The sequence below is a fragment of the Lucilia sericata genome, unplaced genomic scaffold (genome assembly GCF_015586225.1).
Source record: "Lucilia sericata isolate MDLA Ls3-8-SP2 unplaced genomic scaffold, ASM1558622v1 Contig000430F_arrow, whole genome shotgun sequence".
Taxonomy (NCBI): Eukaryota; Metazoa; Arthropoda; class Insecta; order Diptera; family Calliphoridae; genus Lucilia; species Lucilia sericata.
Window position 1 is genome coordinate 192,845 of NW_023994445.1, and position 72,089 is coordinate 264,933.

The 72,089-nt window shown below is 30.3% G+C and overlaps 1 protein-coding gene and 1 pseudogene across 3 annotated transcripts; both read right to left on the reverse strand.

Annotated features, from left to right (window-relative positions):
• Window positions 1–23,803: 23,803 nt before the first annotated feature.
• LOC119604782 lies at window positions 23,804–27,163 on the reverse strand (annotated as a pseudogene).
• Window positions 27,164–44,733: 17,570 nt separating this feature from the next.
• Window positions 44,734–51,534, reverse strand: LOC119604781 (MATH and LRR domain-containing protein PFE0570w). 3 transcript variants are annotated; one of them, XM_037957618.1, is made up of 4 exons: window positions 47,301–51,534; window positions 45,384–45,567; window positions 45,153–45,320; window positions 44,734–45,095 (listed from the first exon to the last, which is right to left on the reverse strand). In XM_037957618.1, exons 1-4 carry the CDS (start codon window positions 51,488–51,490, stop codon window positions 44,802–44,804), a joined length of 4,836 nt encoding a protein of 1,611 aa, XP_037813546.1. In that variant the 5' UTR covers window positions 51,491–51,534; the 3' UTR covers window positions 44,734–44,801. The 3 variants fall into 3 exon arrangements, with proteins under 3 accessions (XP_037813546.1, XP_037813545.1, XP_037813548.1); XM_037957620.1 differs by having other exon boundaries at window positions 44,910–45,082; XM_037957617.1 differs by having other exon boundaries at window positions 44,734–45,320.
• Window positions 51,535–72,089: the final 20,555 nt, after the last annotated feature.

The following is a 72,089-nucleotide window of genomic DNA, read 5'->3' on the forward strand; positions in this document are numbered from 1 at the left end:
CTAGTCTATAGTCTAGTCTATAGTCTAGTCTATAGTCTAGTCTATAGTCTAGTCTATAGTCTAGTCTATAGTCTAGTCTATAGTCTAGTCTATAGTCTAGTCTATAGTCTAGTCTATAGTCTAGCCTATAGTCTAGTCTATAGTCTAGTCTATAGTGTAGTCTATAGTCTAGTCTATAGTCTAGTCTATAGTCTAGTCTATAGTGTAGTCTATAGTCTAGTCTATAGTCTAGTCTATAGTCTAGTCTATAGTCTAGTCTATAGTCTAGTCTATAGTCTAGTCTATAGTCTAGTCTATAGTCTAGTCTATAGTCTAGTCTATAGTCTAGTCTATAGTCTAGTCTATAGTCTAGTCTATAGTCTAGTCTATAGTCTAGTCTATAGTCTAGTCTATAGTCTAGTCTATAGTCTAGTCTATAGTCTAGTCTATAGTCTAGTCTATAGTCTAGTCTATAGTCTAGTCTATAGTCTAGTCTATAGTCTAGTCTATAGTCTAGTCTATAGTCTAGTCTATAGTCTAGTCTATAGTCTAGTCTATAGTCTAGTCTATAGTCTAGTCTATAGTCTAGTCTATAGTCTAGTCTATAGTCTAGTCTATAGAGTCTATAGTCTAGTCTATAGTCTAGTCTATAGTCTAGTCTATAGTCTAGTCTATAGTCTAGTCTATAGTCTATAGTCTAGTCTATAGTCTAGTCTATAGTCTAGTCTATAGTCTAGTCTATAGTCTAGTCTATAGTCTAGTCTATAGTCTAGTCTATAGTCTAGTCTATAGTCTAGTCTATAGTCTAGTCTATAGTCTAGTCTATAGTCTAGTCTATAGTCTAGTCTATAGTCTAGTCTAGTCTAGTCTATAGTCTAGTCTATAGTCTAGTCTATAGTCTAGTCTATAGTCTAGTCTATAGTCTAGTCTATAGTCTAGTCTATAGTCTAGTCTATAGTCTAGTCTATAGTCTAGTCTATAGTCTAGTCTATAGTCTAGTCTATAGTCTAGTCTATAGTCTAGTCTATAGTCTAGTCTATAGTCTAGTCTATAGTCTAGTCTATAGTCTAGTCTATAGTCTAGTCTATAGTCTAGTCTATAGTCTAGTCTATAGTCTAGTCTATAGTCTAGTCTATAGTCTAGTCTATAGTCTAGTCTATAGTCTAGTCTAGTCTATAGTCTAGTCTATAGTCTAGTCTATAGTCTAGTCTATAGTCTAGTCTATAGTCTAGTCTATAGTCTAGTCTATTAGTCTAGTCTATAGTCTAGTCTATAGTCTAGTCTATAGTCTAGTCTATAGTCTAGTCTATAGTCTAGTCTATAGTCTAGTCTATAGTCTAGTCTATAGTCTAGTCTATAGTCTAGTCTATAGTCTAGTCTATAGTCTAGTCTATAGTCAGTCTATAGTCTAGTCTATAGTCTAGTCTATAGTCTAGTCTATAGTCTAGTCTATAGTCTAGTCTATAGTCTAGTCTATAGTCTGTCTATGTCTAGTCTATAGTCTAGTCTATAGTCTAGTCTATAGTCTAGTCTATAGTCAGTCTATAGTCTAGTCTATAGTCTAGTCTATAGTCTAGTCTATAGTCTAGTCTATAGTCTAGTCTATAGTCTAGTCTATAGTCTAGTCTATAGTCTAGTCTATAGTCTAGTCTATATCAGTCTAGTCTAGTCTTTAGTCTAGTATATAGTCTAGTCTATAGTCTAGTCTATAGTCTAGTCTATAGTCTAGTCTATAGTCTAGTCTATAGTCTAGTCTATAGTCTAGTCTATAGTCTAGTCTATAGTCTAGTCTATAGTCTAGTCTATAGTCTAGTCTATAGTCTGGTCTATAGTCTAGTCTATAGTCTAGTCTATAGTCTAGTCTATAGTCTAGTCTATAGTCTAGTCTATAGTCTAGTCTATAGTCTAGTCTATAGTCTAGTCTATAGTCTAGTCTATAGTCTAGTCTATAGTCTAGTCTATAGTCTAGTCTATAGTCTAGTCTATAGTCTAGTCTATAGTCTAGTCTATAGTCTAGTCTATAGTCTAGTCTATAGTCTAGTCTATAGTCTAGTCTATAGTCTAGTCTATAGTCTAGTCTATAGTCTAGTCTATAGTCTAGTTTATAGTCTAGTCTAGTCTAGTCTATAGTCTAGTCTATAGTCTAGTCTATAGTCTAGTCTATAGTTTAGTCTATAGTCTAGTCTATAGTCTAGTCTATAGTCTAGTCTATAGTCTAATCTATAGTCTAGTATATTGTTTAGTATGTTGTCTACTCTATTGTCGAGTTGCTTATCTAGTCTATTGTCCAGTCAATAGTCTGGTCTAGTTCACGAATACACCAAAATGTAGGCGATTGGCCAATTGGTCGCATTGGTTTAGTTATAGATATAGTTTAGTATAGTCTAGTCTATAGTCTATTATATGTCTAGTCTATAGTTTAGTCTATAGTCTAGTCTATAGTATAGTCTATTGTCTAGTGTATTGTCTAGTCTATTGTCTAGTCTACAGTCTAGCCTATGTCCAGTCTATAGTCTAGTTGACGAATACACCAATATGTAGGCGATTGGCCAATGGGTCGCATTGCAACCTTTTTGTAACCTCCTCATGTGTGTCAAAAGAAAACTAGTAGAGGTACTTTCAAAAGGAAAGCCGAATACTTTGTTAGTTAAATGAGATAGTAAGTTGTTCGCCTGGAAGATACTTCTAAGTGATTTTAGTGATAAAAATATTTGCGGAATTTGATCAAAGTAGTTTACTTTAAAGAAATTAAAGCATTTCCTTAAACTTAAGACAGAATTTAACAAAAAAGAATTACATCCTATTGCTTCTGCGGATGTTCCTTAAACAAAGCACCTTTTAAGCCTAAATTCCTATATCCACTCCCCTTTTTCTTATGAAAGAAATATTTTTTCAAATTGCAAATAATAAATTGTAACACCGATGAATGTCAGCATAAAAGAAATAAACTAAACAACATCTAACGGAAAAATTATAATAATAAATAGGAATACTTGAAATGCTTTTACTTTAAAGTTCTAATGATAATGTTGAAGATGTTGAAAAGATGATGATGATGATAATGGAGGCAGGCAGCCGGCACTGATTATGTGTACATCCAGTTCCACATAAAGATGACAGTGGAAAATGTTGCAACTACTGTTGATAATTTGCAAGAGAAAAATTAAAATATATATTTTCACCCTGAAAAAAAGAAAAATAAAATAACAGATGCTACAACAATATTATAAAAATTTCAGGCAGATTTGCAGAAAAAAAAAATCACAATAAAATAAAAGTAAAGCTTTGTAAAAAGTTTTCATCAAAAATCACCAACGGCTAAAAATAAACGGACAGATACGGATAGATATTGTATAAAAAAAAATACATCCAGATACAAATACGGCAGCAACAACAATAAAAACAATAGTAGTAGTGGCAGCAACAACAAATAGAACAAAAAATTATGGATAAAAAACGAACTGAGGCAACAAGAAATGTCGTTGCACAAAAACTCAAATAAATTCTCCTACACAAAAATATAAAAGTGACAAATCAAAGACAGAATGTATGTTCGTTTTATGCCACTATCTCCCTACCTCTATGATTTTTTTTTTCATATATTTCTTTTATTTTCACAACAAATTATACAAGAAACTAAAGTTTATAATATATTTACAAATGTAAAAAAAAATGAGAAATATTTTAAGTTGAACTAAAAAATCCCAACAAACAATTACTCATTTCCTGCTTCCCCAAGAACTTGTCATGATGGTGGTACACAGTAGTGTTATACTCTCAGCAATGTATATATTAGTACAAGTTTTCGTACTATTAACGCCCGAGTTGTTTTTTTTTTTTTTTTTTTTTTTCATTAAAACCAGATTTATGCGAACTTGCTCTGATCGTATGTGAGATTGCCATTGTTATTTTGTAAGCGATCTAGGTAATTGTCTAATTTCACCCAAATATCAACATCTACTCTGACCGACCACAGAATTGTATTTTTTCTTAACTGTACAATGTTCTTTATATTTCATATTTATTCTGGTGGCAAACATGAAAAACACATTTGTAATATTATGACAGCTTATGTTAGTTGATACTGCAGCCAACAATAATAACAACAATAGAAGCAATAGAGTTGTACAGAAGATTCAAATAAACTGAGTTTTTAGTAAGAATACAGTCTAGTGTATAGTCTATTGTATAATCAAATACAATGTTCTAGTCTATAGTCTATTATATGTATATAGTCTAGTCTGTAGTCTATTATATAGTTTAGTCTAAAGTCTAGTCTAAAGTCTAGTATAAAGCATAGTCTAAGGTTAAGTCTACACTCTAGTCTACATTCTAGTCTACACTCTAGTCTACCTTCTAGTCTACACTCTAGTCTACAGTCTAGTCTACAGTCTAGTCTACAGTCTAGTCTACAGTCTAGTCTACAGTCTAGTCTACAGTCTAGTCTACAGTCTAGTCTACAGTCTAGTCTACAGTCTAGTCTACAGTCTAGTCTACAGTCTAGTCTACAGTCTAGTCTACAGTCTAGTCTACAGTCTAGTCTACAGTCTAGCCTACAGTCTAGTCTACAGTCTAGTCTACAATCTAGTATACAGTCTAGTCTACAATCTAGTCTACAGTCTAGTATAAAGTCTAGTCTACAGTCTAGTCTACAGTCTAGTATACAGTCCAGTCTACAGTCTAGTCTACAGTCTAGTCTACAGTCTAGTCTACAGTCTAGTCTACAGTCTAGTCTACAGTCTAGTCTACAGTCTAGTCTACAGTCTAGTCTACAGTCTAGTCTACAGTCTAGTCTACAGTCTAGTCTACAGTCTAGTCTACAGTCTAGTCTACAGTCTAGTCTACAATCTAGTCTACAGTCTAGTATAAAGTCTAGTCTACAGTCTAGTCTACAGTCTAGTCTACAGTCTAGTCTACAGTTTAGTCTACATTCTAGTCTACAGTCTAGTCTACAGTCTAGACAACAGTATAGTCTATATTCTAGTCTATAATCTAGTCTACAGTCTAGTCTTCAGTCCAGTCTACAGTCTAGTCTACAGTCTAGTCTACAGTCTAGTCTACAGTCTAGTCTACAGTCTAGTCTACAGTCTAGTCTACAGTCTAGTCTACAATCTAGTATACAGTCTAGTCTACAATCTAGTCTACAGTCTAGTATAAAGTCTAGTCTACAGTCTAGTCTACAGTCTAGTCTACAGTCTAGTCTACAGTCTAGTCTACAGTCTAGTCTATAGTCTAGTCTACAGTCAAGTCTACAGTCTAGTCTACATTATAGTCTACAGTCTAGTCTACAGCCTAGTCTAAAGTCTAATCTATAGTCTAGTCTATCATACAGTATAGTCTATAGTCTAGTCTAGTCTACAGTCTGGTCTATAGTCTAGTCTATAGTTTACTCTATAGTCTAGTCAATAGTATAGTCTATAGTCTAGTCTATATATGGTCTAGTCTTTAGTCTATTCTATAGTCTATTCTAGACTACATTCTAGTCTAGTCAATAGTCTAGTCAATAGTCTAGTCAATATTCTAGTATATAGTCTAGTCTATAGTCTAGTCCATGGTCTAGTCTATAGGCTAATCAATAGTCTAGTCCATAGTCTAGTCTATAGCCTAGTCTATAGTCTAGTCTATGGTCTAGTCTATAGTCTAGTCTATAATCTAGTCTATAGTCTAGTCTATAGTCTAGTCAATAGTCTATTCTATGGTCTAGTCTCTAGTCTATTCTAGACTATAGTCTAGTCTAGTCAATAGTCTAGTCAATATTGTAGTATATAGTCTAGTCTATAGTCTAGTCCATGGTCTAGTCTATAGGCTAATCAATAGTCTATAGTCTAGTCTATAGTCCAGTCTATAGTATAGTCTGTAGTCTAGTCTATATTCTAGTCTATAGTCTAGTCTACAGTTTAGTCTATAGTCTAGTATATAGTATAGTCTATAGTCTAGTCTATAGTATGGTCTATAGTCTAGTCTATAGTATAGTCTATAGTCTAGTCTTTGGTCTAGTCTATAGTCTAGTCTATAGTCTAGTCTATAGTCTAGTCTATGGTCTAGTCTATAGTCTAGTCTATAGTCTAGTCTATAGTCCAGTTTAGTCTATCAAGTTAAACAGTATCTTTTTATGAACCCCACATTTTGTTCATCAAATATGTATTTTTTGATCAAAAACCTTAAACATCTTTAATAACACCTCCCCTTGCAACATCATGTAGTAGCAGCATAGTTTTTTTGTTGTACTACAAATGCAACTACTATTTACTTTCCATAGAAAATAAAAAATCAACTAAAATTATTTTCTGTTTGTTTATTACTCTCGAGTCCAGATGCAACAAAGTGCAAATTACTACTATAAGGCGTATGCAATACAGCAGCAGTAGAATTAATAAACCTGTATCATACTAACACATACGCACATAAACACTCACAATTACTTTTCCATACAAATTTATCTAAATACGAGGGTGAATATCCCGTTAGATTAACGCAGGGTATTGGATTAGGGCATACTTTATATAAGTATTAAATATTCCACTACTTGACTGACTCGAATTTCTATGCTACTCTTTGCAGTCCCTAAGTAATCTAGGAAGAAGACACTTTTTATAATATTTGTCTGTATTGTACATTAGAAAACAATTATTTAACACTTGCAAAGCAATTTATAGGAAACATAATCGTCAGTTATCATAACCGAATCGGGTCTGCTAACCGCGATCGGCAGGGAAGAAACAAAGATATATTTTGTTGCATGTAATAATACGCTACAATGACTATATTCTGTACGGTTTTTTTTTTTGTATGTGGGTGTAAACAAGTATATTTTTTAAAATAAAAAATATTTGTTTTTTTTTTTTTTGTTATTATTCTACCACCATTTTTTTGTTTGTTTGTTTGTTAAATCCAGTTGTAAAAGTTGGCCGCCTTTAGCATGACTAGGCCTTAGTGCCACAATTGTATTGTGGCAGAAGGAGTGGCATACAACTGTCCTATGTGGGTTTTGTGTGTGTGTTTTTTTTTTTTTTAATTTTTAATATTTATTTCAATGTATATTTTTTCTCACATTTATTACAAATCTTTTGTTTTCAATATGTATGTGAATGTGTATGAATTTTAGAATAATTTTTTGTTTTGTTTTATTATTCAACGTGTGTGTATGATTTCAATCCTTGTAATACACAGTAATAAAAATTAGAAAAAAAATCCATTCACTTTTTTAAATTTTTTTTATTTGTTATTGTAGTTATAGTAACTTCTATTGTGTGTAGAGATTTGTGGTGTTTTGTTGATTGTCTAACAGTTTTTTGTTTTTTTCTATTCTGTTGATATAGTCCGTCTGTCCTTGTATCCTTTCATCTGTTAGGGTTTCATAAGTCTAATGTTGGGTTGTTTTGGTTAGAATTTTGTGGCCACAAAAATACCAAAACCATAACAATGACATCCTTGTACTTATATTTTCAGCTACAATAACAAAAACAATAACAAATAAATAATTGTAGTCACAGCTTTAATCCTTAGGTTGAAGAAAACTCTTTAATTTTTGAAGTTATGTTTGAAATTTCGAAGGGAGGGGAAATTTTTATAGATGTAATTAAGTGCAAAAGGTAATTAATTAATTAATTACTGAAGTCGAAATACTGAAAATAAAAACAGAAAGTAGCCAAAACTAAAGATATAAGAAAAGTCTATACTAGTCTATAGTCTAGTCTATCTAGACTAGACTATAGACTAGACTATAGACTAGACTATAGACTAGACTATAGACTAGACTATAGACTAGACTATAGACTAGACTATAGACTAGACTATAGACTAGACTATAGACTAGACTATAGACTAGACTATAGACTAGACTATAGACTAGACTATAGACTAGACTATAGACTAGACTATAGACTAGACTATAGACTAGACTATAGACTAGACTATAGACTAGACTATAGACTAGACTATAGACTAGACTATAGACTAGACTATAGACTAGACTAAAGACTAGACTAAAGACTAGACTATAGACTAGACTAGCCTATAGACTAGACAATAGACTAGACTATAGACTAGACTATAGACTAGACTATAGACTAGACTATAGACTAGACTATAGACTAGACTATAGACTAGACTATAGACTAGACTATAGACTAGACTATAGACTAGACTATAGACTAGACTATAGACTAGACTATTGATTAGACTATAGACTAGACTATAGACTAGACTAGACTAGACTATAGACTAGACTAGACTAGACTATAGACTAGCCTATAGACTAGACAATAGACTAGACTATAGACTAGACTATAGACTAGACTATAGACTAGACTATAGACTAGACTATAGACTAGAATATAGACTAGACTATAGACTAGACTATAGACTAGACTATAAACTAGACTATAGACTAGACTATTGACTAGACTATAGACTAGACTATAGACTAGACTATAGACTAGACTATATCTAGACTATAGACTAGACTATAGACTAGACTATATCTAGACTATAGACTAGACTAGACTATAGACTAGACTAGACTAGACTAGACTATAGACTAGACTAGACTATAGACTAGACTAGACTAGACTAGACTAGACTAGACTAGACTAGACTAGACTAGACTAGACTAGACTAGACTAGACTAGACTAGACTAGACTAGACTAGACTAGACTAGACTAGACTAGACTAGACTAGACTAGACTAGACTAGACTATAGACTAGACTAGACTATAGACTAGACTAGACTATAGACTAGACTAGACTATAGTCTAGACTAAAGACTAGACTATAGACCAGACTATAGTCTAGACTATAGACCAGACTATAGTCTAGACTATAGACTAGACTATAGACTAGACTATAGACTAGACTATAGACTAGACTATAGACTAGACTATAGACTAGACTATAGACTAGACTAGACTATAGACTAGACTAGACTATAGACTAGACTATAGACTAGACTATAGACTAGACTAGACTATAGACTAGACTATAGACTAGACTAGACTATAGACTAGACTATAGACTAGACTATAGACTAGACTATAGACTAGACTATAGACTAGACTATAGACTAGACTATAGACTAGACTATAGACTAGACTATAGACTAGACTATAGACTAGACTATAGACTAGACTATAGACTAGACTATAGACTAGACTATAGACTAGACTATAGACTAGACTATAGACTAGACTATAGACTAGACTATAGACTAGACTATAGACTAGACTATAGACTAGACTATAGACTAGACACTATAGACTAGACTATAGACTAGACTATAGACTAGACTATAGACTAGACTATAGACTAGACTATAGACTAGACTATAGACTAGACTTAGACTAGACTATAGACTAGACTATAGACTAGACTATAGACTAGACTATAGACTAGACTATAGACTAGACTATAGACTAGACTATAGACTAGACTATAGACTAGACTATAGACTAGACTATAGACTAGACTATAGACTAGACTATAGACTAGACTATAGACTAGACTATAGACTAGACTATAGACTAGATATAGACTAGACTATAGACTAGACTATAGACTAGACTATAGACTAGACTATAGACTAGACTATAGACTAGACTATAGACTAGACTAGACTAGACTATATAGACATAGACTAGACTATAGACTAGATATAGACTAGACTATAGACTAGACTATAGACTAGACTATAGACTAGACTATAGACTAGACTATAGACTAGACTATAGACTAGACTATAGACTAGACTATAGACTAGACTATAGACTAGACTATAGACTAGACTATAGACTAGACTATAGACTAGACTATAGACTAGACTATAGACTATACTATAGACTAGACTATAGACTAGACTATAGACTAGACTATAGACTAGACTATAGACTAGACTATAGACTAGACTATAGACTAGACTATAGACTAGATTTAGACTAGACTATAGACTAGACTATAGACTAGACTATAGACTAGAATATAGACTAGACTATAGACTAGACTATAGACTAGACTATAGACTAGACTATAGACTAGACTATAGACTAGACTATAGACTAGACTATAGACTAGACTATAGACTAGACTATAGACTAGACTATAGACTAGACTATAGACTAGACTATAGACTAGACTATAGACTAGACTATAGACTAGACTATAGACTAGACTATAGACTAGACTATAGACTAGACTATAGACTAGACTATAGACTAGACTATGACTAGACTATAGACTAGACTATAGACTAGACTATAGACTAGACTATAGACTAGACTATAGACTAGACTATAGACTAGACTATAGACTACTATAGACTAGACTATAGACGACTATAGACTAGACTATAGACTAGACTATAGACTAGACTATAGACTAGACTATAGACTAGACTATAGACTAGACTATAGACTAGACTATAGACTAGACTATAGACTAGACTATAGACTAGACTATAGACTAGACTATAGACTAGACTATAGACTAGACTATAGACTAGACTATAGACTAGACTATAGACTAGACTATAGACTAGACTATAGACTAGACTATAGACTAGACTATAGACTAGACTAGACTAGACTATAGACTAGACTATAGACTAGACTATAGACTAGACTATAGACTAGACTATAGACTAGACTATAGACTAGACTATAGACTAGACTATAGACTAGATAGACTATAGACTAGACTAGACTAGACTAGACTAGACTATAGACTAGACTATAGACTAGACTATAGACCAGACTATAGACTAGACTATTGACTACACTATAGACTAGACTGTAGACTAAACTATACAATATACCTTAAACTATGGGGTAGACTATACATTTGGAACTAGACTTGACCATAGATAGACTAGGCTATATACTAGACTATTCTAGTCTTATTGTTTTTTGTATAGCAAACATTTTTTGTATATGTCCCAGCAGACCTATCAAAACCTTAACACTTCATATAGTAAATTTAAATTCAAAATTAAGAACATTACATAATTATCCTTAAGTAACTCATAAATATATCCCTTTAAAAACCGATTCCTTTTTAGCACAATAATAATTTTAATTTACTTCCTATTTTACTTTAAAACAAATTTAGAATACTTTTAAATACACATTTTTATTTTACCTTATAAATTTGTTTCTTTAGGAACCAAAAATAGAAATAATCATAAAAATAAAGGATGCCTATTGGCATTAATATCCTTGCAGTTTAAATTTTATTTATATGGGGGTGTGGAAGTGTTTGTATGTAACAAAATTTATTTTTGTAATTATTTTTAAATGGTTCTCAGTTCATTATTACTGAGTGCTGCTCTTATTTTTTTGCTTTAAGTTTTTAATAGAGTTTTACTTCCTGACACATCACACTTTTCGAAATTGTTTGTTGCTGTAGTTGTGGGAGTAGTAGTAAATTTAAGGATTTTATTGTTATAGTATTGAAAGAAAAATAATATGAATCGGGAGGATAAAGACAGACCGACAGTTTAATACTTTAAGGTAGTGATTTTTAGAAGGCCTAATTTCATGGACCATTAAATACAGAATATTGTAAGGATGTCAGTGCCAGATTTTTGAGCATGGACCTATTAAGAACTGAACTGCACAACAAGACATCTAAGGACCGATATTTTGAGATTCGTTAACGACAAATTGACGTTATATGTTTGTCTTGTTGTTGTTATGATACTTGCTACAGACGTACGATTCTAGGACGATTGCTAAACTTGAGTTGTTATTAGTGGTTGTTACAAACTTCAGCACAAACTCATAGTACTCTACCTCCACTATAGTTTTGTAAATTATATAAACAGCTTGATGTCATAAAATTTTTGAAATAATTTTATTCGAAACTTTAACTCGTTTCGTATTAAAGCCGATTTGGGGTTGAAAATTTAAGACGTAAATGTTCACATGTATGTGTCAATTTATGTAATAGCAGTTGTTATTAATTAATTTAATTAATTTTTATATGATATTTTCATACTGTGCTGTAATTAAGTAAAGGGTGTCAACAATTAATGTAATTTCTTTCGAGAATTATTAAAATATTCTTGATAAAAAGTGAACTTAATAGAGTGGAAGAGCCTAAGGACGAATGTAAATTGAATTCCTAAAGTTATAAAACTAATACATACAACGACCAAGTATATTCCTATGCCTAATCAGATCTTAATTTCAGTTTGTCTCCAAACAGGATTTAAATAAAACATCTTATCGATTGCAATCGCTTGCAATGACGCATTTACTAATCTTGAACTTTACATCGAGTTCATCATTACTAAAAACAGCATCATCAGCCAAACTTAAGAGTTTTTGTTGCGTATGTTCTTTTACTTAAATATGCCTAAAGGAAATCATTTCAGTATACAAAAATCTTAAACAGACAGACATTTGACTGAAAAAACATTAAACCAAGAAATCCATTAAAACACTTAAAATATGCATATCGCCCAATATACAAAAGTACACACATACTTACATACACACATAAACAGTTAGAAAAAAAAAATCAGAAAAGAACTAACAGCGACAACAGCAAGGACACTTCATTTGTTTGTTTAAACATAAATGAACATTCAAGCTTACAATGACATCTTTTCTTTTTTGCTCTAACATGTGCATGTGTATTTGTATTTGGCAAAATGTCCTCTTACTCTTTCCATTGTATCTTAAAGCATCCCTTTTACATACGATTTTTCACTTTTTTTGTATAGAAATCAAAAAATAAAAAGAAAAATGAAATCCACTTGAAAAATGCATTTCCTTACTTAATGGCAACTGACTGACATACTGGTCGGTTTGAAAATGGAAGTGGTAGTAAAGATGTTAATGTAAATCAGTGATCGGCACAAGAGAACGAAACTTTGGACTATACTCAAGTCTATAATCTAGTCTATAGTCTAGTCTATAGTCCTAGTCTATAGTCTAGTCTATAGTCTAGTCTATAGTCTAGTCTATAGTCTAGTCTATAGTCTAGTCTATAGTCTAGTCTATAGTCTAGTCTATAGTCTAGTCTATAGTCTAGTCTATAGTCTAGTCTATAGTCTAGTCTATAGTCTAGTCTATAGTCTAGTCTATAGTCTAGTCTATAGTCTAGTCTATAGTCTAGTCTATAGTCTAGTCTATAGTCTAGTCTATAGTCTAGTCTATAGTCTAGTCTATAGTCTAGTCTATAGTCTAGTCTATAGTCTAGTCTATAGTCTAGTCTATAGTCTAGTCTATAGTCTAGTCTATAGTCTAGTCTATAGTCTAGTCTATAGTCTAGTCTATAGTCTAGTCTATAGTCAGTCTATAGTCTAGTCTATAGTCTAGTCTATAGTCTAGTCTATAGTCTAGTCTATAGTCTAGTCTATAGTCTAGTCTATAGTCTAGTCTATAGTCTAGCCTATAGTCTAGTCTATAGTCTAGTCTATAGTCTAGTCTATAATCTAGTCTATAATCTAGTCTATAGTCTAGACTATAGTGTAGTATATAGTGTAGTCTAGTCCTATAGTCTAGTCTATAGTCTAGTCTATAGTCAAGTCTATAGTCTAGTCTATAGTCTAGTCTATAGTCTAGTCTATAGTCTAGTTTATAATCTAGTCTATAGTCTAGTCTATAGTCTAGTCTATGGTCTAGTCTCTCTGTTCCCTTTTCTGTACTCGTTCCCTGTTGATTATAAGTGTCGACCATTTCTCTAGCTATTGCAATGGAACAAAGACTAAAAACATGCAACATCAAATGTTAGGAACTAAGTAAGAAAAAAAATGCATAAATAATATTTCTACTTTACTTGACTTAACTTTAAACTGTTATTGATATTGAAAATATAATCACACACATACAAAAATCACACACACACACAAATTTTCACAGGAACACATGTGTTCTGCACTCCTTTTCACCCCCCAAATATATTATGAAAGGAAGACATTCAATATTTTAAAGGGGTTTGCAGCTGGAAGATGATAAAAGTTATAACTGCATTAGTTGTTAAAACAAACTGTTAGAAAAGGGGTAGTTGCACTACTATATACTTACTTCCACTTTTTTATATATTTTAACTTGAAAAAAATATATAAAAAAAATCTTCAAATGAAGCAACAAGAACTTTTGTTTTTTTGAGCAAATATTTACCCTAAAATAACTTTGTCATGAAATTGATAATTTTTGCTGTTATTGTTATTTAAAAAGCTTGCATAATTAATGAATAAATGTAGTGGAAGAAAAAATAATTTATTAATGAAGAAATAGTAATATCACTTAGAAATTTACATCAATGAAACTAATTTAATTTTTTTTAATTTTTACTACTTATATCCAAGAAAAGGGATTTATACGCCCCAATTGGGGATTAAATGGATAGCATTTTATTCAGTTAGTTAATTAACTATCTAACTAACTAACTAACTAACTAACTAACTAACTAACTAACTAACTAACTAACTAACTAACTAACTAACTAACTAACTAACTAACTAACTAACTAACTAACTAACTAACTAACTAACTAACTAACTAACTAACTACTAACTAACTAACTAACTAACTAACTAACTAACTAACTAACTAACTAACTAACTAACTAACTACTAACTAACTAACTAACTAACTAACTAACTAACTAACTAACTAACTAACTAACTACTAACTAACTAACTAACTAACTAACTACTAACTACTAACTAACTAACTAACTAACTAACTAACTAACTAACTAACTAACTAACTAACTAACTAACTAACTAACTAACTAACTAACTAACTAACTAACTAACTAACTAACTAACTAACTAACTAACTAACTAACTAACTAACTAACTAACTAACTAACTAACTAACTAACTAACTAACTAACTAACTACTAACTAACTAACTAACTAACTAACTAACTAACTAACTAACTAACTAACTAACTAACTAACTAACTAACTAACTACCTAACTAACTAACTAACTAACTAACTAACTAACTAACTAACTAACTAACTAACTAACTAACTAACTAACTAACTAACTAACTAACTACTAACTAACTAACTAACTAACTAACTAACTAACTAACTAACTAACTAACTAACTAACTAACTAACTAACTAACTAACTAACTAACTAACTAACTAACTAACTAACTAACTAACTAACTAACTAACTAACTAACTACTAACTAACTAACTAACTAACTAACTAACTACTAACTACCTACCTAACTAACTAACTACCTAACTAACTAACTAACTACCTACCTAACTACCTACCTAACTAACTAACTAACTAACTAACTAACTAACTAACTAACTAACTAACTAACTAACTAACTAACTAACTAACTAACTAACTAACTACTAACTAACTAACTAACTAACTAACTAACTAACTAACTAACTAACTAACTAACTAACTAACTAAGTAACTAACTAACTAACTAACTAACTAACTAACTACTAACTAACTAACTAACTAACTAACTAACTAACTAACTAACTAACTAACTAACTAACTAACTAACTAACTAACTAAGTAACTAACTAACTAACTAACTAACTAACTAACTAACTAACTAACAAACTAACTACTAATTAACTGACTAGTTAGTTAGTTATTTCGTCGCTCCTTATCTTTTCCAGCGCTTCAACATATCGCCTCTCATTAAAAAATCCTTAACAGTTTTATTAGTCCATGTCTGCACTTGTGCAACATGTGAAAATCTACACAAGATAGCTCGTGTTTTCCATAAAAAGAAAATATTCCGAAATACATGGTAATGTACGCCGAGCTCATTACTTGAATTTATTTTGCACTTAACAAAATGTTTTATTGCCAAGTTGGGTTTCTCACACACAGCAGCATAGTGCTGCAAAAACTTATACAACAAATACCACTACAACTTGGTATTTGGAGGTAAAACAAAAAAAAATATAGAATGAAGAATTTTTGAACATAATTTTTTTTTTTTTTTTTTTGGTAGAGGCAAATACCAGGATTTTATTGTTAATCCTTTATTTACATGCAGGACTTTTTCGACAAAAAATGTTCAAATATGGCATGAATCATTATGAATCATATGAATCATTTATATCCAACTTTAGATCTACATCCGGAAACTTATTGATAAAAAGATTCCCTACTTCTGTTCGATAGTACCTGTTGCAACGAAAGGGTTAAATGCCAAACGCACTCCCTTCCCATAAGATCTCATGTTGCACAGTTGCAACATAAATGTTTATTGCTGTAAATAAGCAAAGTGTTGCATATTAAATAAATGTTTACGATTATATTTGAATTGTTGGAACAATGCAAATAAACATGTTAATTATTTTTTGTTTTACATTTTCTTGAGCATTTTTTTATTTAACTATATAACTTTAAAGAATCAAAACTGTTTATAAAGAAGAAAATAAAGAAATACTGTAAAAACAAAACAACTGCTATTATTTATAATATAAAATTGTTTTTTTTTTTTTTTTTGCCAGCATTTTGCATTTAGTTCATTTACATGCCAAAGACACAATGTATCATATAAATAAAGCAGCTTAAGTTGTTAAAACAGCAGCAGCAACAAGAACAGCAAATAAACTGCAGTAGAAAAACTAAAATCCTTAATATCCTTTTTAGGCATCGTGTTATCGTGTTTGCTATTGTTTGTTCTGCTGCTTGTATGAGTATTTGTGGGTGTTTGTGCATAAAGCCAATCTTAAATGGGTTCTCAGCTGTTGTAGCCTGAAATAATAATAATTTTTATATTTTTTAAAACGAAAGCCGTTTTAACCGATTATTTATTTCTGTTTTTCTTTCTCCATCTCTCTCTCCTACTTCTACTTCTTAGCGGCTATGAAGGCATTGTAAAGAACATTTAGAAATTGTTTATATAAAAATAAACATTTATATTGTGCAGCATATTATTTGTTACATAGTACTTCTTGAAAATGTTGTTTCACTTTTTCGTTCTTGTACGCGGCACTACTACTTGAAAATTTCAGGTTTGGTTTTTTTAAAAGTTTGGTAAAACTAGACTAGACTATAGACTAGACTATAGACTAGACTATAGACTAGACTATAGACTAGACTATAGACTAGACTATAGACTAGACTATAGACTAGACTATAGACTAGACTATAGACTAGACTATAGACTAGACTATAGACTAGACTATAGACTAGACTATAGACTAGACTATAGACTAGACTATAGACTAGACTATAGACTAGACTATAGACTAGACTATAGACTAGACTATAGACTAGACTATAGACTAGACTATAGACTAGACTATAGACTAGACTATAGACTAGACTATAGACTAGACTATAGACTAGACTATAGACTAGACTATAGACTAGACTATAGACTAGACTATAGACTAGACTATAGACTAGACTATAGACTAGACTATAGACTAGACTATAGACTAGACTATAGACTAGACTATAGACTAAACTATAGACTAGACTATAGACTAGACTATAGACTAGACTATAGACTAGACTATAGACTAGACTATAGACTAGACTATAGACTAGACTATAGACTAGACTATAGACTAGACTATAGACTAGACTAGACTAGACTATAGACTAGACTATAGACTAGACTATAGACTAGACTATAGACTAGACTATAGACTAGACTATAGACTAGACTATAGACTAGACTATAGACTAGACTATAGACTAGACTATAGACTAGACTATAGACTAGACTATAGACTAGACTATAGACTAGACTATAGACTAGACTATAGACTAGACTATAGACTAGACTATAGACTAGACTATAGACTAGACTATAGACTAGACTATAGACTAGACTATAGACTAGACTATAGACTAGACTATAGACTAGACTATAGACTAGACTATAGACTAGACTATAGACTAGACTATAGACTAGACTATAGACTAGACTATAGACTAGACTATAGACTAGACTATAGACTAGACTATAGACTAGACTATAGACTAGACTATAGACTAGACTATAGACTAGACTATAGACTAGACTATAGACTAGACTATAGACTAGACTATAGACTAGACTATAGACTAGACTATAGACTAGACTATAGACTAGACTATAGACTAGACTATAGACTAGACTATAGACTAGACTATAGACTAGACTATAGACTAGACTATAGACTAGACTATAGACTAGACTATAGACTAGACTATAGACTAGACTATAGACTAGACTATAGACTAGACTATAGACTAGACTATAGACTAGACTATAGACTAGACTATAGACTAGACTATAGACTGACTAGAGACTAGACTATAGACTAGACTATACTAGACTATAGACTAGACTATAGACTAGACTATAGACTAGACTATAGACTAGACTATAGACTAGACTAGAGACTAGACTTAGACTAGACCATAGACTAGACTATAGACTAGACTATAGACTAGACTATAGACTAGACTATAGACTAGACTATAGACTAGACTATAGACTAGACTATAGACTAGACTATAGACTAGACTATAGACTAGACTATAGACTAGACTATAGACTAGACTATAGACTAGACTATAGACTAGACTATAGACTAGACTATAGACTAGACTATAGACTAGACTATAGACTAGACTATAGACTAGACTATAGACTAGACTATAGACTAGACTATAGACTAGACTATAGACTAGACTATAGACTAGACTATAGACTAGACTATAGACTAGACTATAGACTAGACTATAGACTAGACTATAGACTAGACTATAGACTAGACTATAGACTAGACTATAGACTAGACTATAGACTAGACTATAGACTAGACTATAGACTAGACTATAGACTAGACTATAGACTAGACTATAGACTAGACTATAGACTAGACTATAGACTAGACTATAGACTAGACTATAGACTAGACTATAGACTAGACTATAGACTAGACTATAGACTAGACTATAGACTAGACTATAGACTAGACTATAGACTAGACTATAGACTAGACTATAGACTAGACTATAGACTAGACTATAGACTAGACTATAGACTAGACTATAGACTAGACTATAGACTAGACTATAGACTAGACTATAGACTAGACTATAGACTAGACTATAGACTAGACTAGACTAGAGACGACTATAGACTAGACTATAGACTAGACTATAGACTAGACTATAGACTAGACTATAGACTAGACTATAGACTAGACTATAGACTAGACTATAGACTAGACTAGACTAGACTATAGACTAGACTATAGACTAGACTATAGACTAGACTATAGACTAGACTATACTAGACTATAGACTAGACTATAGACTAGACTATAGACTAGACTATAGACTAGACTATAGACTAGACTATAGACTAGACTATAGACTAGACTATAGACTAGACTATAGACTAGACTATAGACTAGACTATAGACTAGACTATAGACTAGACTATAGACTAGACTATAGACTAGACTATAGACTAGACTATAGACTAGACTACTAGACTAGACTATAGACTAGACTATAGACTAGACTATAGACTAGACTATAGACTAGACTAAGACTAGACTATAGACTGACTATAGACTAGACTATAGACTAGACTATAGACTAGACTATAGACTAGACTATAGACTAGACTATAGACTAGACTATAGACTAGACTATAGACTAGACTATAGACTAGACTATAGACTAGACTATAGACTAGACTATAGACTAGACTATAGACTAGACTATAGACTAGACTATAGACTAGACTATAGACTAGACTATAGACTAGACTATAGACTAGACTATACTAGACTATAGACTAGACTATAGACTAGACTATAGACTAGACTATAGACTAGACTATAGACTAGACTATAGACTAGACTATAGACTAGACTATAGACTAGACTATAGACTAGACTATAGACTAGACTATAGACTAGACTATAGACTAGACTATGACTAACTAGACTAGACTATAGACTAGACTAGACTAGACTATAGACTAGACTATAGACTAGACTATAGACTAGACTATAGACTAGACTATAGACTAGACTATAGACTAGACTATAGACTAGACTATAGACTAGACTATAGACTAGACTATAGACTAGACTATAGACTAGACTATAGACTAGACTATAGACTAGACTATAGACTAGACTATAGACTAGACTATAGACTAGACTATAGACTAGACTATAGACTAGACTATAGACTAGACTATAGACTAGACTATAGACTAGACTATAGACTAGACTATAGACTAGACTATAGACTAGACTATAGACTAGACTATAGACTAGACTATAGACTAGACTATAGACTAGACTAGAGACTAGACTATAGACTAGACTATAGACTAGACTATAGACTAGAGACTATAGACTAGACTATAGACTAGACTATAGACTAGACTATAGACTAGACTATAGACTAGACTATAGATAGACTATAGACTAGACTATAGACTAGACTATAGACTAGACTATAGACTAGACATAGACTAGACTATAGATAGACTATAGACTAGACTATAGACTAGACTATAGACTAGACTATAGACTAGACTATAGACTAGACTATAGACTAGACTATAGACTAGACTATAGATAGACTATAGACTAGACTATAGACTAGACTATAGACTAGACTATAGACTAGACTATAGACTAGAATATAGACTAGACTATAGACTAGACTATAGACTAGACTATAGACTAGACTATAGACTAGACTATAGACTAGACTATAGACTAGACTATAGACTAGACTATAGACTAGACTATAGACTAGACTATAGACTAGACTATAGACTAGACTATAGACTAGACTATAGACTAGACTATAGACTAGACTATAGACTAGACTATAGACTAGACTATAGACTAGACTATAGACTAGACTATAGACTAGACTATAGACTAGACTATAGACTAGACTATAGACTAGACTATAGACTAGACTATAGACTAGACTATAGACTAGACTATAGACTAGACTATAGACTAGACTATAGACTAGACTATAGACTAGACTATAGACTAGACTATAGACTAGACTATAGACTAGACTATAGACTAGACTATAGACTAGACTATAGACTAGACTATAGACTAGACTATAGACTAGACTATAGAAGACTATAGACTAGACTAGACTAGACTATAGACTAGACATAGACTAGACTATAGACTAGACTATAGACTAGACTATAGACTAGACTATAGACTAGACTATAGACTAGACTATAGACTAGACTATAGACTAGACTATAGACTAGACTATAGACTAGACTATAGACTAGACTATAGACTAGACTATAGACTAGACTATAGACTAGACTATAGACTAGACTATAGACTAGACTATAGACTAGACTATAGACTAGACTATAGACTAGACTATGACTAGACTATAGACTAGACTATAGACTAGACTATAGACTAGACTATAGACTAGACTATAGACTAGACTATAGACTAGACTATAGACTAGACTATAGACTAGACTATAGACTAGACTATAGACTAGACTATAGACTAGACTATAGACTAGACTATAGACTAGACTATAGACTAGACTATAGACTAGACTATAGACTAGACTATAGACTAGACTATAGACTAGACTATAGACTAGACTATAGACTAGACTAGACTAGACTATAGACTAGACTATAGACTAGACTATAGACTAGACTATAGACTAGACTATAGACTAGACTATAGACTAGACTATAGACTAGACTATAGACTAGACTATAGACTAGACTATAGACTAGACTATAGACTAGACTATAGACTAGACTATAGACTAGACTATAGACTAGACTATAGACTAGACTATAGACTAGACTATAGACTAGACTATAGACTAGACTATAGACTAGACTATAGACTAGACTATAGACTAGACTATAGACTAGACTATAGACTAGACTATAGACTAGACTATAGACTAGACTATAGACTAGACTATAGACTAGACTATAGACTAGACTATAGACTAGACTATAGACTAGACTATAGACTAGACTATAGACTAGACTATAGACTAGACTATAGACTAGAATAGACTAGACTAAGACTAGACTATAGACTAGACTATAGACTACACTATAGACTAGACTATAGACTAGACTAAGACACTATAGACTAGACTATAGACTAGACTATAGACTAGATAGACTAGACTATAGACTAGACTATAGACTAGACTATAGACTAGACTATAGACTAGACTATGGACTAGACTATAGACTAGACTATAGACTAGACTATAGACTAGACTATAGACTAGACTATAGACTAGACTATAGACTAGACTATAGACTAGACTATAGACTAGACTATAGACTAGACTATAGACTAGACTACTATAGACTATACTATAGACTAGACTATAGACTAGACTATAGACTAGACTATAGACTAGACTATAGACTAGACTATAGACTAGACTATAGACTAGACTATAGACTAGACTATAGACTAGACTATAGACTAGACTATAGACTAGACTATAGACTAGACTATAGACTAGACTATAGACTAGACTATAGACTAAACCATAGACTTGACTATAGACTAGACTATAGACTAGACTATAGACTAGACTATAGACTAGACTATAGACTAGACTATAGACTAGACTATAGACTAGACTATAGACTAGAATATAGACTAGACTATAGACTAGACTATAGACTAGACTATAGACTAGACTGTAGACTAGACTATAGACTAGACTATAGACTAGACTATAGACTAGACTATAGACTAGACTATAGACTAGACTATAGACTAGACTATAGACTAGACTATAGACTAGACTATAGACTAGACTATAGACTAGACTATAGACTAGACTATAGACTAGACTATAGACTAGACTATAGACTAGACTATAGACTAGACTATAGACTAGACTATAGACTAGACTATAGACTAGACTATAGACTAGACTATAGACTAGACTATAGACTAGACTATAGACTAGACTATAGACTAGACTATAGACTAGACTATAGACTAGACTATAGACTAGACTATAGACTAGACTATAGACTAAACCGTAGACTTGACTATAGAATACACTAGAGAGAAGTAAAGCATTTCTTAGTTCGTATATACTCCCCAAAAATTCCTGCACTTACCAATATTTCTTACATTCTTAAAACATTTTATATATCACTTACACTTACATTTGTACATTTTTTCTTTATTCTGATATTTCTTATACGAGTTTTTAAGTGGGCAAAAAAAAGGAGAAAGCGTGGAAAATATATTTGAAAATTGTTCATGTATTTTATACTTACAGTTAGTGCTGCAGTTTAAGAATGTGTATAAAATGTATTAACATGTAACATTTGTTTCATACAACTATATTAATATGCAAATAATCTAAATATTTATGGACCCCCACATTTAGTAGGGTGGACTTTTTCACATTTGCTTGCCGGCGTTTATGACTGGATTTCTTAAGCAAAGGAATATAACCATTATCATTTGTAGTTATTACTGCAAGAAGTACTTTATAAAAGCGTTATGCTTAAAAGTGGGTGTATCTTTTAAATATTATGTCTATCTATGTCTGTCTATCTTCTTAATTTCAGTGGTTTATTTTATTTACTTAACTGGTTTTATCTTACTGATACAAATATTTCATATTCATTTATTTATTGCATATTTATGTGGGATTTAAAAAAAAAGTAATAAACGTATTTTGTATAATTTTGTTGTAAATATGTGTAAGTGGATTTATTGTAAATGATTGATAGGATGGATATCTTTTGTCAGTCGAAATATATGGCATGAATGTTTGACATGTTCACCAATTTTCCTTAATTAAGGGATGAATGACAAATAAAATTGTGTAAATAATTTTTGACAGTTTTCCATTCGTTGGATCACAATAAAATAGATGATTATTATTGTGTTGTGTGGTATTAACATTAATACTTTAAATATGTAGAAAAAGATGCATATGTGTATGATAAAGCAAATTTTCTATTTTTATAGAAAAATTTTGATAAATTTTCTTTTTATAGAAAACTTTCGATAAATTGTACTTGATTTTGCAACTCTTTGAATATGATTATTTTGATTCTTTGACTTTGTCTTTACATTAATTAAATATTTAAAACTAACAAATCTTATTTCTTCTCTTTCTCTTTTTGCAAACATGGAAAATCCCAGAACTTTTGATCCAATCCAAATTCTTCACCATCCTGCAGTGTTTTCGGTAAAGTCTTTATCCATAGTTTCAGGCAATAGTAGACACAATAAACCACCCGCAATACCTAAAATGCCCAATATAATCAGCGGCAAAGCTGGAGAAATATTACTCAAATACACCACAAACGGAGCAATAATAGTAGAAACATAACCCATTATATGAATAAAAGCTACACCTTGAGCTCTTACGACAGTGGGTAATATTTCAGCAGCATATTGAGAACCGATATTATACGAAATATTAACAAAAAAACGACCAGCTATAGCAAAGCTAGCAGAGTATATACCCGTAGGAGCCAAACAGGCCAGAAGACTGAAGAATCCACTGAGTACCATACTACCACAAGCATACCAACGACGACCCCAATTTATCCAAAGTATAAGTGAGTATAGTGGCAGCTGGAAATTCGGTTAAACAGGCTAAAGTAAATGTAGGAAAACGTCCAAACCCAAAGAGCCCCACATTACGTACATGACCATCAAAGACCAAAGTTATAGACATCCCATATGATGACAAATAAAATAGTAATGCGTCTCAAACGTGGTGTTTTAATAAGTCCAACACAGTATAGGAATTGTTTTCCTTTTCCTCCTCTTGTAGTTTTAAACAGCTTTCACGAAACTGTTTGTAGACATCTTCGTGAACCAACTTTTTATTACTTTTTAGCCATTTTCTTGAGTATGGTAATCGATTTCTCTATATCTCCTTGACACACTAGCCATCTACAAAAAAACGAAGTGTGAGCAATTAACGAGTTTATTCTATTTTATTATTAGTTCATATACCTGGCCGATTCTGGTATTAACCAGGGTGTCAATATAACAAATAGCAAAGGTACGGAGGTTACTATAGCCAATAATTTCCAATCAGCTATATAATAGGCTATCCAGGGTAAAGCACAACCTCCAGAAAAAAGAGGGCAATAGACATATTCGCCACAAATGTACGATATTTCGGACCCACATATTCCAGAACTAAAATTAAATAGAATAAAGGAATTAATTCGTATTCTAGTCTATAGTCTAGTCTATAGTCTAGTCTATAGTCTAGTCTATAGTCTAGTCTATAGTCTAGTCTATAGTCCAGTCTATAGTCTAGTCTATAGTCTAGTCTATAGTCTAGTCTATAGTCTAGTCTATAGTCTAGTCTATAGTCTAGTCTATAGTCTAGTCTATAGTCTAGTCTATAGTCTAGTCTATAGTCTAGTCTATAGTCTAGTCTATAGTCTAGTCTATAGTCTAGTCTATAGTCTAGTCTATAGTCTAGTCTATAGTCTAGTCTATAGTCTAGTCTATAGTCTAGTCTATAGTCTAGTCTATAGTCTAGTCTATAGTCTAGTCTATAGTCTAGTCTATAGTCTAGTCTATAGTCTAGTCTATAGTCTAGTCTATAGTCTAGTCTATAGTCTAGTCTATAGTCTAGTCTATAGTCTAGTCTATAGTCTAGTCTATAGTCTAGTCTATAGTCTAGTCTATAGTCTAGTCTATAGTCTAGTCTATAGTCTAGTCTATAGTCTAGTCTATAGTCTAGTCTATAGTCTAGTCTATAGTCTAGTCTATAGTCTAGTCTATAGTCTAGTCTATAGTCTAGTCTATAGTCTAGTCTATAGTCTAGTCTGTCTATAGTCTAGTCTATAGTCTAGTTCTATAGTCTAGTCTATAGTTCTAGTCTATAGTCTAGTCCATAGTCTTAGTTATAGTCTAGTCTAATAGTCTAGTCTATAGTCTAGTCTATAGTCTCGTCTATAGTCTAGTCTATAGTCTAGTCTAAGTCTAATCTATAGTCTAGTCTATAGTCTAGTCTATAGTCTAGTCTATAGTTCTGTCTATAGTCTAGTCTATAGTCTAGTCTATAGTCTAGTCTATAGTCTAGTCTATAGTCTTAGTCTATAGTCTAGTCTATAGTCTAGTCTATAGTCTAGTTCTAGTCTAGTCTATAGTATATATAGTCTGATCTATAGTCTAGTCCAATCTATTGACTATAGTCTAGTCTATACTCGAGCCTTTAGACTTGACAAGAATCATTCACACTTACCCAATATAAACATCATGACAAGCCTTTAGACTTGACAAGAATCATTCACACTTACCCAATATAAACATCATGACAAAGCAATTATCAAAAGCAAAACCAATAAAAAATCGCATCAAGGCAAAACCCCAAAATGTCTTCACAAAAGCTGTTCCCACACCCGCAACACAACCCACTAAATTACAGGCAATCATAGAGGGAATTCTTCCGAACTTATCAGCAATCCAACCAAATAGAAGGCCTCCCACAATGGCACCCAAAAAGAAAATCGATTGAGCATAAGTAGCATTGGCGGCATCATCACAAACCCAATTCAAATCGGTAGCAATAGTGGTATAAGGAATTTCGGTAAAATTATAAGACCAACCGTTAGAGCAGGGCACGATTGGCCAGGAGGTATTAGCCTTAGTAACACCATTTTCTAATTGTTCAGTAAAATTGACATTATACATATAACATTTACTATAGGAACCCTCAACAAGGGGAATGGCAAGTTCAAGTCTGGAATAATTATTAAAACTGTTAGAAGAAAGTCAATCATTTTTGTTATTGAGCTAAAAACGTACCTTTCATTTAAAGTTAAATAAGCCAACTCAGGCACCTCACACCAATGCTGCTCGGGAGTTAGAGTCAGGAAGATTTGTGTAAAATATACAAACACCAAAAAGAATTCAAATGGTATCATGTATAGAAACAAGATCTTTTGATATTTGCCAAATTCTCCAATTAACGGCAGTATATCGTCAAAATCCATTAAAGCTTTTGTTTGCTCGACAACTGCTTCATTTGGCTTTCCAATGAATCTCTTTTAGACAATTCTATATCACACCATTTAACGGGATTTTTTATTTTTTCAACATCTTCACTTTTAGTAAAAGTCGGATTAAAGTAGGAATTATTATCTTCACTAACTGTCATTCTTAGAAAATCAGTTTTTTATTTAATTTTTTCGCTTTGAATATTTTTAAATTAAGTTCACCGTTAGAGCAGAGTTAGTGTGGTACTAACATAGTTTAGTCTAGTTAATAATTCAGCTGCTTAAAGTTAAACATCTATTATGTCAATTAGATCTAATGGTGCTAATTAGCATCTTTTTCTATAGAAAACAACAATTTCAGATACACTGTTCAATATTCAAATGGATGATAATGGTTTATTCGTACGATTAACACGCACGTTTGAAATTTAGGATAAATATTTAATCAAATGTCAGAGCAGCCAAACTATTGATTCGGCATTATGATATCAGACTAATTTAAATATATGGATTGATAATGGGGTCATTATTCAGCGGCCGATATTGACCAAATTTCAAGAAGCAAAAAACTAAACCAATTATGTACTAGGCTAAAAACTAGACTATTGATTAAATTTAACTATAGATTACGCAATAGAAGAAAATAGATTAGACTATAGACTAGACTATAGACTAGACTATAGACTAGACTATAGACTAGACTATAGACTAGACTATAGACTAGACTATAGACTAGACTATAGACTAGACTATAGACTAGACTATAGACTAGACTATAGACTAGACTATAGACTAGACTATAGACTAGACTATAGATAGACTATAGACTAGACTATAGACTAGACTATAGACTAGACTATAGACTAGACTATAGACTAGAGATAGACTAGACTATGACTAGACTATAGACTAGACTATAGACTAGACTATAGACTAGACTATAGACTAGACTATAGACTAGACTATAGACTAGACTATAGACTAGACTATAGACTAGACTATAGACTAGACTATAGACTAGACTATAGACTAGACTATAGACTAGACTATAGACTAGACTATAGACTAGACTATAGACTAGACTATAGACTAGACTATAGACTAGACTATAGACTAGACTATGACTAGACTATAGATAGACTATAGACTAGACTATAGACTAGACTATAGACTAGACTATAGACTAGACTATAGACTAGACTATAGACTAGACTATAGACTAGACTATAGACTAGACTATAGACTAGACTATAGACTAGACTATAGACTAGACTAGACTAGACTATGACTAGACTATAGACTAGACTATAGACTAGACATAGACTAGACTATAGACTAGACTATAGACTAGACTATAGACTAGACTATAGACTAGACTAAGACTAGACTATAGACTAGACTATAGACTAGACTATAGACTAGACTATAGACTAGACTATAGACTAGACTATAGACTAGACTATAGACTAGACTTAGAGACTAGACTATAGACTAGACTATAGACTAGACTATAGACTAGACTATAGACGAGACTATAGACTAGACTATAGACTAGACTATAGACGAGACTAGATAGACTATATAGATAGACTATAGACTAGACTATAGACTAGACTATAGACTAGACTATAGATAGACTATAGGACTAACTATAGACTAGACTATAGACTAATAGACTATAGACTAGACTATAGACTAGACTATAGACTAGACTATAGACGAGACTATAGACTAGACTATAGACTAGACTATAGACGAGACTATAGACTAGACTATAGACTAGACTATAGACGAGACTATAGACTAGACTATAGACTAGACTATAGACTAGACTATAGACTAGACTATAGACTAGACTATAGACTAGACTATAGACTAGACTAGACTAGACTATAGACTAGACTATAGACTAGACTATAGACTAGACTAAGACTAGACTATAGACTAGACTATAGACTAGACTATAGACTAGACTATAGACTAGACTATAGACTAGACTATTGACTAGACTATTGACTGGACTATTGACTGGATATTGACTGGACTATAGACTAACTAGACTATAGACTAGACTAGACTATAGACTAAACTAGACTAAACTAGACTATAGACTAGATAGACTATCGAGACTAAACTAGACTATAGACTAGACTATAGACTAGACTATAGACTAGACTATAGACTAGACTATAGACTAGACTTAGACTAGACTATAACTAGACTATAGACTAGACTATAGACTAGACTATAGACTAGACTATAGTAGACTATAGACTAGACTATAGACTAGACTATAGACTAGTAGTCTATAGACTAGACTAGTCTATAGACTAGACTAGTCTATAGACTAGACTATAGAGTAGACTATAGTCTAGTTTATAGAGAAGACTATAGACTAGTCTAGTCCAGACTATAGTCCACTCTATAATAATATTTTGTATCTCCCTAATATTTATTCTTTCTATGACGTAGTTTTTTCATACAAATATGTTATTAACCTATAGCAACTAGACACAAATTAAGTGAAATATAACTAATCAAATATTTTTTATTTAATTTTCAACTTAGAAAAACTTAATTCAATTCGCATATGTTGATGGTGGCATCAATGAAATATTACAAAAATCAAATCTTATACATACATACATATATTCGAAATAAAAATAAATTTATAAGAAATTACAATTAACACAATTAGCAAAAATTATTATTAAATTTGGTAAAGTGGTGAAATTCTCTTGAAATGTTTATATGTGTGTGTATAAAGATATTAGAAATTATGGGGTCTAGGGTTAAATATGGGCTGATAGACAAAAAATTTCAATAAAATTTTCTACAAATGACTATTTTCAGACAAAAACGAAGCTGAAATACATTTAAATGATTATGTTAATATAATTTATTTATTAAAATAATTATTGCTATTATCAATTTCAAATATTTGTTTTGTAATTAAACGAAAGTTAGATTTTGAAAAATCTATTTAAATATTTTAACTTTTACTATAAAAATTAAAAAAAAATCTATATTTAATGTAGGACAAATTGTTTGTATAATTAGCACCTTTTAAATGTATTATAATATGATATAATTGTGTTTAATTGTCACGTTTATCATATACTATGCCCTACACAACTGCAGATGGTATTTTAGATTTGAGTTAATGTTTGTAAAGCACACAACTTATCTACATTATACACTTCTCCCATAAAATTTCAATATAAAAATAGTATTTTCCTAATTACAACTATAAATTCAAAATCAAAAATTATCAATTTTCTAAAAAAGAGAAAATTCACTTCTAAAGTCATAATCATTAGAGAAATATATACGATTAGTGCAATTGCACTTAAGTACTCTGTAAATGAACTTTGGATATTATCGAAATATTTACGAAACAACAAAACAACAAAAGATTTTAGTTTGCCACTTTTTGTGGCAAGACAATGGTGACAATATGCAGGATGTGGCTGCTATAGCTACTGATACAACTACTTAGGTTGACTTGTTGGTCGTGGTGTTTGGTGTTGCTATATCGAACGGGGGTAAGGGCTGGAACATGAAGTTGATGAAACTCAATGTTTTACCACTTTTTGTTGAGCTTTTCGTTTATTTTATCACTTGTGTATTATAAAATTTGTTTTGTACTTAAAACTAATCTCAATGGTAACACTTTGTGGTAGTTGGAGTGTGGTTAAAACAAATGAAGGAATCAAGACAGAAGGAGGTATTAAAAGGTTTTATGAAAACATAACAGACACAAATTTCAATGAATTTTCTTTAATACTAATTTTTCTAAGCATTTTCATTTTACAGAATATGTTCGATGCATTTTCTTTTTACTGGAAATGTTCATTGTTTTTTTTTTTATAGAAGTTTTCGATGAATTTACTTTTCACAGAAAGTTTTCTATGAAGATTCATTTTACATTTCGATGAAGATTCATTCATGATGAGTTTTAGTTAGTTAGTTAGTTAGTTGTTAGTTCGTTAGTTCGTTAGTTAGTTAGTTAGTTAGTTAGTTAGTAGTTAGTTAGTTAGTTAGTTAGTAGTTAGTTAGTTAGTTAGTTAGTTAGTTAGTTAGTTAGTTAGTTAGTTAGTTAGTTAGTTAGTTAGTTAGTTAGTTAGTTAGTTAGTAGTTAGTAGTTAGTTAGTTAGTTAGTTAGTTAGTTAGTTAGTTAGTTAGTTAGTTAGTTAGTTAGTTTTAGTTAGTAGTAGTAGTTAGTTAGTTAGTTCGTAGTTAGTTAGTTAGTTAGCTAGTTAGTAGTAGTAGTTAGTTAGTTAGGTAGTTAGTTAGTTAGTTAGTTAGTTAGTTAGTTAGTTAGTTAGTTAGTTAGTTAGTAGTTAGTGTAGTTAGTTAGTTAGTTAGTTAGTTAGTTAGTTAGTTAGTTAGTTAGTTAGTTAGTTAGTAGTAGTTAGTAGTTAGTTAGTTAGTTAGTTAGTTAGTTAGTTAGTTAGTTAGTTAGTAGTTAGTTTTAGTTAGTTAGTTAGGTTAGTTAGTTAGTTAGTTAGTTAGTTAGTTAGTTAGTTAGTTAGTTAGTTAGTTAGTTAGTTAGTTAGTTAGTTAGTTAGTTAGTTAGTAGTTAGTTAGTTAGTTAGTTAGTTAGTTAAGTTAGTTAGTTAGTTAGTTAGTTAGTTAGTTAGTAGTTAGTTAGTTAGTTAGTTAGTTAGTTAGTTAGTTAGTTAGTTAGTAGTTAGTTAGTTAGTAGTTAGTTAGTTAGTAGTTAGTAGTTAGTTAGTTAGTTAGTTAGTTAGTTAGTTAGTTAGTAGTTAGTTAGTTAGTTAGTTAGTTAGTAGTTAGTTAGTTAGTTAGTTAGTTAGTAGTTAGTTAGTTAGTTAGTAGTTAGTTAGTTAGTTAGTTAGTTAGTTAGTTAGTTAGTTAGTTAGTTAGTTAGTTAGTTAGTAGTTAGTAGTAGTTAGTTAGTTAGTTAGTTAGTTAGTTAGTTAGTTAGTTAGTTAGTTAGTTAGTTAGTGTTAGTTAGTTAGTTAGTAGTTAGTTAGTTAGTTAGTAGTTAGTAGTTAGTAGTTAGTTAGTTAGTTAGTTAGTAGTTAGTTAGTTAGTAGTAGTAGTAGTTAGTGTTAGTAGTTAGTTAGGTAGTTAGTTAGTTAGTTAGTTAGTTAGTTAGTTAGTTAGTTAGTTAGTTAGTTAGTTAGTTAGTTAGTTAGTTAGTTAGTTAGTTAGTTAGTAGTTAGTTAGTTAGTTAGTTAGTTAGTTAGTTAGTTAGTTAGTTAGTTAGTTAGTTAGTTAGTAGTTAGTTAGTAGTTAGTTAGTTAGTTAGTTAGTTAGTTAGTTAGTTAGTTAGTTAGTAGTTAGTTAGTTAGTTAGTGTTAGTTAGTTAGTTAGTTAGTTAGTTAGTTAGTTAGTAGTTAGTTAGTTAGTAGTTAGTTAGTTAGTTAGTTAGTTAGTTAGTTAGTTAGTTAGTTAGTTAGTTAGTTAGTTAGTTAGTTAGTAGTTAGTTAGTAGTTAGTTAGTTAGTTAGTTAGTTAGTTAGTTAGTTAGTTAGTAGTTAGTTAGTTAGTTAGTTAGTTAGTTAGTTAGTTAGTTAGTTAGTTAGTTAGTTAGTTAGTTAGTTAGTTAGTTAGTTAGTTAGTTAGTAGTTAGTTAGTTAGTTAGTTAGTTAGTTAGTTAGTTAGTTAGTTAGTTAGTTAGTTAGTTAGTAGTTAGTCGTTAGTTAGTAGTTAGTTAGTTAGTTAGTTAGTTAGTTAGTTAGTTAGTTAGTTAGTTAGTAGTTAGTTAGTTAGTTAGTTAGTCGTTAGTTAGTTTAGTTAGTTAGTTAGTTATTAGTTAGTTAGTAGTAGTTAGTTAGTTAGTTAGTTAGTTAGTTAGTTAGTTAGTTAGTTAGTTAGTTAGTTAGTTAGTTAGTAGTTAGTTAGTTAGTTAGTTAGTGAGTTAGTTAGTTAGTTAGTTAGTTAGTTAGTTAGTTAGTAGTTAGTTAGTTAGTAGTTAGTTAGTTAGTTAGTTAGTTAGTTAGTTAGTTAGTTAGTTAGTTAGTTAGTTAGTTAGTTAGTTAGTTAGTTAGTTAGTTAGTTAGTTAGTAGTTAGTAGTTAGTTAGTTAGTTAGTTAGTTAGTTAGTTAGTTAGTAGTTAGTTAGTTAGTTAGTTAGTTAGTTAGTTAGTTAGTTAGTTAGTTAGTTAGTTAGTTAGTTAGTTAGTTAGTTAGTTAGTTAGTTAGTTAGTTAGTTAGTTAGTTAGTTAGTTAGTCAGTAGTTAGTTACTTAGTTAGTAGTAATTTCAATTCAAAAACTTTTTGCATTTCCTTCCGACAACAGCATCACACAATCTTTGATATTGCTTGTCTTTTCGTTACCCTTCTTTATAACAAGAACAACACACAACTCCTTCCTGCCTTAACTTTTTTATACTTTCAAGAGTGTATGTATGTGTAAGAGTGTTTCGAAGAACACTCACACTTACTATGACAATGTCTTCAAAGTGCGAATGCATAATTAATTCCAATTACAAGTTTACAAACAATGACAATATTCATTTATAAGGATGTATCTCTATATATGTATGTGAGCTTCTTTAAAGTATTTGTAAGGATATATAAAGTACTTGCACACATTCATACAATCATTGACAGTTCTGTTCGTTGTTTCACATTCTTATTGTTTGCCTTATTGACTGCCAACCAACCAGACAAGACAGTCTTCCTTATTTTTGGTTCTCCTTTCTTGTAGGATGTGATGTTTGTCTTATCTTTTTTATGGCATCAAAATTTAAAAGCATAAAGAAAAAGGGATGATGATGATGTTGGTACTGGTGCTGATGATGTTGATTATGGTTGGGTGTCAAGAGTATCTCGACTAAGTTAAGTAGATCACATTTAACAGCATTCTCTAAATACAATAAATACTTACATACTTACGTACTTAGGAAACCAAAGGATATATTGTTGCTGATGTTTGTTGTTCTTGTTTGTTAAAACTTGTTAAATGATTTTTTTAATAGTCAATTTATTTTATCCCTACATCAGTTTTATGGTAGATGTTTTTTTTTTTTTTTTTTTTTTTTGTATGAGACACAAGACAATGAACAGAAACATCCATGTTAATACTTATTACATGTAAAACATCTCATAAATATTAGGAAACATATTTTTGTTTGCTTTTGGTTAAACAAACAAAACCTTAAAACAATAAAATTAAATCACCTTGAACTTTTAGACAAAATCTGCAAACACTGCTTGAACTTATAATTTTTAGAAGTGACTAAAAATGGGAACTCTGTCATTTAAATTTCAAAACAAAAATTTTTTTGTAGGAAAAAAATAGAACAATAAAATTTTCAAGTACTTAACTGGATAAAACTGAACTAGAACTAGAAATTAACCAGAACAGAACTAGAACTGAACTAGAACTGAACTAGAACTGAACTAGAACTGAACTAGAACTGAACTAGAACTGAACTAGAACTGAACTAGAACTGAACTAGAACTGAACTAGAACTGAACTAGAACTGAACTAGAACTGAACTAGAACTGAACTAGAACTGAACTAGAACTGAACTAGAACTGAACTAGAACTGAACTAGAACTGAACTAGAACTGAACTAGAACTGAACTAGAACTGAACTAGAACTGAACTAGAACTAAACTAGAACTGAACTAGAACTGAACTAGAACTGAACTAGAACTGAACTAGAACTGAACTAGAACTGAACTAGAACTGAACTAGAACTGAACTAGAACTGAACTAGAACTGAACTAGAACTGAACTAGAACTGAACTAGAACTGAACTAGAACTGAACTAGAACTGAACTAGAACTGAACTAGAACTGAACTAGAACTGAACTAGAACTGAACTAGAACTGAACTAGAACTGAACTAGAACTAAACTAGAACTGAACTAGAACTGAACTAGAACTGAACTAGAACTGAACTAGCTGAACTAGAACTGAACTAGAACTGAACTAGAACTGAACTAGAACTGAACTAAAACTGAACTAGAACTGAACTAGAACTGAACTAGAACTGAACTAGAACTGAACTAGAACTGAACTAGAACTGAACTAGAACTGAACTAGAACTGAACTAGAACTGAACTAGAACTGAACTAGAACTGAACTAGAACAGAACTAGAACAGAACGAACTGAACTGAAAGAACTGAACTAGAACTGAACTAGAACTGAACTAGAACTGAACTGAACTGAACTAGAACTGAACTAGAACTGAACTAGAACTGAACTAGAACTGAACTAGAACTGAACTAGAACTGAACTAGAACTAGAACTAGAACTGAAAGACTAGAACTGAACTAGAACTGAAACTAGAACTGAACTAGAACTGAACTAGAACTAGAACTAGAACTAGAAACTAGAACTAGAACTAGAACTGAACTAGAACTAGAACTGAACTAGAACTGAACTAGAACTGAACTAGAACTGAACTGAACTGAACTAGAACTGAACTAGAACTGAACTAGAACTGAACTAGAACTGAACTAGAACTGAACTAGAACTGAACTAGAACTGAACTAGAACTGAACTAGAACTGAACTAGAACTGAACTAGAACTGAACTAGAACTGAACTAGAACTGAACTAGAACTGAACTAGAACTGAACTAGAACTGAACTAGAACTGAACTAGAACTGAACTAGAACTGAACTAGAACTGAACTAGAACTGAACTAGAACTGAACTAGAATGAACTAGAACTGAACTAGAACTGAACTAGAACTGAACTAGAAGAACTGAACTAGAACTGAACTAGAACTGAACTAGAACTGAACTAGAACTGAACTAGAACTGAACTAGAACTGAACTAGAACTGAACTAGAACTGAACTAGAACTGAACTAGAACTGAACTAGAACTGAACTAGAACTGAACTAGAACTGAACTAGAACTGAACTAGAACTGAACTAGAACTGAACTAGAACTGAACTAGAACTGAACTAGAACTGAACTAGAACTGAACTAGAACTGAACTAGAACTGAACTAGAACTGAACTAGAACTGAACTAGAACTGAACTAGAACTGAACTAGAACTGAACTAGAACTGAACTAGAACTGAACTAGAACTGAACTAGAACTGAACTAGAACTGAACTAGAACTGAACTAGAACTGAACTAGAACTGAACTAGAACTGAACTAGAACTGAACTAGAACTGAACTAGAACTGAACTAGAATGAACTAGAACTGAACTAGAACTGAACTAGAACTGAACTAGAACTGAACTAGAACTGAACTAGAACTGAACTAGAATGAACTGAACGAATAGAACTGATCTAGAACTGAACTAGAACTGAACTAGAACTGAACTAGAACTGAACTAGAACTGAACTAGAACTGAACTAGAACTGAACTAGAACTGAACTAGAACTGAACTAGAACTGAACTAGAACTGAACTAGAACTGAACTAGAACTGAACTAGAACTGAACTAGAACTGAACTAGAACTGAACTAGAACTGAACTAGAACTGAACTAGAACTGAACTAGAACTGAACGAGAACTGAACTAGAACTAAACTAGAACTGAACTAGAACTGAACTAGAACTGATCTGAACTGAACTAGAACTGAACTAGAACTGAACTAGAACTGAACTAGAACTGAACTAGAACTGAATTAGAACTGAACTAGAACTGAACTAGAACTGAACTAGAACTGAACTAGAACTGAACTAGAACTGAACTAGAACTGAACTAGAACTGAACTAGAACTGAACTAGAACTGAACTAGAACTGAACTAGAACTGAACTAGAACTGAACTAGAACTGAACTAGAACTGAACTAGAACTGAACTAGAACTGAACTAGAACTGAACTGAACTAGAACTGAACTGAACTAGAACTGAACTAGAACTGAACTAGAACTGAACTAGAACTGAACTAGAACTGAACTAGAACTGAACTAGAACTGAACTAGAACTGAACTAGAACTGAACTAGAAATGAACTAGAACTGAACTAGAACTGAATTAGAACTGAACTAGAACTAGAACTAGAACTGAACTGAAACTGAACTAGAACTGAACTAGAACTGAACTAGAACTGAACTAGAACTGAACTAGAACTGAACTAGAACTGAACTAGAACTGAACTAGAACTGAACTAGAACTGAACTAGAACTGAACTAGAACTGAACTAGAACTGAACTAGAACTGAACTAGAACTGAACTAGAACTGAACTAGAACTGAACTAGAACTGAACTAGAACTGAACTAGAACTGAACTAGAACTGAACTAGAACTGAACTAGAACTGAACTAGAACTAAACTAGAACTGAACTAGAACTGATCTGAACTGAACTAGAACTGATCTGAACTGGAACTAAACTAGAACTGAACTTGAACTGAACTAGAACTGATCTGAACTGGAACTAAACTACAACTGAACTATAACTGAACTAAAACTGAACTAGAACAAGAACTGAACTAGAACGCATCAACATTAATTTTCCTGCGAAACCTCTATATCATTCCTCTTAAAGTGTTTAAATCAATTAAATCTAAATTCAAATTTACAAAAACATCCATTGATTATAGTTTAAAGCTTTCACATTGACAACTTCATTTGGAATACCAAATGAAGGCATGACGCAAAAATAAAATCGCCAACCATGATGTACTCGAAAATCTAATACATGTCAAATTTGACATCTTAAACATTTGCACTAAACTACATTGTCTTTAACATTTTTCCTTTAGTTTCAGCAATGACAGGCCAAAAAAATAGAAGAAAGAAAACAGATGAAAACCAAACATAACTAGTGCGAAAATTGATGCTTATGATCAATCATCAACACCAGTCAGACAGCAGCTCAACCGACCGACCAACCAAACATCCAACAATTTAACATCTACCCCAATAATACGACACTACTTTTGCCATTCATCCACACAATGTTTGTTTAATTTTGTATTGTATCGTCTGTCCGTAACGCCAATTGACCAGAATAAACGAACAGAAAAAAATTCGCTTCGCATTTCCTAATATTTCCGTTTGGCATATAGTTTTTTTGTTTTCTATTTCATGTTCAATATTTCAAATATTGACTTGAGTATTTGATGGAAATGCGTTTTTAGTGGTCAAACAGAAGATGATGAACATGAGAGCAAAAAAAGTTGAACAAAATGGGGAAAAATACTACAGAATGAAAAGAAAAAGTACAAACATTGTAATTTAATACTTGTTGAAAGGAAGATTTCTAACTCACATCTCTAAAACTCTTACATATGTACATGGCGAAAAAAATTTCAGTTTTCAAAGCAGTTCTACAAGGAGTCAATGTATTCAATTTAAGATCTTTTCAGACAGCTTAACTGCTTGGCTAACTCGAATTTATTTATTAAAATGTAAACTTATAGCTCTAAACTATAGTAGTCATTACTTAAGTGTTCCCTAGTAGTGCAAGAAGTTGTCAATGATCCTTTACAGTCCCTTAATAGTCTATGTAGTTAGAAATCCAATTAGAAGACAGTAAACTAATTCTACAATCAAAATTATTGTTATTTATTAATGGTCTTCTCAAACTGCAGGGTTGTGATTATTCACTGCTAACAGCGCCTTCAGTTTAATTTGCATTTCCGAGGTTTGTTTTGAAGGATATTTCACTATTGTCGAATATATTTATTTAAGGGTATGAGTATATTTTTTTGTTTTTCGATGGTTGGTAATTTTATCTTTTATTTACACAAGTTCATTTATTTTATTCATTTAAAAGGAAATAGTTTTCTTTTGTTTCATTACGAACATTCTTTGGTGTCATTTAGTATTTTCAATAGGGGATTTTTTTCACTTTGTAAATGATTTATTTGCTTCAGCCTTTTGCATAATTTATTTTCGAAATAAGATTGAAAAAGTCAATATATACGAACTGTTTGTTTTAATTAATATTTTTAAAGATTTGTTAAATGGGAAAAATCACCAGATATGTAATCTTACTTAAAGAATGCCTAAAATCAAAATTGCTATTGAACAGTTTTCTTAGAGAAAATTGTCTTCGAATAGTTTACAGTTTACAGAGAAAACTTTCTAGAAGTACAGTCGCATCAAAGATAATTCTTTATTGAAATAGATTCCTGTTCATATACATTTCTAAAGAACAAACTGATCTAGAACTGAACTAGAACTGAACTAGAACTGAACTAGAACTGAACTAGAACTGAACTAGAACTGAACTAGAACTGAACTAGAACTGAACTAGAACTGAACTAGAACTGAACTAGAACTGAACTAGAACTGAACTAGAACTGAACTAGAACTGAACTAGAACTGAACTAGAACTGAACTAGAACTGAACTAGAACTGAACTAGAACTGAACTAGAACTGAACTAGAACTGAACTAGAACTGAACTAGAACTGAACTAGAACTGAACTAGAACTGAACTAGAACTGAACTAGAACTGAACTAGAACTGAACTAGAACTGAACTAGAACTGAACTAGAACTGAACTAGAACTGAACTAGAACTGAACTGAACTAACTGAACTAGAACTGAACTAGAACTGAACTAGAACTGAACTAGAACTGAACTGAACTAGAACTGAACTAGAACTGAACTAGAACTGAACTAGAACTGAACTAGAACTGAACTAGAACTGAACTAGAACTGAACTAGAAACTGAACTAGAACTGAACTAGAACTGAACTAGAACTGAACTAGAAACTGAATAGAACTGAACTAGAACTGAACTAGAACTGAACTAGAACTGAACTAGAACTGAACTAGAACTGAACTAGAACTGAACTAGAACTGAAAACTGAACTGAAACTGAACTGAACTGAACTAGAACTGAACTAGAACTGAACTAGAACTGAACTAGAACTGAACTAGAACTGAACTAGAACTGAACTGAACTAGAACTGAACTGAACTGAACTAGAACTGAACTAGAACTGAACTAGAACTGAACTAGAACTGAACTAGAACTGAACTAGAACTGAACTAGAACTGAACTAGAACTGAACTAGAACTGAACTAGAACTGAACTAGAACTGAACTAGAACTGAACTAGAACTGAACTAGAACTGAACTAGAACTGAACTAGAACTGAACTAGAACTGAACTAGAACTGAACTAGAACTGAACTAGAACTGAACTAGAACTGAACTAGAACTGAACTAGAACTGAACTAGAACTGAACTAGAACTGAACTAGAACTGAACTAGAACTGAACTAGAACTGAACTAGAACTGAACTAGAACTGAACTAGAACTGAACTAGAACTGAACTAGAACTGAACTAGAACTGAACTAGAACTGAACTAGAACTGAACGAGAACTGAACTGAACTAGAACTGAACTAGAACTGAACTAGAACTGAACTAGAACTGAACTAGAACTGAACTAGAACTGAACTAGAACTGAACTAGAACTGAACTAGAACTGAACTAGAACTGGAATCAGAAATGAACTCGAATGAACTAGAACTGAACTTGACTGAACTAGAACTGAACTAGAACTGAACTAGAACTGAACTAGAACTGAACTAGAACTGAACAGAAACTGAACTAGAACTGAAACTAGAACTGAACTAGAACTGAACTAGAACTGAACTAGAACTGAACTAGAACTGAACTAGAACTGAACTAGAACTGAACTAGACTGAACTAGAACTGAACTAGAACTGAACTAGAACTGAACTAGAACTGAACTAGAACTGAACTAGAACTGAACTAGAACTGAACTAGAACTGAACTAGAACTGAACTAGAACTGAACTAGAACTGAACTAGAACTGAACTAGAGACTGAACTAGAGCTGAACTAGAACTGAACTAGAACTGAACTAGAACTGAACTAGAACTGAACTAAAACTGAACTAGAACTGAACTAGAACTGAACTAGAACTGAACTAGAACTGAACTAGAACTGAACTAAAACTGAACTAGAACTGAACTAGAACTGAACTAGAACTGAACTAGAACTGAATTAGAACTGAGCTGTAATAGAATTGACCTATGCTCATATATAGGGACTGAATTGCTGACTACAATTTCTATTTTTGTTTATAATATCTCTAACCTATTTTTTCCAGAGCTATGCAATGTATTAAATATTTTAAAATATTTATCCCACATTAAACTAAATCATTTTCCCAAGTAAAATTTTAATGTTTCAGAAATAAAATCCTAAATTCTAACTGCTACAAAATATTTCAATTTACATAAATAATTTTCCATTAATACCATCATAGAAACAGTTTTAATTTATTAAAAACATTTCGCATTTCGTTGAGTAAAAGTTTATCTTTTGCTAAATGAAAAACAATTAAATGAATCTAAAACAATAACAATTCATTCATAAGCAAAATGTTACAACAAATAATCATAAATTCAACTACAAAATATTCGTATTTAATAAATATGAAAAATTCTTAAAACTCGTTAGTATTTGTATAAATGATTATACAATGTACAATTTAGTGAAAACGGGGGTGGGGGTTCGAGAAAAAGTATAAAGGGTGTTAAATATTATGTAATAAAGTTCATATAGTAATAATTATAATTATGAAATCACAGAGCGGCTGTATTTTAAAAAGCATGATAAAATGAACATATTCATTGTAAAAGTTTTGTAACAGAAAAAAAAACTAATGGAATATTTCAACGAGAGTAGATTGATAATTGTTTTTGAACAAAGAAGTTTTTCTAAATAAAAGTCTGTACAAGTTTTAATAAATCATTGTATTTAAAATTTCCTTAGAGAAAACTTTTTATAGAGAAAATTTGCATTGAATGGTATTCTATAGAAAAAGTCTCGAAAAACTTTCTGTAGCAAAATCATTCGAAGAAAAAGATTTATTTAAAATAAATTGAAGTAAAAGCTTTATACGAATGAAAACTTTTTTGGAAAAGAATAAAGAAAACTTTAATCGAAAGAGTTTCTATAGCAAAAACTTTCTTTGAAAAGAAGAAGAAGAAGTTTTATTCGAACCGTTTTTTGGATAAAACTTTCTTTGAAAAGAATAGAAGAGAAAACTTTATTTTAAATTTTTTTTATAGAGAAATTTTTTTTTAATAAATTTCTTAACAGGAAACTTCCTTTAAATAGTTTTCTAAATAGAAAACTTTCATCGAAAAAACTTCTGTAGCAAAATCTTTTTTTGAACAAAAGATAGAAGAGGAAACTTTCTTCGAAAAGCTCTTTTTAAAAAGAATTTTTCTTCGAAAAAGTTTCTGTGGCAAAAACTTTCTGCATAAAACTTTATTTAAAAAATTCTTATAGAAAAAAACATGTTAATAAAGTTTTATTAGAGATGTTTTTGGGATATAAAACTTTCTTTGACTAGAAAGTTAGTTAGTTAGTTAGTTAGTTAGTTAGTTTGTTTGTTAGTTAGTTAGTTAGTTAGTTAGTTAGTTAGTTAGTTAGTTAGTTAGTTAGTAGTTAGTTAGTTAGTTAGTTAGTTAGTTAGTTAGTTAGTTAGTTAGTTAGTTAGTAGTTAGTTAGTTAGTAGTTAGTTAGTTAGTTAGTTAGTAGTTAGTTAGTTAGTTAGTTAGTTAGTTAGTTAGTTAGTAGTAGTTAGTTAGTAGTTAGTTAGTTAGTTAGTTAGTTAGTTAGTTAGTTAGTTAGTTAGTTAGTTAGTTAGTTAGTTAGTTAGTTAGTTAGTTAGTTAGTTAGTTAGTTAGTTAGTTAGTTAGTTAGTTAGTTAGTTAGTTAGTTAGTTAGTTAGTTAGTTAGTAGTTAGTTAGTTAGTTAGTTAGTTAGTTAGTTAGTTAGTTAGTTAGTTAGTTAGTTAGTTAGTAGTTAGTTAGTTAGTTAGTTAGTTAGTTAGTTAGTTAGTTAGTAGTTAGTTAGTTAGTTAGTTAGTTAGTTAGTTAGTTAGTTAGTTAGTTAGTTAGTTAGTTAGTTAGTTAGTTAGTTAGTTAGTTAGTTAGTTAGTTAGTTAGTTAGTTAGTTAGTTAGTTAGTTAGTTAGTTAGTTAGTTAGTTAGTTAGTTAGTTAGTTAGTTAGTTAGTTAGTTAGTTAGTTAGTTAGTTAGTTAGTTAGTTAGTTAGTTAGTTAGTTAGTTAGTTAGTAGTTAGTTAGTTAGTTAGTTAGTTAGTTAGTTAGTTAGTTAGTTAGTTAGTTAGTTAGTTAGTTAGTTAGTTAGTTAGTTAGTTAGTTAGTTAGTTAGTTAGTTAGTTAGTTAGTTAGTTAGTTAGTTAGTTAGTTAGTTAGTTAGTTAGTTAGTTAGTTAGTTAGTTAGTTAGTTAGTTAGTTAGTTAGTTAGTTAGTTAGTTAGTTAGTTAGTTAGTTAGTTAGTTAGTTAGTTAGTTAGTTAGTTAGTAGTTAGTTAGTTAGTTAGTTAGTTAGTTAGTTAGTTAGTTAGTTAGTTAGTTAGTTAGTTAGTAGTTAGTTAGTTAGTTAGTTAGTTAGTTAGTTAGTTAGTTAGTTAGTTAGTTAGTTAGTTAGTTAGTTAGTTAGTTAGTTAGTTAGTTAGTTAGTTAGTTAGTTAGTAGTTAGTTAGTTAGTTAGTTAGTTAGTTAGTAGTTAGTTAGTAGTTAGTTAGTTAGTTAGTAGTTAGTTAGTTAGTTAGTTAGTTAGTTAGTTAGTTAGTTAGTTAGTAGTTAGTTAGTTAGTTAGTTAGTTAGTAGTTAGTTAGTTAGTTAGTTAGTAGTTAGTTAGTTAGTTAGTTAGTTAGTTAGTTAGTTAGTTAGTTAGTTAGTTAGTTAGTTAGTTAGTTAGTTAGTTAGTTAGTTAGTTAGTTAGTAGTTAGTTAGTTAGTTAGTTAGTTAGTTAGTTAGTTAGTTAGTAGTTAGTTAGTTAGTTAGTTAGTTAGTAGTTAGTTAGTTAGTTAGTTAGTTAGTTAGTTAGTTAGTTAGTTAGTTAGTTAGTTAGTTAGTTAGTTAGTTAGTAGTTAGTTAGTAGTTAGTTAGTTAGTTAGTTAGTTAGTTAGTTAGTTAGTTAGTTAGTTAGTTAGTAGTTAGTTAGTTAGTTAGTTAGTTAGTTAGTTAGTTAGTTTAAACAGCTTTAGGTTTGTACTTTTGAAACTCTCTACCAAACTCCTTAATATTTGTAGTCAAAATGTTACTTTTTCCATGACCTACACCCTTTCTTCATATCAACCTTATTTAGTACACATTTCAACAAATCTCTTTTTTCCCCCTCTAGTTAAAACTTAATTTATTTAAACGGTTTTAATACTTATGTAATATTGTTTTAATGCAATATTCTTTGAAACAAACAAAAATTATGAAACACACGCTGACTAAAAGCAGAAGCAAGGATCTGCCAGCAATTGTAAATTTTTCATTGAATGGCAAAAGTTTTTCACTTCTCACATTAGATTTTTCATTTAGTTAAAATCACATAAAACAAGAACAAAACAAAAATCACATTTTTATGATTTCAACATGTGTGTGTATGTGTGTGTGTGTGCGTTTGAATATGAATCTGAAAAGTTTAAAAAGTTCAAATTATATTGATACGAGTAGGAGTAGGGGATTAAATTGTTTACTGAGGGTGGAATGGGATAGAGTTTGCCTTTATTATGAATCAGGATAAATATTTTGTTTATGTAGCAAAACATGTCATAGGTATTGTTTATTTATGTGTAGAAATATTATAATTTTATTGTGTTTATTCATATCTCTACAGAAAGCACATTAATATGAAGATGATGCCCTTTAAAGAGGGAGTTTTTGAATCAAATATTTTTTATCGAAATCTTGAACAATTTGTTTGCAAAAAGTATTTTATTTTTTGCACACTTTGTCAAATCAAGCTGAATATTAAAAAAATACAACCCTATAAGTGTCTCCAATCTCTGAAATTAAAAAATATATTTTTATATATCCTTAACAATTAATTAATTTTTTATAAATAAAATAAAAAATAAAGTGAAATTTCTTTATAAAATCTTTAATAAATAGCAAAAGCTTAAAATATATAAACAATAATTAAACTAAAGTTTAAATTAGCAATTTTCTCAGTCCCTCGAGATATCCTTATAAAACTCAGCAGCTTTTAACAATTTCAAAAATTCACCACTATAGTGCTCCTTTGCTAACTTATTATCACTTAAATTTGCTTTCGATTTACGCCTTTGCCTCTTTTCATTATCCTGCAGCTGTTGTAAAATCGATAAATTCTCAAGCAGTTCCTCTTTAACAGCTTTCTCCTGCATTTGATTCTCCCTTGACTGTTGTTCTTCATATTGTTTTAGCAACTTTTTTACTAATCTCGTTTCTTGTTCAATTTCATTGGGATCTATTAAATTAGTCTTATAACTGAAATCTTCTCTTTTGTGTAAACGTTTAAGTTGGCGTTTTTCTCTTACCATATCCTGTTCTCGTCGAGATTGTAATATCATATTATAGAATTCTTGTAAATCGGGTCTTAATGGCACACAAGCATGAGATCTAGCTTGAGACTCGATAATTGTATTAATGGAGGACATTACCTGAGCCAAAAGCTTTTCGGAGTTTTGTAAAACATTTTCATTTTGCTATTAAAGAAAGAAATATTTTTATTTTATTTATTTATTAAGTAATTTTTTATGGTAAAATACCTCGTTTCTTATGGCAAAAAAGTTTGATTCTGTAGTGGTTTCTCCTGGTTGATTACGTTTTAAACTGGGCCATAAAGCTTTTAAGTCGGGACTTTCTTGAACAGTTTTAAATATGTTTTTGACAACATTATTTGAATATTTACCGGACATTAAGTCATTAATATCATGATTGTCCTCGGTATCGCTGTAACAGAAGATTTTAATTGAAAAAATCAAACATTTAATAAATTCTCGAGAAAGTAAAAAAATGTAAAAGCTTTTCTTATATAAACTTTTATAAACAATTCTGAAAAAGCTTTTTGTGTATATGTATAACAATTCATTAAAAAAATAAGTTTTTTTAGGAAATCGATATAGAAAAACTTCATATAGAAACGCCTTTCAAAAAGCTTTTCATTTCAAAGTATATTAAAGAAGACTTTTTATTTAAGTATTTTATATAACAGTTTTCAATATAAAAGCTTTTTATATGAAAGCATTTTCTAGTAAATAGTTTTATTTAAAATTCTATAAAAAAAATTTATGTAAAAGCTCTTAAAAAATATTTGCATTTAAAAGCTATTTTAATAACGATTTTGGGTAAATGTTTTTTATTAAAGCTGTTTAATAAAGCTTTTCATATAAAAGCTCTTTCAATAAGCTTTTTTTATTTTTATATCAAAGCTCTTAAAGAAAACTTTTAATAAAAAAGTGTTCAAAAAAGCTTTTAAAAAATGTTTCAAGAGAGCTTTTTCTCATAAAAACTTTTTAATTCTTTTTTTTAAACTTATGAGAAGCTTTTTTGCAAAGTGCTTTGTATATAAAATATGTTAAGTAAAACTTTTTTAAAAAAATGTTTTAAGAAAGCTTTTTATAAAGAAGTCATTCAAAAGACCTTTTTTATAAAAAAGCCTTCTTGAAAGACTTCCAAGAAAACTCCTTTAAGAAAGCTTTTTTATAAAAAAGTGATTCAAGAAAGCGCTAAAAATTTTTAGAAGAAAGTTTTTTTAAAAAGTTTTTCATAAAATTTTTATTTATATAATTTTTTTGTAAAAAAAACTTTTTAACATAGATTTAAAAAAAAAAGGCTTTATAAGAAAACTTGAATTTACAAGTTTTTTCTATGAAATATTTTTGAATAAAAACTTCTTTAAAAAAACTTTTTGTATTAAAGCTTTTTAAGAAACTTCTTCATATTAAAGCTTTATATTTCGAATTATATATAAAAGCTGTTTAATAAACATTTTTCTATAAAAGCTTTAATATAAAAACTTTAGTATGAAATCCTTTTTAATTAAAGCTTTTGTATGAAAGCTTTTTGTGAAAACTTTTTTATATAAAAGTCTTTATAAAAAAGCTTGAATATACAATTTTTTTTCTAAGAAATATTTTTGTATAAAAACTTTTTAAAGAAGCTTTTTTATATAAAAGTTTTTAAAAGCTTTTTGTATTAAAGCTTTTTAAGAAACTTCTTTATCATAAAGCTTTATAAGTAATTATATATAAAAGCTGTTTAATAAATATTTTTATATAAAAGCTTTAGTATGAAATCCTTTTTAATTAAAGCTTTTGTATGAAAGCTTTTTATATTAAAACTTGTATATGAACGTTATTTATATTAAAGCTTTTATGTGAATATTTTTATATTAAAGCTCCTTATGTAACTGTGAAAGCATTTTATATTAACATTTTTACTTTTTAGATTAAAGCCTTTTAAGAAATCTTTTTATATAGAGAGCTTTATGAAAACTTTTATACAAAAACTTTTTTTACATGAAAACTTTTTATATGAACTTTTTTTTCAAGCTTTTTATTTGAAATAATTTTGTATTTACATACATTTGTATATAACAATATTTCTAATATAAAAGCTTTCTAGGAGAGACTTTTAGATAAAGCTTTTAAAAGAAAATACTTAAATTTAATTGAAATACTTACTATGGCTTTTGGGTTGGTATTTCATCACATTTTCTCTTTTGAAAACTTTCCAAAGGACCACTAAAAGTTCCACGTCTAAGGCGATCATCCTTCAAACCGGGTATAATATTAAATGAACCATTACCACAGAAATGATTTGCCTGGAGATTGCCATGTACATTAGCATTAATGGAAATATTTAATTTGACATCGTTGTCAGCCGTACAGGTTGTAGGTGTCAAATCCTCCTCAGTTACAGATTCCGAGACAGCTTCTGTGGAAGTTTCATTTAAATCCTCATCCGAACTGCATTCCGTTATTTGCTCATAATCGACTTCAGTGGGCTGGGTTTTATCTTCAGTGGTTTCTGTAGTAGTTTCTAGTTCTTCAGTGGTTGTACAAATTATAGTTGAGTCTAAAACTGTAGGCGGTGAAATGGTTGTAGTTTCTGTTATGACTTGAGTATCTATATCCATTACAATTTTTTCGGTGCTAGTATACAAACTAGTTTCGGTTTTGGGATTAAGTAGGGAATTGGTTATGTTTTGCGGTAAAGACTTTAGAAAATCTTCTAAACTGGCAAAAGCTTTACAATTTAAAATCTCATTACGCAATTCTAATGTTAGATTTTTAGAATCATCTGTAGTTGTCAAAATATCCGTGGAATTGTCTTTTGGATCAATATAGTTTTTGAAATTTGTTTGCGGCCAAGTGAAATGATTTTCATTAAATTTATAATTTTTATTAAAATTTTGTAAATCATTTAAATATTTATCTTTTAACAATTGAACTTTCCTTGGGAAATCATCTAATTTTAGTTTAGCTGTGATATCGGTGATATTGTTGTTGTTAAAAGCTAAATTTTGTCTTTTAAAATGAGCTTTTTGGTGACGATGTTTAGCATTATTTCTTCGATTTGTAGATTTTTTTATTAAACGTTTTTCACTTTTGTGTGGTTCATCCTTTTGCCACAAATTATTGTAATTTATATCGCCAAACTTTTGCAATGGCAACGACTTGTCATTTAAATTATCAAATTTTTCTCTATTAAATGTAAAATCGAAATCTTTATTTAGATTTCTTTGTAATTCTTCATTTTTGAAAAGTTCTCGTGAACTCAAGAATTCATTTTCTGCATTTGATTTTAAAAGCTTTGTGTTAGCATAATCCAAATTGAATTGTGGTTTATATAAATCATCATAGTAAGAAGTATATTTTCTATTACGGTAATTTTTGTTTGTTTCAGATTTTATGCCATTTTCTTCGGGATTTGATTTTAAAGAACGTTTTAAACGTTTAAAGCTTTTATCAGATTTCGTGGACTCGTTTAGCTGGATTTCTCTGTTTAAGTCTTTAATGTCGTTGGTAACAGCTGTTTTGAAACTTAATTTAGTTTTAAAGCTTTTTTTCAAGCTTTTCTTTAACAAACTTTTTTGATACGTATTCAAGTTTTCTTGGTCTTTATTATGAAAGCTTTCGTTGCTATTGTTAACATACAAGTTTTTCTCTCCCATTACTGTTAAATCAGTTTTGCCTTTATAAAAGCTTTTTTTCGTAATATTAGCATTTTCAGCTTTTTCCACTGTGAAGCTTTGGTTTGTTTCTCTAAAAGCTTTTAAATCATTAGCAGGACATTTCCCTAAACTATTGTCCTTAATTGAAGACATATTATGAATATTTTTCACAAAATTTAATTGTTTTTGGTTTAAAAGCTTTTGAGAAAAGCTTTTATTTTTGTTAACTTTCCTTAATAAAAATGTAGGAAAGCTTTTGGTAAAATTTGTTGGATATATGTTGAAACTTTCCCCAAACTTTTTATCGTTTTCAAAATCTTGAAAACCATTTCTTTGAACTTGAGCTTTTGATTTGTTAAAGACTTTTGCAGTTTTGTTATTTGTATTAAAAGCTTTGTATATTTTATTAAGTGAATGTCTTAGAATCTCAGTATTACTGAGATCTTTTGACAAAGTATTCTTAGCAAAAGCTTTTAACGGCTTTTTTAAAGCTTTTTGGCATAATTTTTTAACTTGTCCTTTGATAAGGTCGTACTTAAGATCTTGTACTAACTTATTTTCTTTTATATCGTCTTCTGTTATTTTAGTTGTATGCTTTAAAAGCTTTTTATGATTATTAACATCAAAAGCTTGGTGCTTTGTAAAATGTTTATTATTTGTTGAATGTAAAGCCTTTAAGGTATTATAGCGTTTGGCAAGCTTAAAAGTAGTAGATGTACTTTTAGATTTCTTAGTTGTATTTGAAAAGAGCTTTTTAGTTTCATTAGTGCTAAAAGCTTTTGAAGATGTCTCTAGTTGTAAAGAACGTTTTCTTCTTTGTAATGGTTGGGAAAATGGAATTTTGTCAATATTAGCTTTTTCATTTGGTAAAGAGCTTAAAGCTTGTAAATTGTATAATTTAAAATCGAATTTATTTAATTGTTTCAAAAGCTCCAATGATCTGTCTTCACTTGTCTGTTTGGCAAATGTATTTTTTGAACTTAAAGCTTTGATAAAGCTTTTTGTGTTGTTTTCGACAGACTTACCTTTAGCATACTTTATATCAGTTCCGTTTTTTGTATACGCTTGCACATCCTTTGGATTGTCATCTTTAGCTTTTGGCTCTTTAACTTTCAAAAGCTTTTTATTTGACTTCTTAACATTTTCCCTTCTTGTGTGTCTTTTAAATCTTTTGATTGCATCACTTATTCTCTTCTGTCTATTATAAACGCGGTATTTTTGCGCTATTGAACCTAGATCCACTTCCAAAGGTTTATGTACAAAATCTTCATCTAACTGATCATAAGGCTCCATAATATCCTCTCCAAATGCTTCCTTCAAACTTCCCATATTATCCACATCATATTTACCTTGTTTCTCCATCAATAAAAGCTTTTCCTTTTTCCTTAACATATTTTCTATCATTAGCTCTTTGCGTGTCTCTCCCAGAGAGTAACTAGGCAAAGAGGCACCAAAACCTTTTTTCATCAGACGACTACTGGTCTTTAGTTTGATCTCATTCATGGGATTAAATTGATGTGATCTCTTGAATATACCCCATTTCCAGGAAAAATCTTTTTTCTTTTCCGCAACATCCTGTTCAGTTTTGGAGAGTTTATAGTTGGCTTCGTGGGAAAGATTATTTTTGGTATTTTCTAGCTGATCATCATTTAAGGGTTGGTAAGAGTTCCATGTTAAGGATTTATCTTTTAGATTGCTGGTTTCGGAATTTTTCTTAGGTGAAGAGAAGTCGTTATAAGAAGATATATTAAGGTTTTGTGCTGCTTGTTTGGAATTTTTAAGAACAGCTGCTGGATATTTAAGTTGATTGAAATCTTCCTGTTCCTCATCTGCGTCATCTTCTTCGTCCTCATCTTTTTGATTTTTAAAAGTTGATTCACTAAATTTCTTATTGTTTTCAAAATTTTTAGTTAAATCTTTTGATTTCGTTTTACTATCCATTTCCAAAGGCTGATTTTTATTCAACTTCAAATCATTTTTATTTTTAACATAACGATTGGCTAAAGCTCCTCCTTCTATGTGTTGGGAGCACTGTTGACAACTGCTTAAATCGGAATTTGAACAACAGGCAGTCTGTTTGGCACTTATCAATTGATCATCGTTTAAAATACTTTTATATAAGTTTAACTTATCATTCATTGTATTTCGATTACGAAATTCATTCTTTCCTGCCGAAAGCTTTTTAAATTTGTAGTTACTATTAGTTTTATCACCAGCTTTTGCTTTATAACTATCAGATATTTTCGATTCTTCTTTATTTTCAATACTATTCTCCTTTTCCTCTTCAGAATTTTCCATCAGATTTGCCTCATGATTAAGAACAGCAACTTGTCTAGATAATTTTTGAGGCTCCAGCTTCAGAATGTTTATTTGATTTGCTATTTGCGAAGTTTGTTTAATTTCCTCCGGAAATCGAACAGGTTTAGCACAATCTGTTTCATAATCTGCTGACAAAGATTCTAAATCCATTTTTTCATTCTCCATAGTTTGGGGAATATTACGCAACATGTCATCTATAGTTTGACGCCGCTTTCGTTTACCATGATTCTCATTTTCTGTGAAAAAAATTGATGAACTTTGCAAATTTTCTATACTTAACGGGTCTTCAAGGTGAAATGTTTTTACTTGAGACGTAATCCTTTTATTGTAAAGCCCGGCTACATATGCCTCGATGGAATTGACAAAAATAACAGCCATTATAAAAATGGCACAAAATATTGTAAAAATATAACAGAAATTCATTATTTGCTTGAAGTTTGAATGAAATTATTTTATTTTTGTTTAAAATAATTAAAAAAAAAAAAAAAACTTATGCATTAGGGTGGCCCCTAAATAGCAGTTGCTGATAATCCCTATAAAAATTCAAATATGTCTGTTCGTCTATCTGTATGCCAGTCCGTCTGTATGTAAGCCAGTCTGTCTGTGGAGATATAAACAAAAATCCGAAGAAAGCTTTGAAAATTTCATTAAAAAAAGGTACTTTTTAAGTCCTGAGTGAATAAAAATTTGTATAAAAGAATTTTTGGTACTTTTTAGTTCTTCAACATGTACTTTTTGGTTTTTCTGCAGTATTGCACCTAGAAACTTATGTATAATCACACATATAGAATCCTAATGGATTGAAAATCTATAAGTCAGAATTTAACTTTTTGTCTCCAACTAGTACTTTTTGAAATTAAAGATTCTGATGGAATGAGCATCTATGGGAGTGAATTTTTGGTACTTTTTGTTCTTCAACTGGTACTTTTTGATATTAAATCTAGAAACATAGAAACATGCAGCGTCTTGATTTAAGAAAAATCTACAAATGGCGACTTTCTGGTACTTTTTCGTTGTTCAACTACATATAAGTACGTTCTAAAAAAGTACCAAATTATTCCGCCGAATTTGGTTTGGTAAAAGAATCCGAAGTACCAAAAATAAGTACATTAAACTTGCAAATTTTCAAAAAGTACCAAACTTATTTAGGTCCTTTCTATTAAAGTGAAAGGTACAATTTAAGTCAATACTAAATAACATTGCGTATGATCAATAAATAATTGAAACAACACTCATACGTCAAGTTAGGTTCTTGATCATGATTCATGAACATATTTTATTGAATATTTTTATCTAGTCAATTGACTTGTTTGAAGGTTAGTCTTAGACTGTTGACTAACCTACATAAGCTAGTCAGTAGACTAGTTCATAAACTATTTCACACACTAGTCCATAGGCTAGTCAAGAGACTGGTCTGTAGGCTAGTCAATAGACTTGTCAATAGAATAGTTCCTAGGCTTCTCAATAGGATAGTCAATAGACTAGTCCATAGGCTAGTCAATAGACTTGTGCATAACCTAATCAATAGAGTAGTTCATAGGCTCGCCAATAGACTAGTCCATAGGCTAGTCAATAGACTGGTTCATAGGTTGATCAACAGTCTAGTTCATAGGCTGGTCAATAGATTAGTCCATAGGCTAGTCAATAGACTAGTTTGTAGGCCAGTCAATAGTCTAGACCATAGACTTGTCCATAGACTAGTCCATAGACTAGTCCATAGACTAGTCCATAGACTAGTCCATAGATTAGTCCAATAGACTAGTTCATAGGCTAGTCAATAGACTAGTTCATAGGCTATTCAATAGACTAGTCCATAGGCTAGTCAATACACTAGTCCATAGGCTAGTCAATACACTAGTCCATAGGCTAGTCAATAGACTTGTCCATAGGCTAGTCAATAGACTAGTCAGTAGGCTAGTCAAAAGACTAGTCAGTAGGCTAGTCAAAAGACTAGTCAATAGACTAGTTCATTGGCTGATCAATAGTATAGTTCATAGGCTGGTGAATAGATTAGTCCATACGCTAGCCAATAGAACAGTCAATAGACTAAGTAATAGCCTTGTCCATAGGCTAGTCAATAGACTAGTTCATAGGCTGGTCAATAGACTAGTCAGTAGGCTAGTCAAAAGACTAGTCCATAGGCTAGTCAATAGACTAGTTCATTGGCTGCTCAATAATCTAGTTCATAGGCTAGACTAGTCCATAGGCTACTCAATAGAATTGTCAATAGATTAGTTCTTAGGCTAGTCAATAGAATAGTCTATAGGCTAGTCAATAGACTAGTTCATAGGCTGGTCAATAGACTAGTCAGTAGGCTAGTCAAAAGACTAGTCCATTGGCTAGTCAATAGACTAGTTCATTGGCTGATCAATAATCTAGTCCATAGGCTAGTCAATAGACTAGTCCGTAGGCTAGCCAATAGACTTGTCAATAGAATAGTTCTTAGGCTAGTCAATAGACAAGTCCATAGGCTAGTCAATAGACTAGTCCATAGGCTAATCAATAGACTCGTGCATGACCTAATCAATAGACTAGTTCATAAGCTGGCCAATAGACTAGTCCATAGGATAGTCAATAGACTAGTTCATTGGCTGATCAACAGTCTAGTTTATAGGCTGGTCAATAGACTAGTCAGTAGGCTAGTCAATAGACTAGTCCATAGGCTAGTTTGTAGGCTAGTCAATAGTCTAGACCATAGACTAGTCCATAGAATAGTCCATAGGCTAGTACATAGGCTAATTCATAGACCAGTCCATATGCTAATCCATAGGCTAGTCCGCTTATTTTTTTTTAAATAAACAACAATAAGTGTAATATTTTTTGGAATTTGTATTATTTTAGGAGATATAAAGTTAACGAATTTACCTATTTTTTCCCTCTTTTACCCCCTAATGTGAGAGTTCCCAAAATGTCGCTAGGAAATTGAAAAAAAAGACAATTGTATTGAATTTTGAATACCCTTTCTAACAAGGTGATGTTTCTATCCAGTTACACACTACGTATGATCAATAAATAATGGAAACAAAACTCATACGTCATGTTAGGTTCTTGATCATGATTCATGAAAATATTTTATTGAAATCTTTTTTTTTTCAAAATTTTAAATTGCATTTAATACCAATAAATTTTAACAGATTTTATTTTTGTGTAAAACAACCAGAAACCACACACACACATCCATATTAAATTGAATTAAGAACTTGTGTTTAATAATGAAATCATGAAAATCAGACAATAACGAGAAACAATTGTATTAAAAACAACAAAAAGAAATAGTAGTTGTTGTTGTTTTTTTTAATTTTTTAACTTTATTTGTTGTTGAAGCTGTCGAGGCGAAGTGGTTGGTTGAATTGTTGTTGTTGTTTTTTTTCGAAGAGTGTTTATATGAGATTTTCACACAATACTCAACAGGTATAGTTTGCAAAGTGTTAAATAGAATTATTGTTTTAAGTTTATTTTTTGTATTGTTGTTGGTTAAACTGCCTTTATCGTAAAGGTTATTTCATAATTGAGAGTTAATTGACTCAATTACAGATAGATACAAGTTTCAAGGCGATTTATAAAGGAACCATCTAGTTAAACATTAATAAATTTATATTATCCCATAGTGCAATATTGTATAAGTACAAATCTTGTGTATTATATAGTTTTTGTTTATTTAAAGATTTCCAAAAATTTAATAATCTTAAATTTAGTTCGATAAAATTCAGCATTTTCGTACTATACCCTTTTTATGCCTTTTTTTGCTCTCACTCACCTTTGAAAAGAAATCACTAACTCAAACATATTAGAGTGTGTAGGTGTAGAATACAAAAAAATATATGTATATAACTAGAAACTAAACAAATGAATAAAGTTTTCTTTGTACAAAACGTAAACTAGAAAACAAAAGCAAAAGTTTTTAAACCAAAATCATAAATGTATTTATGAATAAAAATACAAATGCATTGACTATACATGGTGTGTTGTTAATGTAACGCATATACTCAAATAAACTCTTTTGCTGCTGCACTGTGGGGAGATTTTGAAAATTAGAAATACATATATAAGGAATTCATAAATGGTTAACGAAAACTTTAATTGTTCAACTTCTAGGACCTACTCGGAAGAAGGGTTAGAAATTCTTAAGTTAATCTACGTAAATTTAAAAGATTATATATATCCTAAGAACATAACTTTCCACATTGTCCCTATAGGTCTATATATGCAACTTCTAAGGAACAAATCGACAACCCTTCGTATCTTTTGCAGTTTTACTAAAATCATAAATTCTTTATTTCAAAATTCCCACCCACTGTGCACCGTATGTATTGATAACATTAAAAAGTTTGACGTTGTTTCCTTTGAGAGATTTCAATAACAAACTGATAATATTTTGTTCATTTATTCATTCATTCAAATCTTATATGCGAATATGTATGCATTCCTGTTTGTTGCTATTGTGATATATTTCAATATGCAAGGTTTCTAGTTAGAACACAAAAACACATGCAAATATGTGTGTACATAATAGCCATTCACTTTAAAAGCGTGCTAACTCAAAATATTTAAACTAGCACATACAATAAACCACATACTGATCTACAAAATAGTCAAATATACTAACCATAGACTAATCACTGGGCTAGTCAATAGACTAGTTTACAGGCTAGTCATTAGAATAGTCCATAGTCTACAGACTAGTCCATATCAATAGTTTAGTCCATAGGCTAGTCAGTAGACTAGTTCATTAGTCTATAGACTAGTCCATAGAATAATCTATAGACTAGTGAATAGAATAGTCCATAGAATAGTCTGCGGACTAGTCCATTGAATAGTCTATAGACTAGTCCATAGAATAGTCTATAGACTAGTCCATAGAATAGTCTATAGACTAGTCCATAGAATAGTCTATATACTAGTCCATAGAATAGCCTATAGACTAGTCCATAGAATAGCCTATAGAATAGTCTATAGACTAGTCCATAGAATAGTCTATCGACTAGTCTATTGACTAGTTCATAGAATAGCCGAGAGACTTTTTCATAAAATATTCGTAAAATTAGTCCATAGAATAGTATATAGACTAGTCCATAGAATAGTCTATAGACTAGTCCATAGAATAGTCTATAGACTAGTCCATAGAATAGTCTATAGACTAGTCCATAGAATAGTCTATAGACTAGTCCATAGAATAGTCTATAGACTAGTCCATAGAATAGTCTATAGACTAGTCCATAGAATAGTCTATAGACTAGTCCATAGAATAGTCTATAGAGTAGTCCATAGAATAGTCTATAGACTAGTCCATAGAATAGTCTATAGACTAGTCCATAGAATAGTCTATAGACTAGTCCATAGAATAGTCTATAGACAAGTCCATAGAATAGTCTATAGATTAGTCCATAGAATAGTCTATAGACTAGTCCATAGAATAGTCTATCGACTAGTCCATAGAATAGTCTGTCGACTAGTCCATAGAATAGTCTGTCGATTAGTCCATAGAATAGTCTATAGACTAGTCCATAGAATAGTCTATAGACTAGTCCATAGAATAGTCTATAGACTAGTCCATAGAATAGTCTATAGACTAGTCCATAGAATAGTCTATAGACTAGTCCATAGAATAGTCTATAGAGTAGTCCATGGAATAGTCTATAGACTAGTCCATAGAATAGTATATAGAATAGTCTATAGAATAGTCTATAGACTAGTCCATAGAATAGACAGTCTATAGACTAGTCCATAGAATAGTCTATAGAATAGTTTATAGAGTAGTCCATAGAATAGTATATAGACTAGTCCATAGAATAGTCTATAGACTAGTCCATAGAATAGTCTATAGACTAGTCCATAGAATAGTCTATAGACTAGTCCATAGACTTGTCCATAGAATAGTCTATAGAATAGTCTATAGAATAGTCTATAGAATAGTCTATAGACTAGTCTATAGAATAGTCTATAGACTAGTCCATAGAATAGTCTAGAGACTAGTCCATAGAATAGTTGAGAGACTAGTTCATAGAATAGTCCTAAAACTAGTCCATAGAATAATCTATAGACTAGTGCATAGAATAGTCTATAAACTAATCCATAGACTACTCCGTGGACTAATCCATAGACTAGTCTATAGGCTGGTCCATAGGCTAGTCTATTGATTACTCCATTGGCTAGTAAATAGGCTAGTTCATGGACTAGTCCATATACTAGGCCATAGACTATCCAATAAACTAGGCCATAGTCTGGTATTTAAAATAGTATAAAAACTAATTCATAGACCACTCCGTGAGCTAGTTTATAGGCTAATTCATAGACTAGTCAATATATTAGTTCAATGGATTAGTGTTAGTGGACTAGTTCATAGGCTAGTGAATACACTTGCCCATAGTCATTAAAATAGTCCATAGAATAGTCATTCAAATATCAGCCCATAAAGCAAACAACTGACTGGTTAATATGCCAAAGTCCAAACGTAACCTTGCATTTTTGACTTACAACAATCTTAAAGTAAATGAATGTAATGTACACCTCAATGTTTTATTTTACCTGTAAATTGTGTTCACATATGAATGACAATAACAATAAAAAACACAAAAAGATATCCCTACATTTGCATAACAAACACCATTTTAAATGAGTGTATGAATAAATGGTTGCATAAACGATATATAGTGTAGGAAATTCATTTAAAGGCATTATTTTTCTCGAATTACGCGTTCATATCAGTAAAAACCAGTTAAAAATATCTACAGAACTATCTTTATGCACTGCCATTCATTTTGTTTACCTCAAGCCAGTGCTCTTTATTATATTTAACGCACTGTGATTGCGTGTAGGAGTCGTTTTGCATTTAAATGACAATTTTTTTATTATTCAGAAACTTTCTTCTTCATTCCGACATTCCTGTTATAATTTATCGAAATACCGGCCGTTTATTTTCTCTATAGGTGTCAGATTGTTAGAGCCTAGTAAAGTAAAAATTATGTCAATATTTGTATGTTTAGTCAGAAATATTTGGTATTGACAAAGGACCTGATAAAAAATCGTAATATCTGAAATGGAGTGACCCAGTTACATATGTATGTACATATATATATGTAAATTTAAATGTTTATTTTTATACCATTTTTTCTCGCATATATGTATGTATATGAGCCGACAAAACTTTTGTAAATTCTTTTATTTTATAAAACAAAAACAACTTTCTGTTGCGGTTTTAACAAGTTTTCATTTGTGGCAAAAACAACAGAGCCAATATAGTACTACAACTGCAACATTGGTTACTGAAACAAGTTTTACAATAACTTCCGATTTCTGTCAGTTTATATGAACATTTCCTTAAATGTCTAAAAGAAAAGAGTAAATGACAAAAGTTGTTGTATATCAAATAGGTGCACGGTAGGTAATGTTTAATTTAAAAACTAAATTGTTTAACTTATTATAGCAAATAATTTTAAATTAAATTAATAAGTTAAAACCATAAATAGTCAACATTTTCCTTCTATCTTTTAACTCTCCGAAAGAAACCTGCATATTTTAAAAATAAAACAGTTTTTTAACCCTTTTATTGTTATAAATTTATTTAAATTCCCTTATTTTGCTTTTAATATCTTTACCACTTCTGCATTCTGCTGCAAATTCATGTTTATTTAATTTGATCAATTGCATCTAAAGTGTCACATAAATTTCCAAACAAATTTTCTCCAGAAGAAGTAAATTTTCAACCACTAAATGGTTCAAGTGTAGAAAACTATTAAATACAAAATGAAGTTGTTTGTTGTGGCTACGAAAAGGTAAAAAACAAACAACCAATAAATACTATTTTGCTGCAAGTAACTGACCGAAATTTATATTTATTTCTAGGAAAAAAGGGCATGAAATAAATATTGAAGGAAATTGAGATAAAAAGGGGACCAACAGAAATCATAAGCAGCTTAGGAAAGTATTTAAATATAGAAACTTAGAAAGGTCTACGAGTTAATATATTAGTAATGAATCTTTCGTTTATAAAAGTTTTTGATAATTTTTCTTTTTATAGAAAATTTTCAAAAATTTTCTCTTTTTATGAAAATTTTCATTAATTTTTATAGAAAATTTTACTTTTAATTAAAAATTTCTCTTTTAATTCAAAAATTACTCTTCTGTGGAAAACTGCTTCAAAAATTTCTTTTTTTTATAGAATTTTTTTTTTATTTTTTTTTTAATTTTCTCTTTTTATGGAAGTTTTCATAAATTTATCTTTTTATAGAAATTTTAAAAAATTTTCTCTTTTATAAATTTTTAAATATTCAAACGAAATTTAAGAAATGTTCAAAATCTATTTTTATGCAGAATTAAAAAAAACTCTTCTTATAGAAAATTTCTTTTTTAATAAACATTTTTACGAAAATGTCTCTTTTTATAGAAAATTATTTGAAAATTTTAGAACAAAATTTTCACAGACTTAAAAAATCGCAGAAAATTTTAGATTTCAAAAATGTCTTAATTTATAGAAATTAGTTTTTAAAATCTCTCTTGCTAGTTAATAAGTAAGTAAGTTAGTTAGTTAGTTAGTTAGTTAGTTAGTTAGTTAGTTAGTTAGTTAGTTAGTTAGTTAGTTAGTTAGTTAGTTAGTTAGTTAGTTAGTTAGTTAGTTAGTTAGTTAGTTAGTTAGTTAGTTAGTTAGTTAGTTAGTTAGTTAGTTAGTTAGTTAGTTAGTTAGTTAGTTAGTTAGTTAGTTAGTTAGTTAGTTAGTTAGTTAGTTAGTTAGTTAGTTAGTTAGTTAGTTAGTTAGTTAGTTAGTTAGTTAGTTAGTTAGTTAGTTAGTTAGTTAGTTAGTTAGTTAGTTAGTTAGTTAGTTAGTTAGTTAGTTAGTTAGTTAGTTAGTTAGTTAGTTAGTTAGTTAGTTAGTTAGTTAGTTAGTTAGTTAGTTAGTTAGTTAGTTAGTTAGTTAGTTAGTTAGTTAGTTAGTTAGTTAGTTAGTTAGTTAGTTAGTTAGTTAGTTAGTTAGTTAGTTAGTTAGTTAGTTAGTTAGTTAGTTAGTTAGTTAGTTAGTTAGTTAGTTAGTTAGTTAGTTAGTTAGTTAGTTAGTTAGTTAGTTAGTTAGTTAGTTAGTTAGTTAGTTAGTTAGTTAGTTAGTAGTTAGTTAGTTAGTTAGTTAGTTAGTTAGTTAGTTAGTTAGTTAGTTAGTTAGTTAGTTAGTTAGTTAGTTAGTTAGTTAGTTAGTTAGTTAGTTAGTTAGTTAGTTAGTTAGTAGTTAAAAGACCCCACATTTTTTCAGTTGGTCCTAATACAGATAAAAAACTAAATTCTCCAATGATTCCTAGAAAAACATGTAAAACGTTTTTCTTTGTTTGCTTTACCATCATCTTAACACTATTCAACACCTGTGCTGCTTGCCCGCCTGCAGTTGAAGGTAACAAAAGTGCAAAAACAAAATTATTTTAGAGTAAACATCACAATTTGCCAAAGCAATACTTAAATTCGATTTGATACATGTTGATGCTGTTTGTTTGTTTGTTTGTTTGGTTGGTTAGTTTAAAATGCCTCTTTGTTCTGGTTCCTAATCGGTACAGGAATGAGGTGCTTGCTGTTGTTGTATTGACTTTTTTAGGAAAACTCGAATGTATGTGTGCTTGTCATTTGAGTGTAGAAGTGTGTGCATGTGTTTACACCATGAATTCTGTTTCATAAATTATGCAAAATGCCAAAATATTTTAGTAGACTCAACAATTCTATAGTATACGTATACGTAGTACTTACCTTCTTCCTATCACTCTTGCAACATACTACATATCACATTGTTCATACACACTTGAGCTGACTCATTCCCCGCAAATATTTATTTAAAATGTAGCTAGAATGATGTTTGTACTTTTTTTTTTTTTTGCTAAAATGCTGTGTACGTTTTTGTATTTTTCTACATATTTATTTTGGTTAGAATAAATGCACAAAATACGAGAGAATGAGTTATTGTGTGTGTGTTTGTCTGTTCGTTTATATTAAGACAATATTTGTAAGCCGAAACCTCATCCAGGTCCTTTTTTGTTTGTTTGCTTCCTTGCATGTGAGTGTGTGAATGTATGCTTGTTCTGCTTTAAGGCACGAGCGTCATTTGTTCATTTCGAGACCCATAAAATGAAATGTTTCATGTTGTAAATATTGTGAAATGGTAATGAAACTCTCATTCTTCCGACGCTCTTTTTCACTCTCAAACCATCATGGTTGAAGTGTTTGTGTTTTTGTAGGCAGTAGGTATGTAGGTGGTTATTTACTTTAACGTTTTTCAGAGCTTTCGTTACACTTAAAGAAAAGCTTTTCAGGCATTTTAATGGATGCTGTTGTTTATAATGTTTTCTTCTGAGTTGTGCTACCAAAATCATTAAATTTGAAAGAAACCGAATCTATTGACTAATAAAAGCTGTAACGAAAGCTTTACAAAAGTTGGAACAAAAGCTTTTTATATATCGAAAGACTTTATTTTGGATAATCTCATTTTATTTTGTAAAAAGTTCGGAATCTCATAAACTATTAGAAATATTGTAATGAAATGCAACATAGTCAAGGTTGAGGTGAACCTCTAGAGTTGGTCAACTCGGGTCTAATAGTTACAAAACTTTAGAAAACACTTCTTATCTTATTTGATATTTATTCAGAGTGTATCATGTGATATCATTTATACTCTACCTAAATACATGAACATCCCTGTAATCGTATATTTTTAGTAGTAGTATTTTTAGTAATAGTCATACGTAGTACATAGTAGTGCATTTTCATTGAGAGCAAGACCAATGAGCCCATAAACTGTCGGCTGCAAAATGCAATGCAGTAGTAATTTTTCTAGACTATACTTGTTCATTTTATTTTATTCGTTTTCATAGCAGGAGTGTTAGTAGAATGAGAATTTCAACATTTTTAATACAACAAGAAAAGGTAATGTTTATTAAAAGATATAAAAGTTATATACTTATGCATGTCTATCTGTATGTATGATATGTATAACTAAATGCTAAGTTAAATATGCAACTAAATAAATACTTGTAATACTTGTATTAAATTTTAAACTTTTTCTATAAATATTTCTTCATACTTATTTTAAGCCACAACAAACAAAACCATTTCTTTGCTACAAAAACAAATTGTATGCTTTGTTAGTTTCCAATTGTTGTAAACTAACATCAAATTTTACTTTAAGTAATTCGTTTCTTATTCAACATAACTAGAAATTGCAAATAAAGAAAAAGCTTTTCATAACAAAAACTTAGACATGCTGTGACATGATAATTTTCCTCTAAAACACACTCACACACACCAAAAACAATTCAACATTTTTAACAACAAACAATTGGAGTGAATGAATGAATGTCCAATTTGTATGTCCTGTTTTTTTTCTTCTTTCGTTTTCAAACATGAAATTCTATATTGCATTTAGTTTTTCGTTACATTCACTTTACAACGATGTCTTAGTTAAGAGTATGAGGTGGGCCAATTGCTGGAGTACGAGTAGTTTCTTAAGGGGATTTGTTTTATATGGTGGTTGCTTGATATTATTTGCATTCATTTCATTCATTCGTCATCTTTTGAGTTGGTGGCATATTTTTTTGTTCTAATGTGGCCATTAGGCATAAAATTGTCACTACAACCCAATCATTCAAAACCTTTTCTTGTCTCTACTCATACCCGGTAACGGTTATTTCTTTAGCTGCTCTATAAAGGGACAATGCCAGCACAAAACAATAGACGTTTTTTGTTCTTTTTAGGTTTTTTTATAAAAAAATATTGCATACATAAGTGGTATTTTATGTCTAAATTTAAATTTTTTTTTTTTTGTAATAAGAACTTTTTTGAAACATGTTTTAGTTTTTTCCCAGATTTTAAGATTTTTTGGCGAACTTTCAAAAATGATTGATGGAACTTAAAATATTGAATAAAACCATTGTTATTTTCAATTTTAATTTTGTTGAAAGATTAAGATCGTAACATTGAAGTGGCAATTATAGATAGTAACTAACTACTTACTAAATAACTACTAACTAACTAACTTACTAACAATTAACTACCTACTAACTAAACTAACTAACTAACTACTAACTAACTAACAACTAACTAACTAACTAACTAACTAACTCAACTAACTAACTAACTAACTAACTAACTAACTAACTAACTACTAACTAACAACTAACTAACTAACTAACTAACTACTAACTTAACTTAACTAACTAACTAACTAACTAACTAACTAACTAACTAACTAACTAACTACTACTAACTAACTAACTAACTAACTAACTAACTAACTAACTAACTAACTAACTAACTAACTAACTAACTAACTAACTACTAACTAACTAACTAACTAACTAACTAACTAACTAACTAACTAACTAACTAACTAACTAACTAACTAACTACTAACTAACTAACTAACTAAACTACTAACTAACTAACTAACTAACTAACTAACTAACTAACTAACTAACTAACTAACTAACTAACTAACTAACTACTAACTAACTAACTAACTAACTAACTACTAACTAACTAACGACTAACTAACTAACTAACTACTAACTAACTAACTAACTAACTAACTAACTAACTAACTACTAACTAACTAACTAACTACTAACTAACTAACTACTAACTAACTAACTAACTAACTAACTAACTAACTAACTAACTAACTAACTAACTAACTAACTAACTAACTAACTAACTAACTAACTAACTAACTAACTAACTACTAACTAAACTAACTAACTAACTAACTAACTAACTAACTAACTAACTAACTAACTACTAACTAACTAACTACTAACTAACTAACTACTAACTAACTAACTAACTAACTAACTAACTAACTAACTAACTAACTAACTAACTACTAACTAACTAACTAACTACTCTAACTAACTAACTACTACTAACTAACTAACTAACTACTAACTAACTAACTAACTAACTAACTAACTAACTAACTAACTAACTAACTAACTAACTAACTAACTAACTAACTACTACTACTAACTAACTAACTAACTAACTAACTAACTACCTAACTAACTACTAACTAACTAACTAACTAACTAACTACTAACTAACTAACTAACTAACTAACTAACTAACTACAACTAACTAACTAACTAACTACTACTAACTACTAACTAACTAACTAACTAACTACTAACTAACTAACTAACTACTAACTAACTAACTAACTACTAACTACTAACTAACTAACTAACTAACGAACTAACTAACTAACTAACTAACTAACTAACTAACTAACTAACTAACTAACTAACTAACTAACTAACTAACTAACTAACTAACTAACTACTAACTAACTAACTAACTAACTACTAACTAACTAACTAACTAACTAACTAACTAACTAACTAACTACTAACTAACTAACTAACTAACTAACTAACTACTAACTAACTAACTACTAACTACTAACTAACTAACTAACTAACTAACTAACTAACTAACTAACTAACTAACTAACTAACTAACTAACTAACTAACTAACTACTAACTAACTAACTAACTAAGATATGAGCCAAAACAATGAAAATCTGTGATCACTTTCATTTCCCATATAAAATCGATATTTTGAGTGAAAACATAAAAGTCCATTTATCTTGGAAACTATAAGAGATAGGGCCAAAACAATGAAAATTTGTGATCACTTTCATTTCCCATATAAAATCGATATTTTGAGTGAACACATAAAAGTCTATTTATCTTGGAAACTACAATAAATAGAGCCAAAACAATGAAAATCTGTGATCACTTTCATTTCCCATATGAAATCGATATTTTGAGTGAAAACATAAAAGTCCATTTATCATGGAAACTATAAGAGATAGAGCCAAAAAAATGAAAATCTGTGATCACTTTCATTTCCCATATAAAATCGATATATTGAGTGAAAACATAAAAGTCCATTTATCTTGGAAACTATAAGAGATAGAGCCAAAACAATGAAAATCTGTGATCACTTTCATTTCCCATATAAAATCGATATTTTGAGTGAAAACATAAAAGTCCATTTATCTTGGAAACTATAAGAGATAGAGCCAAAACAATGAAAATCTGTGATCACTTTCATTTCCCATATAAAATCGATATTTTGACTGAAAACATAAAAGTCCATTTATCTTGGAAACTATAAGAGATAGAGCCAAAACAATGAAAATCTGTGATCACTTTCCCATATAAAATCGATATTTTGAGTGAAAACATAAAAGTCCATTTATCATGGAAACTATAAGAGATAGAGCCAAAAAAATGAAAATCTGTGATCACTTTCATTTCCCATATAAAATCGATATTTTGAGTGAAAACATAAAAGTCCATTTATCTTGGAAACTATAAGAGATAGAGCCAAAACAATGAAAATCTGTGATCACTTTCATTTCCCATATAAAATCGATATTTTGAGTGAAAACATAAAAGTCCATTTATCTTGAAAACTATACGAGATAGAGACAAAACAATGAAAATCTGTGATCACTTTCATTTCCCATTTAAAATCCATTTTTTATGTGAAAACATAAAAGTCCATTTATCTTGGAAACTATAAGAGATAGAGCCAAAACAATGAAAATCTGTGATCACTTTCATTTCCCATATAAAATCGATATTTTGAGTGAAAACATAAAAGACCATTTATCTTGGAAACTTTTAGAGATAGAGCCAAAACAATGAAAATCTGTGATCACTTTCATTTCCCATATAAAATCGATATTTTGAGTGAAAACATAAAAGTCCATTTATCTTGGAAACTATAAGAGATAGAGCCAAAACAATGAAAATCTGTGATCACTTTCATTTCCCATTTAAAATCCATTTTTTATGTGAAAACATAAAAGTCCATTTATCTTGGAAACTATAAGAGATAGAGCCAAAACAATGAAAATCTGTGATCACTTTCATTTCCCATATAAAATCGATATTTTGAGTGAAAAAATAAAAGTCCATTTATCTTGGAATCTATAAGGATAGAGCCAAAACAATGAAAATCTGTGATCACTTTCATTTCCCATATAAAATCGATATTTTGAGCGAAAATATAAAAGTCCATTTATCTTGGAAACTATAAGAGATAGAGCCAAAACAATGAAAATCTGTGATCACTTTCATTTCCCATATAAAATCGATATTTTGAGTGAAAAAATAAAAGTCCATTTATCTTGGAATCTATAAGAGATAGAGCCAAAACAATGAAAATCTGTGATCACTTTCATTTCCCATATAAAATCGATATTTTGAGTGAAAACATAAAAGTCCATTTATCTTGAAAACTATAAGAGATAGAGCCAAAACAATGAAAATCTGTGATCACTCTCATTTCCCATACAAAATACATTTTTGGGTGAAAACATAAAAGTCCATTTATCTTGGAAACTATAAGAGATAGAGCCAAAACAATGAAAATCTGTGATCGCTTTCATTTCCCATATAAAATCGATATTTTGAGTGAAAACATAAAAGTCCATTTATCTTGAAAACTATACGAGATAGAGCCAAAACAATGAAAATCTGTGATCACTTTCATTTCCCATTTAAAATCCATTTTTATGTGAAAACATAATAGTCCATTTATATTGGAAACTATAAGAGATAGAGCCAAAACAATGAAAATCTGTGATCACTTTCATTTCCCATATAAAATCGATATTTTGAGTGAAAACATAAAAGTCCATTTATCTTGGAAACTATAAGAGATAGAGCCAAAACAATGAAAATCTGTGATCACTTTCATTTCCCATATAAAATCGATATTTTGAGTGAAAATATAAAAGTCCATTTATCTTGGAAACTATAAGAGATACAGCCAAAACAATGAAAATCTGTGATCACTTTCATTTCCCATATAAAATCGATATTTTGAGTGAAAACATAAAAGTCCATTTATCTTGAAAACTATACGAGATAGAGCCAAAACAATGAAAATCTGTGATCACTCTCATTTCCCATACAAAATACATTTTTGGGTGAAAACATAAAAGTCCATTTATCTTGGAAACTATAAGAGATAGAGCCAAAACAATGAAAATCTGTGATCACTTTCATTTCCCATATAAAATCGATATTTTGAGTGAAAACATAAAAGTCCATTTATCTTGAAAACTATACGAGATAGAGCCAAAACAATGAAAATCTGTGATCACTTTCATTTCCCATTAAAATCCATTTTTTATGTGAAAACATAAAAGTCCATTTATCTTGGAAACTATAAGAGATAGAGCCTAAAACAATGAAAATCTGTGATCACTTTCATTTCCCATATAAAATCGATATTTTGAGTGAAAACATAAAAGTCCATTTATCTTGGAAACTATAAGAGATAGAGCCAAAACAATGAAAATCTGTGATCATTTTCATTTCCCATATAAAATCGATATTTTGAGTGAAAATATAAAAGTCCATTTATCTTGGAAACTATAAGAGATAGAGCCAAAACAATGAAAATCTGTGATCACTTTCATTTCCCATATAAAATCGATATTTTGAGTGAAAACATAAAAGTCCATTTATCATGGAAACTATAAGAGATAGAGCCAAAACAATGAAAATCTGTGATCACTTTCATTTCCCATATAAAATCGATATTTTGAGTGAAAACATAAAAGTCCATTTATCTTGGAAACTATAAGAGATAGAGCCAAAACAAATGAAAATCTGTGATCACTTTCATTTCCCATATAAAATCGATATTTTGAGTGAAAACATAAAAGTCCATTTATCTTGGAAACTATAAGAGATAGAGCCAAAACAATGAAAATCTGTGATCACTTTCATTTCCCATATAAAATCGATATTTTGAGTGAAAACATAAAAGTCCATTTATCTTGAAAACTATACGAGATAGAGCCAAAACAATGAAAATCTGTGATCACTTTCATTTCCCATATAAAATCGATATTTTGAGTGAAAACATAAAAGTCCATTTATCTTGAAAACTATACGAGATAGAGCCAAAACAATGAAAATCTGTGATCACTTTCATTTCCCATATAAAATCGATATTTTGAGTGAAAACATAAAAGTCCATTTATCTTGGAAACTATAAGAGATAGAGCCAAAACAATGAAAATCTGTGATCACTTTCATTTCCCATATAAAATCGATATTTTTGAGTGAAAACATAAAAGTCCATTTATCTTGGAAACTATAAGAGATAGAGCCAAAACAATGAAAATCTGTGATCACTTTCATTTCCCATATAAAATCGATATTTTGAGTGAAAACATAAAAGTCCATTTATCTTGGAAACTATAAGAGATAGAGCCAAAACAATGAAAATCTGTGATCACTTTCATTTCCCATATAAAATCGATATTTTGAGTGAAAACATAAAAGTCCATTTATCTTGGAAAACTATAAGAGATAGAGCCAAAACAATGAAAATCTGTGATCACTTTCATTTCCCATATAAAATCGATATTTTGAGTGAAAACATAAAAGTCCATTTATCTTGGAAACTATAAGAGATAGAGCCAAAACAATGAAAATCTGTGATCACTCTCATTTCCCATATAAAATCGATTTTTGAGTGAAAACATAAAAGTCCATTTATCTTGGAAACTATAAGAGATAGAGCCAAAACAATGAAAATCTGTGATCACTTTCATTTCCCATATAAAATCGATATTTTGAGTGAAAACATAAAAGTCCATTTATCTTGGAAACTATAAGAGATAGAGCCAAAACAATGAAAATCTGTGATCACTTTCATTTCCCATATAAAATCGATATTTTGAGTGAAAAACATAAAAGACCATTTATCTTGGAAACTATTAAGAGATAGAGCCAAAACAATGAAAATCTGTGATCACTTTCATTTCCCATATAAAATCGATATTTTGAGTGAAAACATAAAAGTCCATTTATCTTGGAACTATAAGAGATAGAGCCAAAACAATGAAAATCTGTGATCACTTTCATTTCCCATTAAAATCCATTTTTTATGTGAAAACATAAAAGTCCATTTATCTTGGAAACTATAAGAGATAGAGCCAAAACAATGAAAATCTGTGATCACTTTCATTTCCCATATAAAATCGATATTTTGAGTGAAAAAATAAAAGTCCATTTATCTTGGAATCTATAAGAGATAGAGCCAAAAACAATTAAAATCTGTGATCACTTTCATTTCCCATATTAAAATCGATATTTTGAGTGAAAAAATAAAAGTCCATTTATCTTGGAAACTATAAGAGATAGAGCCAAAACAATGAAAATCTGTGATCACTTTCATTTCCCATATAAAATCGATATTTTGAGTGAAAACATAAAAGTCCATTTATCTTGGAAACTATAAGAGATAGAGCCAAAACAATGAAAATCTGTGATCACTTTCATTTCCCATATAAAATCGATATTTTGAGTGAAAAAATAAAAGTCCATTTATCTTGGAAACTATAAGAGATAGAGCCAAAACAATGAAAATCTGTGATCACTTTCATTTCCCATATAAAATCGATATTTTGAGTGAAAACATAAAAGTCCATTTATCTTGGAAAACTATACGAGATAGAGCCAAAACAATGAAAATCTGTGATCACTTTCATTTCCCATATAAAATCGATATTTTGAGTGAAAACATAAAAGTCCATTTATCTTGGAAACTATAAGAGATAGAGCCAAAACAATGAAAATCTGTGATCACTTTCATTTCCCATATAAAATCGATATTTTGAGTGAAAACATAAAAGTCCATTTATCTTGGAAACTATAAGAGATAGAGCCAAAACAATGAAAATCTGTGATCACTTTCATTTCCCATATAAAATCCGATTATTTTATGTGAAAACATAAAGTCCATTTATATTGGAAACTATAAGAGATAGAGCCAAAACAATGAAAATCTGTGATCACTTTCATTTCCCATATAAAATCGATATTTTGAGTGAAAACATAAAAGTCCATTTATCTTGGAAACTATAAGAGATAGAGCCAAAACAATGAAAATCTGTGATCACTTTCATTTCCCATATAAAATCGATATTTTGAGTGAAAACATAAAAGTCCATTTATCTTGGAAACTATAAGAGATAGAGCCAAAACAATGAAAATCTGTGATCACTTTCATTTCCCATATAAAATCGATATTTTGAGTGAAAACATAAAAGTCCATTTATCTTGGAAAACTATAAGAGATAGAGCCAAAACAATGAAAATCTGTGATCACTTCATTTCCCATATAAAATCGATATTTTGAGTGAAAACATAAAAGTCCATTTATCTTGGAAACTATAAGAGATAGAGCCAAAACAATGAAAATCTGTGATCACTTTCATTTCCCATATAAAATCGATATTTTGAGTGAAAACATAAAAGTCCATTTATCTTGGAAACTATAAGAGATAGAGCCAAAACAATGAAAATCTGTGATCACTTTCATTTCCCATATAAAATCCATTTTTTAGTGAAAACATAAAAGTCCATTTATCTTGGAAACTATAAGAGATAGAGCCAAAACAATGAAAATCTGTGATCACTTTCATTTCCATATAAAATCGATATTTTGAGTGAAAACATAAAAGTCCATTTATCTTGGAAACTATAAGAGATAGAGCCAAAACAATGAAAATCTGTGATCACTTTCATTTCCCATATAAAATCGATATTTTGAGTGAAAACATAAAAGTCCATTTATCTTGGAAACTATAAGAGATAGAGCCAAAACAATGAAAATCTGTGATCACTTTCATTTCCCATATAAAATCGATATTTTGAGTGAAAACATAAAAGTCCATTTATCTTGGAAACTATAAGAGATAGAGCCAAAACAATGAAAATCTGTGATCACTTTCATTTCCCATATAAAATCGATATTTTGAGTGAAAACATAAAAGTCCATTTATCTTGGAAACTATAAGAGATAGAGCCAAAACAATGAAAATCTGTGATCACTTTCATTTCCCATATAAAATCGATATTTTGAGTGAAAACATAAAAGTCCATTTATCTTGGAAACTATAAGAGATAGAGCCAAAACAATGAAAATCTGTGATCACTTTCATTTCCCATATAAAATCGATATTTTGAGTGAAAACATAAAAGTCCATTTATCTTGGAAACTATAAGAGATAGAGCCAAAACAATGAAAATCTGTGATCACTTTCATTTCCCATATAAAATCGATATTTTTGAGTGAAAACATAAAAGTCCATTTATCTTGGAAACTATAAGAGATAGAGCCAAAACAATGAAAATCTGTGATCACTTTCATTTCCCATATAAAATCGATATTTTGAGTGAAAACATAAAAGTCCATTTATCTTGGAAACTATAAGAGATAGAGCCAAAACAATGAAAATCTGTGATCACTTTCATTTCCCATATAAATCGATATTTTGAGTGAAAACATAAAAGTCCATTTATCTTGGAAACTATAAGAGATAGAGCCAAAACAATGAAAATCTGTGATCACTTTCATTTCCCATATAAAATCGATATTTTGAGTGAAAACATAAAAGTCCATTTATCTTGGAAACTATAAGAGATAGAGCCAAAACAATGAAAATCTGTGATCACTTTCATTTCCCATATAAAATCGATATTTTGAGTGAAAACATAAAAGTCCATTTATCTTGGAAACTATAAGAGATAGAGCCAAAACAATGAAAATCTGTGATCACTTTCATTTCCCATATAAAATCGATATTTTGAGTGAAAACATAAAAGTCCATTTATCTTGGAAACTATAAGAGATAGAGCCAAAACAATGAAAATCTGTGATCACTTCATTTCCCATATAAAATCCATTTTTGAGTGAAAACATAAAAGTCCATTTATCTTGGAAACTATAAGAGATAGAGCCAAAACAATGAAAATCTGTGATCACTTTCATTTTCCCATATAAAATCCATTTTTTGAGTGAAAACATAAAAGTCCATTTATCTTGGAAACTATAAGAGATAGAGCCAAAACAATGAAAATCTGTGATCACTTTCATTTCCCATATAAAATCGATATTTTGAGTGAAAACATAAAAGTC

Bases quoted from the DNA above. Each gene is read 5' to 3' on its own strand.
- LOC119604781 (XM_037957617.1), bottom strand. From the start codon at position 51,490: ATGGCTGTTATTTTTGTCAATTCCATCGAGGCATATGTAGCCGGGCTT. The intron at 45,568-47,300 runs GTAAGTATTTCA...CTTCTGTTACAG, and splicing joins ATACCAACCCAAAAGCCATA to CGATACCGAGGACAATCATG. The intron at 45,321-45,383 runs GTATTTTACCAT...TTTCTTTAATAG, and splicing joins TTTTTGCCATAAGAAACGAG to CAAAATGAAAATGTTTTACA.